This window comes from Nicotiana sylvestris, chromosome 1 (assembly GCF_000393655.2).
Source record: "Nicotiana sylvestris chromosome 1, ASM39365v2, whole genome shotgun sequence".
Lineage (NCBI taxonomy): Eukaryota > Viridiplantae > Streptophyta > Magnoliopsida > Solanales > Solanaceae > Nicotiana > Nicotiana sylvestris.
In genome coordinates, this window is record NC_091057.1 from 168,636,276 (window position 1) to 168,708,364 (window position 72,089).

General features: G+C 36.3%; 4 protein-coding genes and 1 long non-coding RNA gene across 8 annotated transcripts in view; 2 read left to right on the forward strand and 3 right to left on the reverse strand.

Moving 5' to 3' along the window:
* The first annotated feature begins 26,271 nt into the window (after positions 1–26,271).
* LOC104220926 (uncharacterized) lies at positions 26,272–29,279 on the forward strand. Of its 2 annotated transcripts, none has more exons than XR_011406144.1 (6): positions 26,272–26,755; positions 27,528–27,623; positions 27,737–27,928; positions 28,026–28,086; positions 28,185–28,382; positions 29,067–29,168. XR_011406144.1 is itself a non-coding variant. In XM_009771890.2 (6 exons), the coding sequence occupies exons 1-6, from the start codon at positions 26,378–26,380 to the stop codon at positions 29,136–29,138; spliced, it is 924 nt and encodes a 307-aa protein (XP_009770192.1). In that variant the 5' UTR covers positions 26,272–26,377; the 3' UTR covers positions 29,139–29,279. The 2 variants fall into 2 exon arrangements, 1 of the variants encoding a protein (XP_009770192.1); XM_009771890.2 differs by having other exon boundaries at positions 28,258–28,382; positions 29,067–29,279.
* A 1,175-nt stretch (positions 29,280–30,454) lies between these two features.
* Positions 30,455–37,690, reverse strand: LOC104220925 (vesicle-associated protein 1-2-like). Its single transcript, XM_009771889.2, has 8 exons — positions 37,332–37,690; positions 37,174–37,244; positions 37,016–37,097; positions 36,688–36,803; positions 36,384–36,533; positions 36,231–36,272; positions 32,409–32,486; positions 30,455–30,952 (listed from the first exon to the last, which is right to left on the reverse strand). Exons 1-8 carry the CDS (start codon positions 37,381–37,383, stop codon positions 30,842–30,844), a joined length of 702 nt encoding a protein of 233 aa, XP_009770191.1. The 5' UTR covers positions 37,384–37,690; the 3' UTR covers positions 30,455–30,841.
* A 3,546-nt stretch (positions 37,691–41,236) lies between these two features.
* Positions 41,237–41,817, forward strand: LOC138880740 (uncharacterized). The gene is made up of 3 exons (XR_011403356.1): positions 41,237–41,301; positions 41,389–41,520; positions 41,610–41,817. It is a non-coding gene; the product is annotated as an uncharacterized lncRNA (long non-coding RNA).
* A 16,424-nt stretch (positions 41,818–58,241) lies between these two features.
* On the reverse strand, positions 58,242–61,685 carry LOC104222421 (uncharacterized). 3 transcript variants are annotated; one of them, XM_009773798.2, is made up of 3 exons: positions 61,497–61,685; positions 60,629–60,729; positions 58,242–59,543 (listed from the first exon to the last, which is right to left on the reverse strand). In XM_009773798.2, exon 3 carries the CDS (start codon positions 59,482–59,484, stop codon positions 58,483–58,485), a length of 1,002 nt encoding a protein of 333 aa, XP_009772100.1. In that variant the 5' UTR covers positions 59,485–59,543; positions 60,629–60,729; positions 61,497–61,685; the 3' UTR covers positions 58,242–58,482. The 3 variants fall into 3 exon arrangements, with proteins under 3 accessions (XP_009772100.1, XP_009772042.1, XP_009771984.1); XM_009773740.2 differs by lacking the exon at positions 60,629–60,729 and having other exon boundaries at positions 61,405–61,685; XM_009773682.2 differs by lacking the exon at positions 60,629–60,729 and having other exon boundaries at positions 61,497–61,684.
* Positions 61,686–71,249: 9,564 nt separating this feature from the next.
* The window catches only part of LOC104222616 (SPX domain-containing protein 3), a 2,658-nt gene continuing 1,818 nt past the window's right edge, over positions 71,250–72,089 (reverse strand). The window contains exon 3 of the mRNA XM_009773893.2: positions 71,250–71,865. Coding sequence (XP_009772195.1) covers positions 71,492–71,865 — 374 coding nt within the window. The 3' untranslated portion in view covers positions 71,250–71,491. The remainder of the gene's footprint in view (positions 71,866–72,089) is intronic.

Consider the following 72,089-nt stretch of genomic DNA (forward strand, 5'->3'; position numbering starts at 1 on the left):
CGACTTCAACGAACAAACTCGACGCGCCGGACCTCGACGAACAAAGACGACCTCAACGGACTGCACGACAACAGTGAAAGAACCATGATAACATGAGCTGAAGCAGTGGTGGTCGCGTTTGGACGGTGGGGTTGCGGGCAGTGGTTGACGGGCCTGTTTGGTGATGGTTTTTGTTGGTTCCACAGGTGGTTTTTAGGCGATGGGGGAGGTGACAGACTGGTGGTTTTCGGACGTGAGGCTGGTGAAGCTGGGACGGGCAGCGTTGGTGGTCGACGGTGGTGTTGAGCTGGGTTGTTTGGTCGTCGGCTTAACAATGACGACGAGCAGGAGCTCGTGGGCTGGGGAGGGCGAAACAGTGGTGATTTGGGTGATGACGACGATGATTTCGACTGGGAAGGTGAGGACGGTGGTCTGTCGATGGTTATGGCATTTTGACAGTGGTCGGCGATGGAGGAGTTGGGTGGTCGTTCATGGAGTGTTGATGGTGGGGGGCTGTTCGGAGGTTGACGACGGGCCTGTCTGGTGGTCTAGCGTCGGGAAGGTGACGGGGAGGGGTCAGCTGGTGGTTATGGTGTCGTTTGGTTGGTGTTTGGACGTGGAGATCGGTGGGGGAAGGTGATGGTTTGTAGGTGGTCGTCCTTGCTGCGACAGTAGGGGTCGTTAATGGTGGTTTACCGGAGGGGTCGTGACGGGGGGTGTTCGAGCGTGGGGAGGGGGTCCGGTGGTCGAAGGGCTTTTTTTCAGTAGTTTTTTTTTGGTTTCTTAAAGAAGACGGAGGAACAGTGGTCCGTCCATCCCAGGATCGTGGGTTTCTTGTAGGGTTTTATTTATTTTCCTTGAGGAAGAAGACGAATGCACAGTAACCTCCTTTCAAAAATTCAAAAAACCCCCCTCCTTTGGCCTTTTCCGTGTTTTTGTAACACAATGCCCATAAAAATGAGCCCCACGCGTGGTGTTCGAGACTTATGTCCCCCACGCGTGGTGGGGTTCCCCATGTGTCCTGGACACGGTTTATTATGGGCTAGGTCCGAAATTAGGCCTAAAACCGGGTAGTTTGAACCCGAATATTATTCTTTTGCCCGGACCCGAGAAATAGGAAAACGTTGCTTAACTAGTCCTATGTAAGCAAAATAACTACCAAAAATAAGACTAGTATTTAAACAAAATTATATCTTTTTAAATATTTTTTCAAGATTTAAAATAGCTACAAAATATTAATAAAACTATTTTTGTAATTTTCGTTTTTTTTAAATATTAAGATAAAATATGAAGCAATATTTTTTGTATTTTTCAAAGTTAAAATGACTATAGAATATTAATAAAACTATTTTTTTGTAATTTTCGTTTTTAATAAAGACAAAAATATAAAGTAATATTTTTTTTGTATTTTTCCAAAATTAAAACGACTACAAAACATTAATAGAATTATATTTTTTTGTAATTTTCGAATTTATATAAAGTACCAAAATAAAGTACAATTTTTGTATTTTTCAAGTTTATGAGAAATACATAAACTAAAATTTATATATATATTTTTGTGATTTTTTCTTTTTGCAACGAAATAAAGTAAAATAGTTAAAATGGCTATATTAGACCCAAATTTCACATATTCACGCTAAAAATGTGAAAATTCTCGGGGAGGGTCAAAAATCACGTGCTTACAGCTGCCCCTCTTTGACTGGAAACACGAAGAGTTTTCCGACAAAGAACGACTAGACGTGTTTTTGACCCGACCATTACTTGGACGGACTACACTTAAGGAAAGGGAGGGAATGTGACCGAGCCCTGGTATCTGAGCTGCCTACATATCCTTGGTTATACAGGAATCAGGCCACGTGTAGTTCGGGAATGCGAGAGATGGTAGAGTGTACCGAGGTGGAGAGCCGATCGAGGTGTCGTTCCGTTGAGGTTCCGGTCCGTGGTCCTGTCATTACAACAAAAATGAAAACTGAAAAGGACTAACTAAGCCTATCAGCTACTAGTTACAAGGATTCCTATCTCTGAGTCTTCTGAAACTTGATCTTGAGTTTTGAATGATGCTTCATACAGACTTTGGATTTGAACCTTGATACTTGCTAGTTGTAGGCACTAGTTCTTGAGCAGATCACATCTGTTCTCCACTTCCGTGCTCTGGATTCATTCATTTTTCTTTTTTTTTCTCTTTTTTTCTTCTTGTTTTTTTTTTTTGTTTTTGGTGGCCAGCTTCTGTTGCTTCTATCTTGGATTGAGTGCTGGGGATTTTTGTTGTAACCTTCTGCTTTCCAGTGGGTCACTGCTTGATCTTGAAAAATGTTTCCCCGTTCTATAGGCGGACTCCTGACTTCTTCTATCTTCGACACGCAACAACCTCCGTTCTACAGGCGGGTCCCTGACAATCAAAACAAACAAAACAAACAAAATTTCCTAACCCAGTTTGTACTGGGAAGATTTGTGAGTCGTTAGCAAAATCGTAACTCACTTACACTACTGATGCAATGATGAGAGTAAACTAAAGACTAGGCTAGGATGTGCATCTCCTATGAGTAAAACCAAAACTCTTGCTAGCAAATGTGTCTGCTAAAATAAAAACCTCAATGACCAAAACTAGGAAGTGCATCTCCTAAGGGTGAAAACTTCAGTGACTAGAACTAGGAAGTGCGTCTCCTATGAACTTGAAAGACCTTGATTAGGAGGTGCGTCTCCTAACGAGTAAACTTCAAAAAACTGGACTAGGAATTGTGTCTCCTATGGTCGAACTTAAAATGAATCAAACTAGGAAGTGCATCTCCTAGGTGAAATCTCAATTCCGGAAGTGTGTCTCCTAAAATAAAGTATAACCTGAAAAGGCCAAACTAGGAAATGCGTCTCCTAAAGCAAAATTATAACCTGAGCGAACCAGACTAGGAAGTGTGTCTCCTAATGATGAAAACTTAATTCAGGAAGTGTGTTTCCTGTGCATGAAATTAAACTTAGGAAGTGCGTCTCCTCTTGGTAGAACTGAACTTAGGAAGTGCGTCTCCTGTTGGTGAAATAAACTTAGGAAGTGCGTCTCCTATTGGGGAAACTTGTTCTTAGGAAGTGCGTCTCCTACTGGTAAAACTTGTTCTTAGGAAGTGCGTCTCCTATGGTGAAACTGACTTAGGAAGTGCGTCTCCTATGGTGAAACTGAACTTTAGGAAGTGCGTCTCCTACTGGTAAAACTTATCATAGGAAGTGCGTCTCCTATTGGTAGAACTGAACTTAGGAAGTGCGTCTCCTATGGTAAAACTGAACTTAGGAAGTGCGTCTCCTATGATAAACTGAACTTAGGAAGTGCGTCTCCTATGGTAAAACTGACTTAGGAAGTGCGTCTCCTATTGTGAAACTGACTTAGGAAGTGCGTCTCCTATTGATGAAACTTGCTTAGGAAGTGCGTCTCCTATTGGTGAAACTTGCTTTAGGAAGTGCGTCTCCTATGGTGAAACTGAACTCTGGGAAGTGCGTCTCCTATGGTGAAACTGACTTAGGAAGTGCGTCTCCTACTGGTGAAACTTATCTTAGGAAGTGCGTCTCCTATTGGTAGAACTAAACTTAGGAAGTGCGTCTCCTATGGTAAAACTGAACTTAGGAGGGAATGCATCTCCTATGGGTGAAACTGAAACAAACCTAGGAGGAAATGCATCTCCTATGGGTAAAACTAAAACTTAGGAGGAAATGCATCTCCTATGGGTAAAGACGTGGAATGTATGCCTCTATTATCTGGGCGGGCTCCCAATTTCAACACTTGAAATAAAAGACTGAATGTATGCCTCTGTTATCTGGGCGGGCTCCCAATTTCAACACTTAAAATAAAAGACTGAATGTATGCCTCTATTATCTGGGCGGGCTCCCAACTTCGACACTTGAAAATAAAAAGACTGAATTTATGCCTCTGTTATCTGGGCGGGCTCCCAATTTCAACACTTAAAAGTAAAGACTGAAACCAACATATCCTATTTGAGGGCGGATGAACCCAACATATCCTATTTGAGGGCGGATGAACCCAACAGATCCTATTTGAGGGCGGATGAACCCGACAGATCCTATTTGAGGGCGGATGAACCCGACAGATCCTATTTGAGGGCGGATGAACCCGACATATCCTATTTGAGGGCGGATTAACCCAACAGATCCTATTTGAGGGCGGATGAACCCAACAGATCCTATTTGAGGGCGGATGAACCCGACAGATCCTATTTGAGGGCGGATTAACCCGACAGATCCTATTTGAGGGCGGATTAACCCAACAGATCCTATTTGAGGGCGGATGAACCCAACAGATCCTATTTGAGGGCGGATGAACCCGACAGATCCTATTTGAGGGCGGATTAACCCAACAGATCCTATTTGAGGGCGGATGAACCCGAGAGATCCTATTTGAGGGCGAATTAACCCAACAGATCCTATTTGAGGGCGGATGAACCCGACAGATCCTATTTGATGGCGGATGAACCCAACATATCCTATTTGAGGGCGGATGAACCCAACATATCCTATTTGAGGGCGGATGAACCCGACAGATCCTATTTGAGGGCGGATGAACCCAACATATCCTATTTGAGGGCGGATGAACCCAACATATCCTATTTGAGGGCGGATGAACCCAACAGATCCTATTTGAGGGCGGATGAACCCGACATATCCTATTTGAGGGCGGATGAACCCGACAGATCCTATTTGAGGGCGGATGAACCCGACAGATCCTATTTGAGGGCGGATGAACCCGACAGATCCTATTTGAGGGCGGATGAACCCAACAGATCCTATTTGAGGGCGGATGAACCCAACATATCCTATTTGAGGGCGGATGAACCCAACATATCCTATTTGAGGGCGGATGAACCCAACATATCCTATTTGAGGGCGGATGAACCCGACATATCCTATTTGAGGGCGGATGAACCCGACAGATCCTATTTGAGGGCGGATGAACCCGACAGATCCTATTTGAGGGCGGATGAACCCGACAGATCCTATTTGAGGGCGGATGAACCCGACAGATCCTATTTGAGGGCGGATTAACCCAACAGATCCTATTTGAGGGCGGATGAACCCAACATATCCTATTTGAGGGCGGATGAACCCAACATATCCTATTTGAGGGCGGATGAACCCGACAGATCCTATTTGAGGGCGGATGAACCCGACATATCCTATTTGAGGGCGGATGAACCCGACATATCCTATTTGAGGGCGGATGAACCCGACATATCCTATTTGAGGGCGGATGAACCCAACAGATCCTATTTGAGGGCGGATGAACCCGACATATCCTATTTGAGGGCGGATGAACCCAACAGATCCTATTTGAGGGCGGATGAACCCAACAGATCCTATTTGAGGGCGGATGAACCCGACATATCCTATTTGAGGGCGGATGAACCCGACAGATCCTATTTGAGGGCGGATGAACCCGACAGATCCTATTTGAGGGCGGATGAACCCGACAGATCCTATTTGAGGGCGGATGAACCCAACAGATCCTATTTGAGGGCGGATGAACCCAACATATCCTATTTGAGGGCGGATGAACCCAACATATCCTATTTGAGGGCGGATGAACCCAACATATCCTATTTGAGGGCGGATGAACCCGACATATCCTATTTGAGGGCGGATGAACCCGACAGATCCTATTTGAGGGCGGATGAACCCGACAGGTAAAGACGTGGAATGTATGCCTCTATTATCTGGGCGGGCTCCCAATTTCAACACTTGAAATAAAAAGACTGAATGTATGCCTCTGTTATCTGGGCGGGCTCCCAATTTCAACACTTAAAATAAAAGACTGAATGTATGCCTCTATTATCTGGGCGGGCTCCCAACTTCGACACTTGAAAATAAAAAGACTGAATTTATGCCTCTGTTATCTGGGCGGGCTCCCAATTTCAACACTTAAAAGTAAAGACTGAAACCAACATATCCTATTTGAGGGCGGATGAACCCAACATATCCTATTTGAGGGCGGATGAACCCAACAGATCCTATTTGAGGGCGGATGAACCCGACATATCCTATTTGAGGGCGGATGAACCCAACAGATCCTATTTGAGGGCGGATTAACCCAACATATCCTATTTGAGGGCGGATGAACCCGACAGATCCTATTTGAGGGCGGATGAACCCAACATATCCTATTTGAGGGCGGATGAACCCGACATATCCTATTTGAGGGCGGATGAACCCGACATATCCTATTTGAGGGCGGATGAACCCGACAAGATCCTATTTGAGGGCGGATGAACCCGACAGATCCTATTTGAGGGCGGATTAACCCAACAGATCCTATTTGAGGGCGGATGAACCCGACATATCCTATTTGAGGGCGGATGAACCCGACAGATCCTATTTGAGGGCGGATGAACCCAACAGATCCTATTTGAGGGAGGATGAACCCAACATATCCTATTTGAGGGCGGATGAACCCAAAATATCTTTAAGACTTGAAAATGTCTTACCTCGAATACTTGCTGGGGATTGGGATGAATTTCATTTTCTACCTTCCCCATTTTTTTTTATTATTCTTTTTTTATTCTTTTTTTTTTATTCTCTTTTTTTTTATTCTCTTTTTTTGTTTTGTTTTTTGCATAGCTTCTTCCTTCAAAGACTACCTCCCTTGATTTACTTACCTGTTGGGGGGTAAAATGTTATCAGCTGAGGGTACCTGACTTCCAGAAAATTTTCTAAATGGAAGGAAAATTTTCTGCCCCAGTTTGATAATATCCCTTGTGGCACGCAGTTCTGGCATCAATGCCATTTCCTTTACCTGTTTCAAATCAAACAAAATTGTTAGTTTAAAACATGGTGGTTGGTTGTGATACTCCTACTGGGATGGCTTTCCCTTTCTCCTTCCTTGCTCTGCGTTCAACAACTTGTTGGGGATGATCTTATGTGCTGGGGATAATTCCTTCCTGCTGGGGGATATCCCTCTTCTTTTGTGGCATAGTTTGGAAACTGGCATTTCCCCGACCTTTTAGTCTAGTATGGATTTCGCCAAATCATGCTCACTGCTTTCCTCGCTTTGTTCATGGGCCTTGGCTTTGAGGTTTATAACCTTGGGTTTGACAAGTATATCTCTCTTGACGCCCGTCAATCCTTTTGTCAATTCCCTTTGCTGGGGATATCTTTTTTGACACTGGCCTCGCGCTTGTTCCTCGCTGACTATACCATTTGGATATACTAGTCAGATCTCATCTTGGAAAGCTGATGGCATATTTTGAAGTCATTTCATACTTGTTCTGACCGGACAGACTCTATTGGGGCAAATTTTTTATGAAAGGAGAAAGATAACGGAAACAAAATAAAAGACAAAGGAAACGATGACTCTTTTACAAAAGAAACTAAAAATAAAAACCTATCAAACGCAGATACCGACTCTAATGGCCATGACATGCATATGGGGCCTATCCTTTACCGTCAATCATCTTTCAAGATCCTCAATTGGTGATTCCCCATCTGATTCTTAATCTTATTCGACTTGCAGTGCCCGAAGGGTTTTCACTATCAAGTCTCTCTCATTTTTGGCTTTTCTCTCAGCTTTCATCGCCTTATGGTGCCTGTGAAGGTTTTCACCGACAAGACTCTCTCATTTGTATCACTTTCCAGCTGGGGATTTGGAGTGTCGCCGGTATGACTCTTTCTGCTGGAGATTAGAGTCCTTTCTATGGAACAGAATGTTATGTTCGCCGGTAAGACTCTTCATTTGTCTGACTTGGCATCTTTTGAAGAGTGATCGGAAGGTCTTTCTTTGGACCGTAATGTGGGTTTTTGGATTGGGCTAGAAAGAAAGGGTATTAAAGGCTCAAAAATGCATTCACTTTGGGTTATTAGTTACAACCTTCGGAATTAGATTTATTTACATCAAACGCAACTTTTGCCCCAGTTTCTTGCTTGGGGATATTTTAATTGATTTTTTTCATTTTTCAAATCTATGACCGAGCCGTGAAGCGCCTACGTATCCTCTTTGAGGAATCAGGTCAAACGTAGTTCCCAATTCCTCTTTTTCATTTAATTTTCCCCCTTTTTTTCTTTGTTATCAATTTTCTTTTCTTTTCTCTTTTCATTTCTCCTTTCTTTTTGTCGTTTTTTCTTTCTCTCTTTTTTCTTTTATTCTTCTTTTTTCATTTTGTTGTTTTCTTTTCTTTCTTTTCTCTTACCTGCCATGCTCGCATATTTTATTCGTTGCTACTAATTCCGAACGAGGGGTATGAAAGAAAATAAATAAGTCTCAAAAGGGGTAACGAAGGATAAAGTTTTTGGGTAGCAGAACAAAATGCCTTCGTCATTCCGGTCTTCAAAACATGCCAAGTGCAAACAACACAATTTGAATTTGTAGTCTCTTCTGATGGTGCTGGACTTGACAATTATATTCAACATCTGTTTGTTCATTTGTCACTTCTAAAGCACCGTTGGGCGACACTCTAACTCTCATTATCTTGAACAACCCTCATGCCAGTTTGGCGAATCTTGCTTTTAACGGTTTTCTTTGTGCTTAACTTGCCCCAGTTCCACATGACTCGAGCTCTGAATAATCTCAAACCGTCCTTATTTTCTTTAAATGGTCTGATCGCCTTTCCGGGGTTTTATGATTAACTTTAAGATTAGGCCCAAAGTGTGTGCGTATGTCATGTCCCTAGAATCGACATTGAATAGAAAATGGTAAAAGGACTAAACAAAAGAATGACTGGAAATAATAAAAGACCGGACTTTGTATTAGACTACCGGTGAAATGGTTTAAATAACAAAACAAGCAAAACAATCCAGAACAAAATCCTAAAAACAAACTGGACAAGACAACATCCGACTCATCACCCTAATAATCCGAACAACAGAAATGACAACAAAATGAGCCACCACAAGCTTCTCTCTTGCTGACCCAGGAACAAAACGTCCTCCCACTTTATCAAAATTGGCATTTTAGCCACTGAGCTTTGCATCAATACTGCCGAGACCATTACCAGCTTCAACCTCATCAACCTCCGTCGGCAAATTCTCGAGGAGGTTCGAGTGCTCCATGTCACTGTTATTAATCGCAACCCGCCCTTCTCGGATCATTTTCTCTACTTCCCTTCTCCAGCTATGACAGCTCTCAATGTTGTGCCCTATGACATTGGAGTGGTAGGCGCATCGTGCTGCCGGATCAAAGCTCCTTGCAAGCGGATTTATAGTACATGCGGGGAGTGGCTCAATCGAACCAGCATGCCTTAGCCTTTCAAACAGACTGACATAAGATACCCCGATGGGGGTGAGAGCATTTCCTCGTTTCAGCAACCTCTTCATTCTTGCATGTTGACAGGGCCGGAAACCTGACCCAGGTGGCTTTTGGTAGGCTTGTGTAGGTGGGTAGGCATTTTGTGGAGCCGGGTGCCTGGAAAGTGAAGTATGGCGGGGAAAGAAGTGGTGTTGGGGAGCGGAGAAGCATTGAGGAGTGATGGAGCTACTCGGGTAGCTGGGAAAGCTGCCATAAGTGGGTTGGGATGGAGAGTATGGGGGATCTTCCATTATGGTGTTGGGTGCTTGGGAAATGACCGAGCTCAAGAGACTTGGCGGTGGAGGGGGTGGTGCTTTTCCCGTTATCCATGCCTGATACATGTCTGCCACATGCTGTCTCAGCATTCTCACTTCTTCTACCAACCCGCTGTTCCGTTCGATCAATTGTTGTCGGTCATCAGTACCGACCCACTCGGTTCTGCGGTTCTGAGCCATTGTCCTTTGATTTTGCTTTGCAGGGAGGAGTTACCACAACCAACCACTTTCTATATATGGACACATCAAAGGGAAGCCATCACGTTAGTGTTAGGGCATTGGACAGACAATCATATATCAGAGATACAATGTACCTAAGCAGTTAGACAATTGTGCCCCCTGAAAATCTTCCCACACTTTCCTTTATTTATTTATTCTTTATATATTTATTTTATTTTCTTTTTTTTCTTTTTTTTTTCCATTTTAGTGGTGGTCGAATCTTATGGAGATTGCCTACGTATCATGACCCCGCATGAATCAGACCTTGCGTAGTTCGTGCCAATAAAAGATAAACAATACTAAACACACATATTTTTTTAAAAAATTTTTTTAAACAAACTGGGTTTCAAGGATTTAAAGATTACCCACAAACTTGAAAATTAAACAACCCGCATGTTCTAATCAAAAGATTTACAAACTTCAAAACAAATGGCCAACTTCCTTCTTCCATTTGCTAATTTTAACCAAATGGTTGTTTTTTGCAAACGTGGCCCTTTCCAACTCTCACATGAATTTTGAGGCCGAGGAGGATTATTTCGACACTTTACAAACTTGTCCATTCTTTTACGAAGATAACCCTTCGACAACTGAAAGATTATTCTAAGGCTATTTCGGCAAGAACGGTTTAAGACGCGGCCGAAGCTGGCTCGGCTTATTATGATAAAATTTGAACGGTATTCATCTGACCGTCGACTTTTTTTCAAATTACAATAAAAACTTGGTGTTGCAAAACACGGCCCTTCAGCGCCTCGGGGACGAAGATTTATAAGGCTGTGTGGGTCAACTTAGACCAAAAATTCTAAACATGACCTGAAGGTGGCTATTTATGCAAAGTCAGCCTTCCGGCGTCCCTTTCGGGAACATTCGGTTATTTATGACAAAACAGCATCACCTGACTTATTTATGACTCTTTTGTCGTTTTTCAAATTAGAAAACTCAATATTGCGAACACGGCCTTTCAACGTCTCGGGGACGAAGGTTTTTAGGCTGTGGGGGTCAACTGGACCAAGTCTTAAAAATGACCCAAAAGTGGCTGTTTATGCAAAGTCAGCCTTCCGGCGTCCCTTTCGGGAACATTCGGCTATGTCTTGATAAAACAGCGTCACCCGACTTCTTTATGAAATTTGACATATATATTGTGCTATTTTTTTTTGTAAAAGGGGAAGTTGGACATCACCCGACTTATTTATGAAGAAAGAAAAAAAAAATCTTGACATGTTTTTTTTTTTATTATTATCATTTGTTTTTGGCTTTTTTTAGCAAAAAGGGGGTTGGACCCGATGAGGGTTGCCTACGTATCTCACATCCGGTGAGAATCAAACCCGCGTAGTTCGGGTAAATAAGAATAAGTAGGCAAATAATAATAAGCAGATGAACTAACTTTTTTTGAATTTTCGTTTAAAAGAACTACTTTAAAAGAAGCAAGGACATATTATTTTTTGATTGTTTTTCTTTTTAAAAGAAAGACTAATATTTTTTTTGAATTTTCGTTTTTTTTTTATTCTAAAGAAAAGAAGAAAATATTTTTCGGAGTTTTACCTTTAATATAAGAAATGCTTCTAAAATGTTTTTTTTTGAATTTTGAATTTTCTTTTCAATATTTGAAAGAAGAATCAAAATATTTTCGGATTTGTTTTTTTTTTTTTTATATATTATATATTTTTTTAAAGAAACAACTAGAAAGACTTTCTAAAGAAGTCAACAATGGAAAATATTTTTGGATTATTTGTTTTGAAAATTGGGATTCTAAAAACTTTTGGTAAGACGAATGTTCTTGCAATAGATAAAGATATATATATACATATTTTGGAAATAAAGAAAAACTTTTTGGATTTTTTTTTTATATATATATATATTCGCAACAAATAGTAAAACTACTTTCAACGCCCAACCCTTTTTATTTTATTATTTTTATTTTTATTTTGACATTTTCATAAACAGATAAATAAATAAAAACCCATTTTAAAACAAAACCCTTTTTTTCATTTTTATGGCAAAACAAACTATTTTCTTTTCTATATTTTTTTTTAAGACAGAACAATGATGATTTTTTCTCTATTTTTCCTTTGCTTTTAATATAACAAACTAATAAGACATTTTTTCATTTTCAAAAATTTCGGCAGAGTTTCGACTCTATTCGGACTTCTATGCTGTTATTTTCTCCTTTTTTCACGATTTTCTTATAGGTGGAAAATGATGACAACATACAAAATCTTTTGAATTTTCATGCTTTGTTTTTATTTGTATTTTTATTTATTATTTCTTTCAAAATTGTGGCATGGGAGACATAACGATTTCCAAGACTTCTTGGATTCCGCAAATGCTCCCCATGCACTTTTCCCAACATATGAAGCGTGGGGGACATATGGGAATTCCAAGACTTCTTGGATTCCACAAATGTTCCCCATGTGCTTTCCCAAAAAGCAAGCGTGGGGGACATAGGGAATTCCAAGGCTTCTTGGATTCCACAAATGTTCCTCATGCTTTGATTAAAATAACATCATGCTGGAAATGACCAAATGACCCATACGCCCTTGACTAAATACAACATGTAGCACATAGGATGCCGAAAGATTGTCTATTATTTTCAGGTTGTTTGTCCTAGACGGACCCAACCCCTATGTTGAGTCCCCTAAGTCAAATGCACATGATGCAAATAAACGTTCCTACTAGGGATCCGGCATGTGGCTTTGTTATACTAGGTTCAAAAACCTGGGTCGGTGTTCTAGACAGTGTACCCGAGCGGACAACTCGAGCCGAGGGGGGCAGCGTACCGGGAATACAGAAGCTTCACCGGCTTAGCAACTTGTCCGAACCTCGTTCTAAATTGGGATTTGACACTATACAGAAAAGAAGTCGTACGAAGTACACCCTTCTTCATGATTCAGAAGACTCAGAAAGGATATGGGTTTCGGCACAGTTTATATACAGTTCAAATAATATCAAAGCGGTAAAAGCAGCATTTAACACATTAGGCTCAAACATGTAAAAATCAGATAATAGATAAAGCCAAATAATAACAATTATTTTAAGCTCGAATTCTTAACCCTGAACCAGTGGTTCTGGGTCCTGATCCCCAGCAGAGTCGCCAGAGCTGTCGCACCTCCTTTTTCCGCGCCCGAGGGGGCGCAGGGAGTTTTTTCCAATTAAAGGACAATCGAAACGGGATTCGTTTATTTATTTTCAGAGTCGCCACTTGGGAGATTTAGGGTGTCCCAAGTCACCAATTTTAATCCCGAATCGAGGAAAATAATGACTCTATATTACAGTCCGCGTACCAGAAATCTAGATAAGGAATTCTGTTAACCCGGGAGAAGGTGTTAGGCATTCCCGAGTTCCGTGGTTCTAGCACGGTCGCTCAACTGTTATATTTGGCTTATTTATCTGATTTTTAATACAATATGAACTTATGTGCAAATTTATCTTTTTACCGCTTTACTATTATTGTTTTTAGGAATGTGAACATCGCTTAAAATATATCTTTGGACTGTGTCACATGAAATGCACCCGCAATCCGAAACATATTTTATTTGATATTTTAGGATTTGGATTTGGGTCGCATGAAATGCACACCCGAGTTTAAGGAAATTAAATTATTAAAGGTGCGCCTAAAGCAACTAGCGCATTATTATTTTGCGGAGGTCGTGAAATTCGCTAAGCGACCCTCCTGAATTCTAAGTATTTAATACATATATTTTGTGAGGGCCCCGCAATTTGTACATTTTTTATTTTTGGCGAAGCTTGTCCCGTTTTTTTTTATTTTTTTTATTATTTTTTATTTTTTATTTTTTATGTTTTTAAAAGGATACCATTTTTACGCCTTTAACAATACTAAACCTTACGGCTTCTTTACAAGTACAATCTCATAACTTGTCAAGATTTGATAAAAGAAGTTAAGCGAATGAGTGTTTCGGGCGTAGTAACAACACGTACTAATACTAATCTTGTCCAAACAAACTAAGACAATGAAGGGACGAGCGAATCAATGTCAAATTGTGTCTTAGGACTACTACTACAACTAAATCAAATGACGTCAAGTAAACAATAATAGCATAACACAAAAATGAACTAAAATGCATACGGTGAAACATAAGCAGAATCTCAATTGATATATTGCAACTTCAAACATTGAACGTAAAATTTCTTTAATCCAATACATCGAGGTTTACTAACCTGAATAAACAGAAATGCATAGAGCCATGGACCGAACCTCAACATCGACTTCAACGAACAAACTCGACGCGCCGGACCTCGACGAACAAAGACGACCTCAACGGACTGCACGACAACAGTGAAAGAACCACGATAACATGAGCTGAAGCAGTGGTGGTCGCGTTTGGACGGTGGGGTTGCGGGCAGTGGTTGACGGGCCTGTTTGGTGATGGTTTTTGTTGGTTCCACAGGTGGTTTTTAGGCGATGGGGGAGGTGACAGACTGGTGGTTTTCGGACGTGAGGCTGGTGAAGCTGGGATGGGCAGCGTTGGTGGTCGACGGTGGTGTTGAGCTGGGTTGTTTGGTCGTCGGCTTGACAATGACGACGAGCAGGAGCTCATGGGCTGGGGAGGGCGAAACAGTGGTGATTTGGGTGATGACGACGATGGTTTCGACTGGGAAGGTGAGGACGGTGGTCTGTCGATGGTTATGGCGTTTTGACAGTGGTCGGCGATGGAGGAGTTGGGTGGTCGTTCATGGAGTGTTGATGGTGGGGGGCTGTTCGGAGGTTGACGACGGGCCTGTCTGGTGGTCTAGCGTCGGGAAGGTGACGGGGAGGGGTCAGCTGGTGGTTATGGTGTCGTTTGGTTGGTGTTTGGACGTGGAGATCGGTGGGGGAAGGTGATGGTTTGTAGGTGGTCGTCCTTGCTGCGACAGTAGGGGTCGTTAATGGTGGTTTACCGGAGGGGTCGTGACGGGGGGTGTTCGAGCGTGGGGAGGGGGTCCGGTGGTCGAAGGGCTTTTTTTCAGTAGGTTTTTTTTTGGTTTTTTAAAGAAGACGGAGGAACAGTGGTCCGTCCATCCCAGGATCGTGGGTTTCTTGTAGGGTTTTATTTATTTTCCTTGAGGAAGAAGACGAATGCACAGTAACCTCCTTTCAAAAATTCAAAAACCCCCCCATCCTTTGGCCTTTTCCGTGTTTTTGTAACACAATGCCCATAAAAATGAGCCCCACGCGTGGTGGGGTTCGAGACTTATGTCCCCCACGCGTGGTGGGGTTCCCCATGTGTCCTGGACACGGTTTATTATGGGCTAGATCCGAAATTAGGCCTAAAACCGGGTAGTTTGAACCCGAATATTATTCTTTTGCCCGGACCCGAGAAATAGGAAAACGTTGCTTAACTAGTCCTATGTAAGCAAAATAACTACCAAAAATAAGACTAGTATTTAAACAAAATTATATCTTTTTAAATATTTTTTCAAGATTTAAAATAGCTACAAAATATTAATAAAACTATTTTTGTAATTTTCGTTTTTTTTAAATATTAAGATAAAATATGAAGCAATATTTTTTGTATTTTTCAAAGTTAAAATGACTATAGAATATTAATAAAACTATTTTTTTGTAATTTTCGTTTTTAATAAAGACAAAAATATAAAGTAATATTTTTTTTGTATTTTTCCAAAATTAAAACGACTACAAAACATTAATAGAATTATATTTTTTTGTAATTTTCGAATTTATATAAAGTACCAAAATAAAGTACAATTTTTGTATTTTTCAAGTTTATGAGAAATACATAAACTAAAATTTATATATATATTTTTTGAAATTTTCTTTTTGCACCGAAATAAAGTAAAAATAGTTAAAATAGCTATACTAGTCCTAAATTAGATATTTAAGCTTAAGAACGTAAAAATTCCCGGGGAGGGTCAAAAATCACGTGCTTACAGGTGCTGTTTGTTGTTTATCACTGCTGTTGCATTGCTCACTCCTCTTTTCCTGCTTGTTGTGCAATTTCCAGGTACACATTTTGAATTTCACACTGATGTAACAGTAAAAGCATGAAACGAATGAAACGAAAGATGCAAAGGAGTTTTAATCATTGGCTGCTGCACTTACAGCTTTATAAATGTTGTTAGATTTGTGAAATTCTTAGTTTGTAGCTCGATATCAAAAATACATTAGTTAGCTTGTACTTTAATTGAAACTTAGTTTGTTTAAGTATTGTGATTTACAGTTGTTTGGTTGTATAAATGATATAATTATGCAATTGGTGGAATGCACGAGCAATTAAGCGTATTCGATAACTAGACTTCATTTAGTTATATTTTGTACGTATAGGGTAGACTGCTACTAATCTCGCCAAACGCAATATAGCTTTTAACCATCTGAGTTAACTCTGTCCAAATTGGATTCCATTAGGCAGTTTATTAGGACAAGGGTCGAAACCCATTGGTAGCATCATCTAGTAGATCATTCCATTAATCTAGTTCAAATAATGTGGTTTAAATTCAAACTTGAAGAATGTTTAGCGCAAGTTTAGCATTTTATTTTGTATGCGATTCTCTTTATTAAATCGAAAGCCCGTTCATGAGATAAGGCATGAGATAATTCCCGTAAGTAATTGATCTTATAATTAATAAGGGACCAGAGTTGGCCAAGCATGTAATTTAATTAGCATGTATTTTCTTTTCTTCCATTTTTTAGAGACAAACATAATAGAAAAATGTAGTCGCTGTAAGTTTATCCCTTCAAAATGAGACGAGCCTCGCCAAATAACATGCATAAACTGCGGGGGCCTCATAAATATACATATTAAAAATACTTAGAATTTGGGATGGACTGTTTAGTGAATGTCACTGTCTTCCCCAAAGATAATAACGCGTTAGACTCTTTAGGCGCGACTTAACTAAATTACATTCTTAAATTCGGGTGCGCATTTATGTGACCCAAATTCAAATCTCGACGGAGTCGGAATGTATTGACGACCACGGGTGCATTGATTGTGACGTGGTTCGAGATGCATTTTCACGACGTTGCAATTCTATAAAAAATAATAATAATAAAAGCGGCTTAAACTTAATAAGAGCACATAAGTAATAACATGTATTAAATCAGATATTTAGCCATTATAACAATTTAAGCGACCGTGCTAGAACCACGGGATTCGAGGGTGCCTAACACCTTCCCTCGGGTCAACAGAATTCCTTACTTAGAATTTCTGGTTCGCAGACTTCATTTGGAAAGTCGAATATTTTCCTCGATTTGGGATTCAAGATAAACCGGTGACTTGGGACACCAAAAGCCAAACATTTCCCAAGTGGCGACTCTGAATTAAATAAATAATCTCATTTCGAATATTGTCACTTAAATTGGAAAAACTCCCTCGCGCATTTACCCTTCGGGACAGGCGCGCAAAAAGGAGGTGTGACACCTCTCGCGGGGGCGGAAAAAGGAGGTGTGACAATTATCATATAATAGATACCTCTAAATTATGTTTCCTAGAGTTAATTTAAAGAAGTCCATCTCTGAGCATCCGAGCTAAAAAATATGACTTTAAATTTCAAACTGCGACATTCTTTAGAAAACTCAAAATTAGTGGTGTCAATCCAACTCGATATTGTTTGTATGTTTTATATATTTTTAATGAACTTATAGATTGTAGTCAAATTACCTTATTTCTTGATTTTTAACATGACATAATATTATACTTTTGAGTTTTAATTAGGTAGTATAACACGATTTTCATTTAATTAAAGACCGACATCTCAAAGACTTCGCAATATATTTTTCTATAGATAATGTAAAGCATAACATGGCTACCATTTAGGAGAAAGCCTTAAGAAAATGGGGAGCACTAATTTTACTGTAGCTTTTGCTGTAAAGATTTTCCAAATCACCTATAATCTGCTGTATTTTAACTTATCAAGAATAAATGTTGCTGAATTAGTCAATCACAACAGGTAGGCATCTAGTCCTGAACCGAAAATTAAAGAAATTCTAATGAAATTTAACCCAATTCTTCTGACATGAAATTGTTGCAGCGCAAACATAAAGAGTTATAAATCATATCATGAGCTTACACTAAGTTACCAGAAATTACTTCGACACTCATGAGAAGCAAAAAATCTTTCATATGGATAGAAACATGCAAAAACAATTTAACAAAAAAAAAAAAAAAAAGAGAGAACATGCAACATTATTATAGATGTAATTAGGCTTCTTGAGAAGCAAGTTATTTATTAAAAAAAAAAAAACGCAAGGATCTAGGAACAATATCCACATTCTGTAATCGACGAATGAATTCATAGAAAGAAGGTAACTAAAATTAAAATATTAACCCGTGAGAAAATTTTCACCAAAACTTTGTAGTACTGACATTCTTCATCTTGTCATCATCGTCAAAGGAGAGCTTTTTCTTGAAGCCTGAACTTGTTTTACTCATGTTTAGCAATTGATAATATTCAGGAAAATAATATCATGATAAGTCACAGCAATTCCAACATTATAAGAATATTATCGGGTAGGCGAATGAGAATATGTAAAACTGGAATCGAAAAAAGTTATGAAAACTTCCAATTTCATGTAACCCATTTAAAGGCAATGTATACGTTACTTTTGAGGGAGTAAGTAAATGAAAGTTTAATGGGCAAGTAAATACATAAAATGAAAGAAAATAGTAGTGAAACGTCTTTCAAGTAAATATGAAGAGTTTAATGGGTAGTAAATACACAAAATGGATGGAAAATAATATGGCGTCTCTCGAACAAAGAAGAAAGAGAAAAAAACGGATGTCTTTCACTTTTGAAACTGTTGTCTTTTCTATTCCTTTATTTCTTACGGAGTTATAATATAAACCATAACTTTTTGGATTTAAATAATTAAATATTGTATTAAAATAAGAAAAAACTTAAAAAACCTGAGAAAAGAGATAAATACATTTCCTTGATTAGGAGAGGTGCCATATCACCTATTCTATTCCCAATATATATATATATATATTGATTGATTATACCAGCTAAAGTTGGGACTAAGACTTCTAATTCTGAAATATATAAAAGGTGAATATGGGCTCATTCACCTATTATGTGAACCACTTATAGATGCATATATAAGATGGTTATATGTGTGTTCATTATCAACCTGCAGTTTGGCATTTGAAATTGATTTTCTCAACTAAGAGCAAAACTTTCAGATTATGAAATCAAGACAGTTCATCTTGATAATGTTGGTTTATATCCAAGCTGGTTTAGCATTGAATACCTCCTATTAATGGCTAAATCATTGTTTATGAGAACAAAGCTTCATGTGTTGGTCTAAGATTTTCTAAATTGCATATAGCAACACTTGTATGCATCAGACCAACAATATATGATAAGTCCTCCCCTCACAATTGGTTTAGGATCAGAAACCAAATATTTTTACTATCTTTTGATGTGTGGTATATGATTAATTCCTCTACCACAATGCACAAAGATATGTTTCCCAAAGAAGATTGTGGATATATGTTAGTATTTCTAACATTTGGGCGATGGAATAAACAGCTGAAAAATATGCTATATGAATCGAATTATCATTAATATGATCCTCACTTAGAAGATAATTCAAGTAAAATGTCAGAAGCATTTGCTGATCCAAAATTAAATATCATACTTCCGCTGCAAATGCTCATATTAAAATTTAAAGTCCCTGAAGGATAAAGTTTACTGTACGCATGAAGCGTGGTAGACCAATCGGTTCCAAAGGTAACAATCCTTGAAAAATGATAAGGAGCTAATGATCAAAGTGATCATAATAAGGAGGAAATGAGCTTTAGAAGAGCCCACGACATAACATTTCATGAAACTCCAGAAGAAGTTCAGGTACCTGAAAATAAAGAAAGTGATGAGATCTCAACAAGTTATGTCGCTTGCGAACCGATACAAAATGATCGTCGACGATATATGTGATACAATATAATGCACAATACTGTGAAATATTGTGAGGATCGGACCAGTAGTCCAGACACCTGAAGATGTCATACCATTTAAATGCGAGTCATAACCTATATGACTCATTTGATCAAATCTCTATAAAGATCCCTGAATGATTTAAAATGCCTGAAGCATATTCAAAATCTCAGGAAATGTTTTCAATCAGATTACAAAGATCTTTGTACAGTTTAAGGCAATCTGGGTACATGTGGTATAATCGCCTCAACGAATATTTGTTGAAAGAGGGCTACATAAATGATGTTATTTGTCCATGTATTTTTATAAAGAAAATGGCTTCAAAATTTGTTATACTTGATGTTATGTTGATGACATAAATCTTGTTGGAACTCTAGAAGAGCTCTAAAAGGAAATTGAATATCTTAAGAAAGAATTTGAGATGAAAGATCTTGGGAAAACAAAACTTTGTCTTGGTCTGCAAATTGAACATTTAGAAGACCGGATTTTTATCCATCAATCTGTCTATACAGCAAGAGTCTTAGAACGTTTTTACACGGACAAAGCGCACCCATTGAGTACACCAATGGTTGTTCGATCACTTGAAGTAGATAAGGATTTGTTCCGACTTCCAAAAGAGGATAAGGAACTCCTTGGTCCCGAAGTACCCTATCTCAGTGCAATTGGTGCACTAATGTATCTTGATAATGCTACAAGGCTTGACGTAGCATTTTCTGTTAATTTACTAGCAAGATATAGTTCTTCTCCTACACGGATTAAGGATCCGTTCTTACCTTCATAAGAGAATGATAAACTCATTGGTCCGGATATACCCAAGTCTCTGCACTGTACTCTTTTTCCCTTGCTCGGGTTTTTTCCCACAGGGTTTTTCCTAGTAAGGTTTTTAATGAGGCAGCTTGCAATGTATATTATTAGTGTACTCTTTTTCCTTGACTAAGATTTTTTCCCACGAGATTTTTCCTAGTAATATTTTAACGAGGCACATAATAATGAACATCCAAAGGGGAGTGTAATAAAAATATTATTGTGGATATCCATTTATTAATCCGATGTAAATAATCTTTCTGAAGAAGATTATCCATTTAGTACTCCATTGAAGTTTTCTACAAGCAGCTGATGCAGGCAAGTTGCAAGGAACTCAATGAAATGACTTGTAGCAGCTTCTTGGTTTGATGAAATTAATTTAAATCGATCTAAAATAGTGGTGGTTGATATTATCTACAAGCTCAACTTTTTGAGAAGATGGTATATGTCACACCTCCTTTTTCCGCCCCGCGAGAGTACATGAAGGGAGTTTTTTCCAATTAAAGGACAATCGAAACGGGATTTGTTTATTTATTTCAGAATCGCCACTTGGGAGATTTATGGTGTCTCAAGTCACCGGTTGAATCCCGAATCGAGGAAAAGAATGACTCTGTTTAACAGTCCGCGAATCAAAAATCCGGATAAGAAATTCTATTAACCCGGGAGAAGGTGTTAGGCATTCCCGAATTCCGTGGTTCTAGCACGGTCGCTCAACTGTTATATTTGGCTTATTTATCTGATTTTTTAAACAATTAAGAACTTATATGCAAATTTAGCTTTGAACCACTTTTATCATTATTATTATTATAAATTTAGCATTAAACCGCTTTTATCATTATTCTTATTATTATTTTATACAAGAATTGCAACGTCGTGAAAACGCATCTCGAACCACGTCACAACCAGTGTACACGTGATTTGTTGACGCATTTTGACTCCGTCAAGATTGAGATTTGGGTTACATAAATGCACACCCCTATTTAAGAAAATAGCCTTATTAAATACGCCTAAAGACTACGCGTTATTATACTTTTAGGTAAGACCGTGAAATTTACTAAACGGTCCATCCCGGAATCTAAGTATTTTTTTTTAAGAAAATAAATAATATTTCAGGGCCCTGTAATTTTTGTATTGTTTTTTTTTTGTTTTTTTTATTTTTTTGCGAAAGTCTCTTTTATTTTATGAATATCCTAAAATGACTACATTTTTATTAAATTTGTCTATAAATATAAAAATCAATTTTTACATACTTAAAAATAACATATTAAATACTAGTTTAAGACAAATATTAACGGAAAGGAATATTACTAAAATAATTATAAATACAATATGGAATTGTCAAATAATATTTAAAAGAAACTAATTATCCCCTAACCGGATTAAACTTACATTGTTAGGTGACTTGAGCTATTGAAATTAATTATTTTCAACTACTGAAAATTAGAAACAGTCTTAATTACTAATGCATATTTCTATAATTTATATAATTTAACCTTAACTCACCTTAACTCAAATCACCATAATGCCTAATTCGCAAAATTAAATTAAATTCATGCTTTCACTAAATTTAGTTACGTGTTTTCGATTAACTTAATGTTGACAATATTAAAACCTTCATAAATAGTGAACTTAATCAATTTTGCCAAGCTGGTTTAATAAAGTCCTATTTACGTTATTTTCCTCTCATTCTAATTATTAGACAGTTTGACAGTAATGAACATGCTTAAATATATACTACCTAATAATCAAGTTAAAGCGAAGCATATTTAATACATCACTATAATATTTCTAGTTATGCAAAACGACAACAATTTACAGAATAATAATACATGAAATAGCCTAAATACAATTAATAAAAAAAACAAAGAAAAAGCTAAATTAGAATTTTAAAATTCCATTCTTCATATGTATTCGTACTTTCACATTTCAGCTTACAAAATGTCAAAATTACAGTTGTGTACCTGGTACTGCCAATATAAGAAGAAGAAAGTCAGCAACGTAGTATGTAACACAGCAACAACAACAATAACCAGCAATAACCAGTCAACGGAACACCCAGTGACAGATTTGAAAACCAAGATAAAAATTCAGAAACACCGACAACAATCAACGGACAGAAGCAAAATGAATCTTTTCAGATTTGAAAGACTAGTTAATGTTCAACCCTTAATTTCTGAATCCGTATATCAGAATATTTAGATTGTATATCAGGTGTATACAACTCACTCTTTTAATTTTCAGAATATTTTTATTTGTATTTTTGGAAGTCTTAATATTTTCGGAATTTTTCTCTCTCTTAAATATTCAGCTCCTTTTTTTCTTTTTTTCCTCCCTCCTCCTTTTTTAAATCTGTCCAAGTCCCCCTATTTATTACCATCTTTCAATATTTTTTAAAAATTAAAACTCACTATCTTCCACTCATACCCCTTTTAATCCCACTACCTAATGTTTTGTCCCCCATTATATTAAACAAATACATTATCCTCCCCTCATTATATCTTGTTCCCCATGCCTATATTAAACAATTGCATTATTCCCCACCATTATGTCTTGTCCCCCACCATGTACTATTTTAATATTATTAAAAATATTATTTAATCTTAATTGACAGAGCACTAAAAATAAATAATTGTTCAGAATTTTAATTCCAAAAATACCCCTCTGACCTTACTGAAATTACCATTTTAACCCTGAAAATACTGCAATTTACCAATCTACCCCCATCAGCTATAACCAATTCACCTAATCAATTCTAACCAAAATATAGTAGTTATAACCAATTCCTAATCAAATTTTATGAACAAACTCAAACTAAATGATGAACAACAAAGAAACAACTGAAATTATTTTGATTGAACAATCTTTAAACAACAAATCTACTTTCAGATTCAACAACAATAACAAACAAGTATATTCAAATCATGAGCTCAAATTCAAATTAAAACTTAAACAAAAATAAATAAACAGATTCAAATCACTAAACTCAAATAATCAATTGATCTTCAAATTAAATCCAACAAAATTACAACTAAGATAAATATTCAAATTAAATCAAGAATTAAAACATAAACTCACATTAAATCACCGGATTAAGAACGAACTTCAAACAAAAGATGAACACGAATTAAATCTAAGCTAATCAACAAAGATGGATGATCCAAGCGATTAAACTAACATATTTCTATATTACAACTAAATTCTTTTAAACGAATAAAAACAAACCGAAGAAGAAATAATTAATTAAATTTTAACTTGAATCTAACAACATTAAATTTCTAAAAAAATACATAAAAACACATGAAACAAACTGAAGAAATAATTAATTAAATTTCAATTTGAATCTAACAACATTAAAATTAAACTAAAAATTTCTTTTAATAAATAAAAACACATGAACAAACTGAAAAAACTAATTAATTAAATTTCAATTTGAATCTAATAACATTAAAATTAAACTAACAATTTTTTTTTTAAAAAAAATAAATAAAAACGCATGAAACAAATTGAAACCAATTAACAAAACGATAAACACGAATTGGTTAAACCAACTAACCGGATCGGAACGACGGCGAACTCGAATGAAAACAAAACTCGAACCAAGACTGCCAACGATCTAGCGGATCTTGACTTCAACGACAAACCCACCTTCCTTTTTAACCTTGACGAACTCAAAACGACAAACGACGACCTCGACGGATTAAAACTGAAGATCGACGAGCAGCAGTTGTTTGTGATTGAGCAGTGGCAGCCATGGATGCTGAACGAAGCTGGACGAAGCAGCAGTGTCGAGCAGCAGCATTACGGACACGGCCATGGCAGCAACAACGCGACGGAGAAGAAGAAGCAACGCAGCAGTGAAGGAGGAGAAGCAGCAGCGTCGAGTAGTAGAGAAGAAGACGCAGCAGCAACCATGAGTGTCGAGCTCAAGCTCGAGCTTGACGAAGAAGATGAAGCAGTGGCAGCGGACATGGTATTTTTGGACGTGAAGCAGAAGAAGCAGCAGCGACGAGCTGCAGCTCGTCCATGGTTGGACGTAGCAAAAACAAGCAGCAGCAGCGACGGAGGAGATGGAAGGAGGGGTCGTTCATGGCGAGGTTCTGCCCTCGACGAAGAAGAAGAAGAACGACGCAGAAGGAGGTGGTCGTTTGGAGCTCATTCGACGGAGAGGGGGGTGGTTCGTTGGTTGAAGATGAAAGGAGAGGCAGCAACCATGAACGTTGGTTGTTCATGGTGGAGCTGGTTTTGCACTGTGTATGTGTGTGTATGTGTTGATGTTTGTGTGTGTGAGTGTGACGGGGTGAAGGGGAAGGGCTGGAAGGGAAAGGGCAGCCATGGGAGGGGAGCTTGGAAGCTTGAAGAAGAAGAAGGTAAGAGAGGGGGCGGGTGGGATTTTTTTTCAACAGTGAATACTTTAGGGTTTTGTTTTTGAAATGAAAGATAGGGAAATAGGGGTGTTGGGTCTTTGGGGTTATGGACTGGGTCGACCCGGTTTGAAATAGACCGGGTCGTAGGGAAATGTTGGGTATATTTGGGCCTGTGGTTCAAAATTGAAGAAAAGGCCTAATTCCGATTTTCTTTATATTCTTGCTCTCTTTTCTTTTACTTCCTAATTAATAAAACTAAAATTCTAAATTAACTTATAAACTAAATTAACTTATCAAAAATACTAATTAATTCCAAATAACTATTATCGCACATTTAAATAGCAATTAACGATAAAATCGCACAATTTAGACGTTAAATGCTAAAAATGCAACGTACATTATTTTTTATGATTTTCTCATTTTTGTAAAACAAACTTAAATAAATACTAAATGAAAATGCGACATATTTATATTTTTATTAATTTAAACAAATAAACATGCACAGACAAAAATATAAATAATTATACAAAAATACCACAAAAATAAAAAAATTGCACACAAAGGAAAATTATTTTATTTTGAATTTTTGGGAGTGATTCTCATATAGGGCGAAAATCACGTGCTCACAGTATACAAGATTGGAATGCGGAGACTCAACTATTTGAAACAAGGTTTTCATTAGGGGGAGTAAAATACGCGATGCACTCTTTTTTCCTTACTAAGATTTTTTTCCCACGGAGCTTTCCTTACAATGTTTTTAATGAGGCACCTAGCAATGCGTATTACTAAATATGTGTGCTCTTTTTCCTTCACTAGGATTTTTTTCCACAAGGTTTTTCCTAGTAAGGTTTTAATGAGGCACATTATCTTTTAATGAACATCCAAGGGGGAGTGTTATAAATATATATATTATATTATGGATGTTTATTTAGTACTCCGTTGTAAATCAGCTTCCTGAAGAAGCTTATCCATATGGGACTATGCGGTAAATATGGTTATCTATTTAGTACTCTATTGGAAATAAGCTTCCTGAAGAAGCTTATCATTTCGGTACTCCGTTATGGATAAATATTACCCCCGACAGAAGATTATCTATATTTGGTACAGTGGCAGCTTACAAGCAACTTACAAGAAGCTTACACAGCAGCTTACAAGCAACTTATACAGCAGTTTGTTGTAGCAGTTTCCACAGCAGCTTGTAGTAGCAGCTTACACAGCAGCTTCCGTTCTTTTATAAATAGAGGAGATTTCAGTTCATTACATGAATTTGAAGTTGAATAATAAATCTCTCTTTCTCTTAGTACTTGTCTTCGGTTTCTTTACTTTAAAATCTTTATTTTATAACAATTTGCAATTTTTTTAAAAAAAAATTTCATTTTATAACAGTGAGTAAATGGTTATGCTAGAGTGAAAAGTAAAAGGTAAATGGTTATGCTAGGATCTTTACCACTTGTTTTTTTCTCTGTTATGTCTCTGTCCATCCCACAGAAACCAAGATCGCCGGTTTACAACGAACAAAACTCCCGCGTTTTACAAGGCAGCAAACCCTTTTGTAGTTTCATCAAAACCATTGTCCCCAAGAAATGGCAAAACCGAATCTTTCAGACTCAGAAACAGAAGAGAGAAACTCAGGCTCAAGCTCGGACTCAGGTGGCTTTCCGGTGGAAATGGAACCCCAAAGCACCGGGAAAATCACAGAGTATGAGAAACAAAGAATGAAGAGAATTCAAGAAAACAAAGCAAGAATGGAGGCTATGGGTCTCCATAATATGGCAACTTCTTTGATGGGTTCTTCCCAAAAACCCCAGAAAAAAGGCAAGGACAAAAAGGGGAAAAAGAAAGTGGTTGATGAAGATGAAGATTATGAGCCAGCTCAAAGTGAGGACCTTTCAAGTGCTTCAGGCGAAGAAGATGAACAAAATGATGTGGATTATGATGTTTCAAAGTCCCAATTGAAAAAGGTACAACCTTTTTACTTTTTCTGTTGATTAACTAAAATAAGACTAAGGTAATTTGTTTTTGCGTCTGAAAGATTTTAGCTTTTTTGGGAAAGATTGTAAATTTTTGTGAAAGGTACAAATTTTCAGGTGCAAAAGCACAGTATGGAGCAAGAAATCTGTTATGCTCTATCTTTTACTTTGCTTTTACTTCTTTATGTTATTTTGTGTGCATTGATTGTATTTTGTAGTTTTGTTTTTATGCTTATGATTAGTATAAAAAATGAGTTACACCATTTTCATATGAAAAGTAATGGAAAGCAACAATGTCATACCTTTCCTTTTATACTGTCTAGTAGAAACTCTTAACTAAGAAATCTAAACCCCTTAGAAGAATTATGTTTGTGGTTTTTGTTAAATGAGTGGATTCTACACTGATGATGTCAAAAAGCAACTACTATCAAAGGAGTCTATTATGTGCATCCTGAGCTCTAAAACTTTTCATGAAGACAGGATGCATTCCTTATGTTATCGTGTGTTGAGCATCTGAAAACTGATGTTCCTGAATATTGTTAGCTGGGAAAAACAACACATGAATGACGTGCATACTACAACTACTTTGAATTAAGGCATCTAAGTACATCTGAATTCTTAGCCGCGGAGCTGTCCGTGAGGGAAGGCTGCCATCATAATGCGCTTGTCCTGCATTTAACCCTTTTTATTTGCTTCCGCAGTTGGATAGACGAAATACTCCAGTTTGGTATCCTTTTAATTTTCATTGAATCTCTTATTGCAGTCAAAGAAAAAAACTCAAACTCCTAAGAAGAGAGTTTCTAATACAACGTTACCAACTGACAAGGATTTTGTCGATGATGATGCCGCCTTAATGCAGGTGAAATATATTATTATTCAGTCTTATTGACACGCATATGCATATATAAAAACCGAAAGATACATGCGCATTACTCTTATGTGGGAGGCTGAGTAAAACTTATGTATGTGCAGGCTATTGCCTTGTCACTACAAGATTCTGCAGGTTTTCTGAATCTTGCAAATAAAGTGCCTACACAAGTCACCAATGCAGATTCTGCTCATAAGGCCAGTAACGAAAAAACTCTTTCCAAAAAGGCCAGTAACGAAAAAGTAGGTTCCTGCAATCAGGGAGATACTACTGGGAAAAGGAAGAGAAAACAACAGGTACGTTTTATTATTTACTTTACTAAATCAGTGAAAATTCTGAAACTTTCTCATACTCCTTCCTTATGCTTGGGTACTTTACAATTGTTTTTACCAGACAAGAAATCGAGTGCAGATGACTGAGGATGACTTGATTATGCATTTCTTTCAGTTTGATGGTAATGCTGAGTCTGCATTGTATGGTTTCATCCAGTTTTTGGTCTACAATACTGAAACTTTTTTATGTGATGTCGCATGTACTTATGGCATGTCGTAGCATCAAATTTCTTTGGTTTGTATTCTAGATTGATTGTATATGCTCCACCAATTAGTTGGTATCTTTCTCACAGAAGCTGGAAAAGGGAGTATAAGTCTCAGAGATTTACGGAGAGTGGCAGCTTCCCATGATTTTACATGGTCAGATGAGGAGATGGCAAAGATGATACATTGCTTTGATTCTAACGGAGATGGAAAGGTACTTGTTTCCTTTAAATTTTGAACTTTTTTGGTTTCTAAAACTACAAAAGCATTTCGTATTCAGTGAAGGCCTAAGTTTTGGATAAGATTCAAAGAGGAAGAGATCAGGGAGGACTGGTTCTACTAATATCAAATTTTTGTTGCTTTCATGCTTGGGTTGAATGTAGACAAGTCAAAGCAATTAATCATAAACTAGCCATTAAGGCACACTACCCTCTATCCTCCCCAGACCCTGCTAGTAGGATTTTTCTGGGTCATTGTTGTTGTTGTAGCCATTGAGGCACATTAAGTTGTTTGGGCTTTATAGATTATTAGTTACTTAGATTTAATTAGTTATATGGAGGTAGGTTATCACCCATCTGCAACTGAAAAGAAAAAAAAAAGTGGCTAATCCTGTTTGTTGTTTTCTTTTGCTAGGTTCTTGAAAAAATCTTTTTCCATGACCTTCAATGGGAGAAAAACTAACTAAAAACCTGTACAGTTGTTTTTTCTGGTTCTTTGTTGTAGCTATAGTATTATTTCGTAAATGATGTGTGCTAAGATAACAAAAACGATGACAATAATGATTTGGTCCACGTCTATCTGTCCTATAATGTATGTTTTAAAGCTGTATGCTTTAAATTTGTCAATTATTCTTGTTTTTTCTAATTCCTTTCTACCCTGTTGTAACGGTGTATTGCAGTTGAGCCTGGATGATTTTCGCAAGATTGTGGTCAGATGCGATATGATAAAAGGTTCCGAAGATGCTGCTTGATGATGTATTCAAAGAGTACTTAAATCTTTTAAAGAAATGGAGGACTGTGTGTCTATTGAACATAACTGGCTGACTTCATGTCACTACCTTAGTGAGAGGGGAAATGTTATAGCTAAAAAGTTAGACAACTTGGAAAAAAAATAAAAAAGTTCTCGGAATCTCGCACAAGATGAACTGACAATTGCAACGGGATTCAAATGATGGATTCAGAAGAGAAGTCATATAGTGATTTTTGCTTAGAATGGAAAGGAAAGAAGGGTTATTTTAACCTAAGATATTAGTACAATCAATAGTATCCTCTCCTTTTGCTTTCATTCTGAATTCTTCCAGCCAACATGTTGTAAATTCTTCAAAAAGACGGCCATTGAATGTTGGAACGCAATGACCTCATATTAACTCTCTGGTCATAGGAGGTCTTATCCTCCATTAACTTTAACCAGTTATTTTGCTTTGTTTTCCTTCTTAAGAGGAGCTTTGCTCATTCTTGTATATGCATTACTGTGTTAACATATCAAAGCCCTTCAAATTTGATGGAATTGTTAGTTTATCGCAGCTTACTAGAATGAAGTGTGTTAGTCTGCCAGCCAAGTTTATGATCCTATAGCTCAAGTTATCAGAAACAATCCAGCTTGGAGTTAGTTTTGGTAATGGTAGTCCCTATTTGAAGATCATATAATTATCACTATTGGCTTAGGTACTGTATATTTCTCCAAGAAAATAACCAGATATTTGATTATTTGTTCGTCGCTACTGCTAGATACTTAAATGAGTTTTGCAGCGAAATAAAGCTGATCAATATCGAATCACTTACGTATGTATTCAAGAGAAATGTCATAACCCAAGATACCAAACTATTATACTAGATTTTTGTTATTCATTGTTCCGCCAGGTTGCACCTTCTTTCTCTCAATCAATTACTGAACTATACCTCAGTCTCAAACTTTGAGTCAGCTGTCTGAATCCTCTATCCGTTCTGCTTAACTCAAAACAATCTTACTCCAGTATTGTTTACCTCTAATGATAATTCTAAAGTTCACAAGCTTTGAGCTAAAGTTGGTTGAATACCTAGTCTTGCTGGGGACTGAAAAGTTCGAGAATACCAATCAGTCCTACCAGAATGAACTACTAATTATCCTTACATAGCAGCACTATACCAGAAATCTTATTTTGTGCAACTTTCAGTTTTCCAAATAGCTAGCCATCCTATACAGTTTTCAAGTTTGCCTGCTGGTGGAGCTCGAATGAGATTCAACCTCTAAACATCATATGTTTATAACTAGAAAATTGCATAACATAAGATATTAGAGAGGATGAAATCTCAAGAAATAAGGTTGTAACTATAAATGTAAAACTAGTCTAAGTAAATCAAAACCGTCTGTCCATACCAATAAGATCACATCAACTCTAAAAACTCAGTGAACAGACACACTAGCTGCAGCACAAGTCCCATAATCAGGAGGTATGCTTAATTGGCACTAAAATGTCTCCTCCACATGTAGGCAAAGGATGTCAAATGCAGTTAGTCACACGATGAAGCTCTTGAGCTCACATTACAGAAACAGATTAAAACCTGTCTTGTACATTTCAGTCAACCAGACAACTAATGATACAAAGCTTTACTGGATTAGTCACCTTTTTCTTCAAGGTTCTATAATTTTTTAAACACTTGGGGCACTGACGATACAGCAGCAACCTCTTAGTGGTCATGTCTTCTTGAGAAGATAGCCAAGAAAGATCCCAAGCAGTCCAACAATAACAACATACATAAATGGAATTCCGCCACGACTTCTGCTGCTTTCACGCTTCAAGAACTCCTGCATCCAACAAGGTTCATGAAGTTTTAAGGATAACATTCAGAAGGCCACAATAAATTTCTTGCAGTGCCATAATGGGAAAAGATGCCACTCGGTTCTGTGTCAAATATTTGGAATACAATTACAGTTCAAGAGCCAGTGACTTCAAAATGCAGTAGCCTGACACTTAATTCTCTTACACGGCAGCAACAAATATAGCAATTAGCTAATCATACAGTCACCAAAAAGCAAGTGAGAGCTCATGATTAATCAATTCATTACCAAAATAATGAAAATGCCACACGCTAGCCCGCCCTTAAAGGTAGCCCATGCAAACATGAACTGACGACGAGGTTCTCTAATTGCCTGACCTTTTTTGAGGTCCACTGCGCAGCTTATCAAGATATATCATCATTTTCCATAATAAAAGATTTCATCTTATGTCCACACAAATTAAAGAAAGAATGTGCTTCATCCATGTGATTAAGAAAAAGGCAATGCTTTCCCATAGCATTTTTGTTGCGCGGACTCTCCAAAATACTGCCGCACCCGTGTCGGATTCTCCAAAAATATACTGCTTGTGGAGAATCCAGCACGCACCCGGCGATATTTTCGGAGAGTCCGAGCAACATAGTATAGCAACGGAGAGGGATGCAGTTATCAAACAAAGGGAACAAATAAAACAAAGGATGCTTGCCTCATCAATGCAGAAAGGTTATACAATGGCTTGACCAACTAACAGAATGCTTGTTCTATGCTTGACCTACTAACAGAATGCCATGTCCAGACCTCAAGATCCACTTACGTAGTTAACATATCTGACCATGTAATTGAAAAATCTTATTTCTCTCAATCACCCTCTGTCGTTGCCTAAATACCCAAACACCATTGCAGCCCAGTGCACAAAGCATCCCGCATTTACGCAGGATCCGGGGAAGGGCCGCACCCCAAGGGGTGTAATGTAGACAGTCTATCCTAATGCAAGCATTGATGGTTGCTTCCACGGCTCGAACCCGTGGCCTATAGGTCACATGGAGACAACTTTACCATTGCTCCAAGTACAATCTTTAGCCCTCTCTAATCAGCTATTAATTGAAGCTCAATTCTTTTTTTCTGAGCCCTTCAATCTCTTTAAAGAGAAGGAAAAAAGAAAGAAAACTATCTTTGGTGTAAGCAAGAATACATGGAAGATCTAGAGTCTTTTGTTGATGTTTTAGGATCCTTGTAAGTAGGTTAAGGCTTAATGTACTTCTGTTCCACCTTTTGTAACAATGGATGATTGCACTAGCTTTGGTGCAGTTAATAAATATACAACAAATGTTACCTTCTAAAAAAAAAAAAAAAAAAAGAATACAGAAAGATCAATTCTGAAATTGCTGATACATCCTGTAAGATATAGTGAGAAGTTGCAAGAATTCTGATAAGACGGAAAAAAACAGTAAAATATATTTATAATTTTCTATATTAAAGCCCTTACCAGTTCTTGCTGAAGCTTGTTACTTTGCTGCATTGCAGAATTTTTCTCCGCTGTCAGCTTCAAAATTAGTGTTTTTGCCTGCAAATAAAAGAAAAAGAATCCTCAATCTTTTGTTTCCTTAAAAAGTTATTCTGCATCTTTTCTTCTCCAAAGCGAAGAACAGTGTACAGTGATCCAGGTTTAGTTATAACGACAAACTTTACGGTCTGTAACATCCACCTATTATGAAGCAAGTATTCATTTGAATGGGCGGAAAGAAAATTTTAAACAGTACATTTGCTGAAGCCAAAAAAAACAGCCGAAGCAGTCATTAGTTACACTTGTAATTTACAAAAGCCTAAAAAATGACTAGAGCTACAAAATAAATATTTTATACAGCTAATAATATATGCAAGAAAACGAATGTGTCTTCTACCATCATAGAACCAAATGATTCCGCTCAAACTTCAGAGAGAGATTTTAGACTGACAGGTTTTCTCCTACCTATCTTGAATTCTTCTAGCATCACTGTTCGTGGTCCAAGTTAAAATATTAAGCCAGAAGAAGTGAAGAACATAGTAATACCAGCTCTTACATACCAAAGGATCAAATACACAGATATATGAAATTTCGTAGAAGATGATTGCATGTCCAATATAGCATTGATCATGAGAATAAACCACTTCAAAAAAGGAAAGGTTATCCAAATAACAACACATCATTAAAATAAAACTGCCCACAATAGGTGGCCAACACAACAAGAAAAGGAATATGACTTTGTAATTCTTCTGGAATAAAGGATGTCTTCACCAAGCAAAAGTTTGATCTACAACAAACTAGCAAAACTTTTAACACAATAAAGCTCCATTATGAGTTGTCTATATTAGATTAAATTTCCTAGCAATTTTTTTCTTCTGTAAGCAACAATTTATTTCTCTCGTAAAGTAGTTATCACGCATGCATGTATAACAACATTTTGAGCCAAAATGACAAAGAAAAGCACCACCTATATTACAGGTAAAAAGATGGAGGCTGGGTCAGAAATAATGAGGAACTATACATGAGATTTATAACAGCTTTTGATACATAGCCCAAATCAACTAGCTTTGCAGGGAGTTGTCCTTTTTGACGGAATGGGTGCATGGTGGAGATAAGAGTACAGAGAACATGCTATGAACTTACAAAACTTCAAGGGCGAGAAAGTTCAATTAGAGAATTTGTTTATAAGAATTAAAAAGATATGCCTATTGGCTCTCCTAAGTACTAGGGAGAGGTGATTAGGCAGGACATAGCGCTGCTTCAGCTCACGGAGGACATGACCGTTGATAGAAGGGTGTGGAGGTCGAGGATTAAGGTAGAAGGTTAGTAGGTAGTTTATAGTTGTTCACCGATAGTCTTAGTAGCATGCATGTCCCTTCATATTCTTAAATTTTTATTACGTTATGTGGTTTTGTTCGCCTCAGGTATTGTATTCCCTGTTGCTATTATTTGGTACTACTTATCCTTTATATCTCCCTTTTCTTTCCTCTTCCATCTTCCCTTCTTCCTTGCTTTCCTCTTCTTCTTATTGCCCTTCCTGAGCCGAGGGTCTATTGGAAACAGCCTCTCTCTCTGCATTAGGTAGGGGTAAGGTCTGCGTACAGACTACCCTCCCCAGACCCCACTTGTTGGGATCAAACTGGGTTTGTTGTTGATATTGTTGTTGTTGTCTATTGGCTCTCCTGAGGGAAGCTTGATAATTTCAGCTATCCCTCAACAAGTGAAGTGGTTTGCCATTCTTCCTCAAATTACCGGTGTTTTATAGCTCAACCTTTGTAGCAAAGATCAGTTGATATGCCTGATCCAGACTGAGTTTTTAACCACAATCAGGAGGTAAGCAGGTATTTAACTGGCTAAGATATTTAGAATTTAATACATTCTCATTTATTTCATTGTGATACTGGAAATTAGGATATTGGGGCAATGTTTTTATTCATTTGCAAATGAAGAAAAAAGAAGTATACAATGATACTCCACTGAATGCAAAGGGCATAGCATATCCAAAGTACCTTTCCCATTGGTCAGTTATCATTCTGATTAGACAATCAAGGAACACTATATTCCATACCACGTGGTATACCTAGTGCTAAAAAAAGGGACCTTGAACCTAACTCAACCTCGAAGTCCAGCTCGTGAGTTGAGGATTGTCCAAGGCCATATAAAAAGACTAATGTCCATTTCATCAAACCCCCAAAAAAAAGAAAAAAGAAAAGGAGACAACTGTCCATACCCTCAGCAAGTGTAAGACTAACATCCTGGCACGCCCAGGACTGAACATCTGGAGCGTGGACAAGGCCCACGCCCACATCGGCCCAATATCAGGGATGCGTTTGACTCTATTATAATACCACATTAAGAAAAATAGACATTGGACCTAAGTCAACGCAAAAGTTAGCTCGTAAAGTGAGGATCATACAACACCATATAAAGAGACTAGACTATGGCTGATCCCTCAACCAATGTGGGGCTAACACCTTGCAATTAGAAAACATAATAATAAAGTCAAATTAAAAACGACAGTATTCCAAGATAAATCTTGGCCACTTTATAAGAGCAAAACACTGGAAAGGTGGAAAAAAGATAGACACACAAACCAAACAATTCTCAATGCTCAAATGCCAAGGCCCTAGAAAGATTGCCATGTTTAATATACCTTTTGCTATAATTCCCCCCCGGAATCCTCATTAAGATGCATCTAGAAACTGGACAACTACTTTCAGTTGTTTCATTCAGCCTCAATTTTGGAAGTTTGGATTTGATGTAAACATTAGCACGTATCCATTCTTCTCTATTCACTATTCCGTAAAAGTAACCCATCCCCTCTAGTTTTCAAGTCAGCATTTTCTTTAATTTGACGACTGAACACTGAAGCATTTTGCTTTCATGTTCCCCATTTAGCAACTGAGAGCACAAAAGCTTTTCTACCTAGTGAGTCAGTCATCATTGGTTAACGGTTGATTTATAAGAGCAATTATACAAAGAAAAATAAGTTGTACTCAGGAAGAATTTATCTGCTGCTAGCCATATTTGACCTTAACTCACATCAAGGGATTGACTTCATTGTCTGTAGCAACCAATATAAAAAGGTGGCTTCCAAATTCTTTCTCTTCAAATAGCCTACACCGGATGTTCGAAACAGACTGAAATCTATATGTAATCCCCTTCTAGAACTAATTATTATTATATATGAAAGTCCCCTATATAACATCTATAAAATGTAGTCTTTCGGTTTTTCGTTTTTGTCTTTGAGAGGGCGGAGAGCGTGATCACACCTTATAAGCCAAATAAGACAGGATGAAAAACCTTCTAAAGTTAACGAAGGTATGCAATAATCTGTTTATCGGAAGAAATCCAGGCAGCTAAAAATGCAAATATATGAAGGGAAAAAAAACTCTAACCAACCACTAAGAACAACAAAGTTTACAATGAATAGACATCAATAGAAGTTCTCCCTAAATGCACAGAAAACAATATGGTAACATTAAACTGTGTTGAAAATACTAAACAAACAGGCACAACTAGGACTACCATGAACGGGACTAGGATTACCATGAATGCGATGAGGGAAATTCTTGAAAGCTGCAAAGTCATGGTTATCAAGTGATATATACTGAATAATGGACAATATGCCACAGCAACAATAAGCAAAATAAATGCTAGCCACACAATGTTGACTCCAAGATACTAGAAACTTAGTCGTTCCTGTTGACATGAGTACATACTTGACAACAAAGATAATAACACAAATCAAGTAACTTATCAGTCACCAGAGAAACATCATAAATTCTGGAAAATGAAAACTACCTCTGATGAGTTGTCCTGTGGCTCAGCATATGTCCTTGAAGCCTGCATAACAACGGGATATCTCATTTTCCATTTGAATCCTGCTAGCTTTTTACCCCAAAAAAGAAATCTTTAATCTTCAAATTCATAAGGATAAGACACCTAAAAACTCACATTGTGGAACTCAGCTCCATTTTCAGATATAGAAGCTCTAGGTGAGGAACCTTCCTCAGAACCCTCCCGCACAGGTGATGGTGGTTGAGGTGGAACATAAGCTACTCTCAACTTGCACTCGTCAACATGATTCCCTGATTCCTTGTTGAACTAAAAAACCAAAATACCCGCGGATAAACCATGCTACTTCTCGTCAATTAACAATTAGCAGAACAGAAATAATAATAAGAACAAATATTTCAAAATCAATTAACACTTCAAACAACAATAACAACCACAACAACAAAACTTTAATAATCTTTACCATTTCTGGAGTAATATCCTTAGGCGTAGTTCCAGGGCCTACCACGACACTTTGAAGCAGGAACTTATCCTTGCATTGCATGTCTGGTGGTGCCTCTTTTTGTGCTTGCATTGTAACTGAACCCATAAATTGTATAAACAATTACCAAAAAAAAAAAACATCAATATCAACTATTACTACATCTTAATCCCAAACTACTAATAATTACAACACCAATTACTAGTAAAAAGATATTTAGCAAACTCAAAAGAACATGCAGCGGCATACGTATAAGGAGAACTCTGTGTGTGTGTGTGTGTGTGTGTGTGTGAGAGAGAGAGAGAGAGACCTGTGACATCACAGGTAGAGTGAGGCATCACAATTCCAGTGTTAGGCCTTACACAGTACTTCTTTGGATTCGTCGTCTTCACCTAAATTCCAAAAAGAAAATGTAATCACAACAAAATAAATAAATAAATAAATAATTACAGTAAATTTGCATGATACCTTGAAGGCAACATAGTTATCGGATTTGTTGGTCAATTGCAAGGAGCATGAGATCTGCTTCTTCAATTCGACTATTCAACATAAGAAGAAGAAAAACAAAATCAAAACAAGAGAACAACAGACGGATCTAACAAGTTCAACAAGGTAGAAAATGTTACAGGGAAACTGAAGCTCAATAGGTTCGATTTGAAGTAGCTCTCCGTTACTCATTTCGACAGCGATCTTCTCTATATAATATAATATTTTAGGTATCTGCCGGAGATTCTATTTTTAGGACGGATTCGGACGGTTTCCGGCGACGGAGGTGGGATTTGGAAGTTGTTTAGCGGCGAGGATCTCGAGGTGAAGAGAAATGATTGGGTTTTTACAAAAATTGGGAATTTTATTTAGGATTATGGAGAGAGACAGAGAAAAGGAGGGAGAAAAAGAGAGAGTGATGCCAAGTAAGAAAGAAACGTGGGACAGTGTCTTTTGTCTGACTTCTACCCATGCTGGCGCATGTTTAAATTCCGTAAGCGGCTTTTTTCCTTGTTAGGTGATAATACTAATATATCAGCACAAAATTTAAGAAATTTTTTTAAAAATTATATTTAAAATAAGTCTGAGATATAAAAATGTTATAGTTATTTGTACTTACTAAAAAGAAAAGATATTGTTATTGTTGACTCCCAATCGAGAACAAAGTTAAACAAAATATTTATTAGCAAATTTGGACCTTTTGCCTTTCTCTTTTATTGTTGTCTCCAATGAAGAATTAAATTATATATAATTGGCAATATAACAAAAATTCTTGCATTACATGTTGAGAACGTAACTTACTACCTTTTGGGAGTAAACTTAATTTTAATAATTTGATACAAAAATAATATTTATAATATCTGCAAAATAATAATAACAACAATAATACAGTAAAATCTCATAAATAAAATTTAAGAAGAATAATATGAATGACCTTACCTCTATCTTGTGTCTGAACCGTTCCTTCTAGCAAGTAATTCACTTAACTAAAACCTTTTAGTTGTCATCTAACGTTTCTATTAAAGTTTAAGAGATACAATCAAAGTTTTCGGTTTGACCTTTAAGTTTCGTTACTCCCTTTTGAATATTTGTAAAAATTGCACGGGTGCCTTATTTGGTCGCCCTAATTTAACATATATCCATTTTTTAAAATTTTTTTAACTTGTACATACTTTTTAAACAATTTCAGCCTCCTTTCTCTTCTCCTTCTCAAAGTTTTATCTTTTTTTTTTCTAGAAGTAAGGTTCATCCCTATCTTCTTCTTCTTATTTCTCCGGTGAGTCCTATAAATTTTCAATCATTTTTTCCTTTTCGCTGACACCCTCAGCTATAAAGGTTCTATCTTGGTTTTGCAACTTGAATCTTATGCACAATTTTGGTGTGAAAATGGGACAAGAGAAATTAATTATTAATTTTATATTGTTGTTTGGTGAATTGGGTCCGGGGGAAATTGGAGATTTCAGTTGTCGATTGAATGGGTAATGTATTGATGTTTCTTGGTTCCTGTTAATGTTGTTTTAAGTTACTTCGTGTGGGTACAACATTCCCCATAGAGCTCTAGAGCTGAAGTTCGCCAGTTACAAACAAAAACTTTAGCTCTAGAGCTTGAAGTTCGTCAGTTACAAAACAAAAACTTCAGCTCTAGAGCTAAAGTTCGCCAGTTACAAAACAAAAACTTCAGCTCTAGAGCTGAAGTTCGCCAGTTACAAAAACAAAAACTTCAGCAATTACAAACAAAAACTTCAGCACACTTGGTTCAACACACTTGCTACTTCAGTCTCGTCTACTAGAATGCTGAAGTTTTGCATGATTGTCTTTGCTACTTCAGCCTCGTATGCTGAAGTTATGCGAAAAAGTGGGTACGCTTGCAAATTTTTTTACAAAGCGGACACAAGTTAAAACGTAACCCAAAAAGCGGGTATAGATACAAATGCCCGAATACTTCTCCTTTAGGAAATTTGTTTTACTTTTTTAAGTTCCCTATTGTAGGTTTAACTTTCCCATAGTGAAATTAATTATGAAATAATAACAGTCATAAGAAAATGGAGCTTGCAATTGTTGAAAGGCATTTCTCTCTACCTCTTATTATTATTCATAAAAGAGATTATAGCAATTAATTTTAACACAACTTTTCTTTTATATATTTCTTGAAATGCTGAAGCCTGGAAACACTTATTTTTTCACTTAAGATTTTTTTTAAAAAAACAGATTCTATGTAGGTGCAAAAGCTGAGGAAAACTTGGCTTGGAATGTTGTCTTCAACCGTACCTTAGCTATTGATAATTCATGTTGTCATATTTAATTTTTATCCTGAAAAATATTCGGGCACAAGAAAAAAATTATATTTCATTTTGGAAAGCCAGCGAGTAAAATAAAAGAAAGGAAACTTTTTCTCAAATAAGTCATTCATTGTTGGATTCGGTCAATGTTTCACCAAAAATCTGAGTCCTTGGTCAAAGCTAAAAGAGAAATTCGGGTTACTGATAATCAGGAGACAAAAAATAAAATACTTTTGAGAACAATGGTAGAAGGTAAATAGATAAGTATTTCAGTGTATTCTCAATAGTATTTCGTGTCCTTACAAATGATGATACTTCTTCCTTTTATAGATCATTCTAGGTAAAGGAATAAAGCATCAGCTTTAATGATATAATCATGAGCAATAAATGACATTAAATAAGCCGTTATACAATCATTCCTATTAAATACCAACTTTATAACGTATCAGACATTTAATAATGAATTTGGACTCCTTTCTGTCATCTGATCCTTGCTTTCAATGCCTTCTAATCCGTTGGCTGTAAATAATTTAAATTGGTACGAGACTCGTATCTATACATCGTCTCGTGCCTATTTAAATTCTTCTTCTCGTGGCTGTTTTCACCGTGCCTCTTAGTCAATTGCTGTTCTTTGACCATTCAACTAATCCACGTGCCATGCCACATCATTTTTAATATAAATTCAGTTTTTTCCCAATACAGATAGTCCCCCCACTTTCCATTTTTTTTATCAATTAAATAATTGGGAAGTGGATCTTCATGTAAAAAGAACTTTTGCCACAATTAATGCTCATGACAGTACTAACGTCTCAGCAGTCTTTTCCATTTAATGTTCTGTCCATGTGTCATTTTATAATTGATTCTGCTATTCATACCCTTCTTCGAGACTTCTTCATTCTCACTATTTACGAAGTGATAGCTGCCTTTATTATAGGCTTTTCATCATTATACTTTAAAAGTTGACGGTTCCCATTTTACACATAACTTTGTCTTCCTTTGTCTTCTTCACAAATTTTCAGCACATACTTTCTTCTTAACAATGTCTTCTTCAAACCCTAACCGTAAAAAAGTTCCAATTCTATATCAGTTCCCCAACGCCCCTGTTAGACACAGAAGAGGTGGAGGAAGTAGGCTTCGAACAGGGTTAGAATCTACGGCGGCTCCTCTGGTTCTTCTTCAAGGAGTTTTATCCCAAAAGCCCCTTCTTCTAAAAGTAGGGAAATTCTTGATACTTCTCAAGAACCCTCAGTCGATGATATAGTTCCCGGCGATTTGTCTTTTGAAAGTGACAAAACGTCTCTTCAAAAACAAATTAAAAATTTAGAAAGAGCCGATACTTACCCAACATTAGTAACCGAGCTTACAATCCCCACCATAAGAAGAGATTGTAACTGGAAGGATAGTCTCCGAATGTCAATTCCTTCCCCAAATCAAAGAATTTCCTCTTTTAGAAATGGGTATTCTTCTGTTTACACTTACCCCTTCACTTTAGGTTTTAATCCTCCGATTGACCCAGTTATTCTCGATTTTTGTCGTTTCTTTACAATTTGTTTGGCCCAAATTGGTCCATTGGTGTGGAGAACAGTGGCTTGTTTGAGATATTTATCATCCAAGGCCAATGTCAATTTCACCTTTTCTCATCTCATTCATCTATACCATCCCAACTTAATACGCCATGGGGTTTTCACCTTAACTGCAAGGAGCAAAAAAGTTTTAGTAAACCCTGAGGATGACAAAGATCGTGGATGGTATATCTGTTACGTTGTTGTCCGTACAGTGGATTTGATTGGCGAAACAAATATTCCCTTTCCTGAGAAGTGGAATTTTGAACGTAAGTTTCCTCTTATTTACCGTACATACTTTTGAGAATTTCAAAAGAATGTTGTTTTTAACCTCGTCCCTTCTTGGTTTTTTGTAGCAACCATGGGAGATGTGGAACCTATTCCCAACTTTCGTGGTTGAGTAGACTCACTTTTGAAGATTGCTACTAGGGAGCAGAGAACTTGGAAATCAATTTCTTCTTTACATGGCTGGAAAGTCAAAACACATGGTATCCACTCCTTTTTAAAAAAAAAATTTGTTTTACATGTTAAGCACTTTTTCCTCAACTTTAATCATGTATATCCATTCTTTAATCAGGATTTGGCATTAGAGGAATGACAGCTGAAGTAGCTATGGCCATTCGCATGTCTGCGAATGCTGCTCTGGATTTAGATAAGGCTCGAGCCTTGCTGCCTAAAAGAAAAGCTACAAAGGAAAGTTCTGAAGAAGAAGAAGAGGAGGGTACCTCCCTAATTACCAGGCCAAGGGCCAGGAGACGAATAATCATTGATAATGAAATTGAAAACATTCCTGCTCGTACCTCCGCCACCGAGCCTGTTTTGATTCAATCTGATGAGGATGCCGAACCAAGAGATAATAATGAGTCAATTCAGCACCTTTTTGACAGTGGTTTCGAGAGTGGCGAGCTCGGACCTGTTTTTGATGAAGCTCCCCTTTCCTCATTTGTTCCTATTTCCTCCATTCCTCTGCCAGTTGTAAGTGTTTCTTTACCAGCTTTAACAACTTCCGTTTGTTTGCCAATTTCTACTGCTCCTATATATGTTCCCTTGGCTGCTTCAACCGCACCTGCTTCTGCTCCGGTGTTGGTTTCTACATCTTTTCCCTCCATTCCTTCCGTTGCTCCTCTTCCCTCTGTTCATCATACAGAGACAGGTTCTAGCAGCGGAAATATAACAATGAGAAGTGTTACTTTGGAGGTTCCTGCCAATCATAGCCTCCTGAGGAAAACCGGCAGAGCCGATGTTTGGCTCGAACCTCTTATTGGAGATATCGAGAAGAAGAAGATGGAGAGCCATAGCTGCTTAACTTTGATGAACGACGTAGTTCATTCTACTTTGAAGGTATTTCAACCAACAAGTTTTTTTTCTCTTTTTTTTTTAAATTATCTTCAATTTCTCATTTCCATGACTTACCTCTGTAGGCTAACCTTATTAGCACGGAATTAATGAGAAGAATTTCTTTACTGGAAAGAAAAGCTCGTGAGTCTGAAAAGTCTGTCCACGAGGCTGAGAAAATAGCTAGGGGAGCCCAACTTGAAGCAACCAACTGGAAGGAGCAGTTCGAAAATGCTCAAGGGACTATAGAAGAGTTGCAAGAAGATAAAAACCTCCTAGAGCAGCAAAACCGTGGTTTAACTTCTGAACTGGCAACAGTCAAAGCCTCTTCAAGCCAATTGAAAAGAGACAAAGAGCTTTTGGAATGCTCTTTGTCAGAACAATTATCCAGAGCTAGTGAAGAAGTTAGAGAGCTGAAGGCACTTTTGGCTAAAAAGGAAGAATATGCAGGAGAGTTAGTGCAAAGCTTGACTCAAGCTCAGGCTGACTTACAGACTTCTTCTGACGAGATTCAAGCCTTGAAGAGTTCTCATGCTTCTCTTGAAGCTTCCCTTGATTCCCATTTAGCTGAAAATCAAATTTTAAAAAACGATCTTGCTATGTGGGAAAAGGAATATGGACTTCTAGAGGAAAATTTTAACATAGAAGTGAGTTGGGCTTTTCTGAATTCTCGTCGTGATGCTTTGACGGAAGCTGCTCAAGAGGGTTTTGACTTGCAGTCTGAACTGGCCAAAGTCATAGATACCATCGAGAAAAGCCAACAGTCTACTGATACTCCTTCTCCTGCCCTTGAAGTTCCTGAAAATGTTGCTATTCCAGCTTCAGAGGGTGAAACTTCTACAACCCAGTCTGTGGAAGTTGAAGCTTCCGTGACAATCCCCTCAATTGAATGATGGTTTTATCCCTTAATTTTTAAAGGATTTTTTGGTGAAAGTCTCCAGTTATCATAATGGGGCAATTGTATAAACTTTTATTGACTAAGTTTCTACTTAGTCTTTTTAATTATATCAAGAAGTTTTATTAGTACTTCAATGTGTTCTACTCTTGCCTTTTCTTTACTTATTTAGGACTTATAGAATAGTTTAGCATTTTTATCCTTTGAAAATGCTTTATGATTCTTCCCATGACTTATTGACATGAGGCTTATAAAAGAGGGCCCTTTTATTTTATCGACACTTAATGAAGAAGACGTCTCAACTTCATAATGGTGTTAAAATACGATGAAAGTAATAGGAAAACACACGTTTTGTATGAAACAACTTTGGCAAGTTTTCATTCATAAACTTTTAACAAGTGTTTGACTGTTACATGTATTACAATACATCTACAACTTTTCTCGTAACTGTTTTTCTTGTAACAGATTTGTAAATAACATAAACTAAACAAGGTTTTTTTTATAACCTGTTTCAGTACATAGTCATGACCCTATCTTTACATGTTAAGAAGGGTTTGAGAAGTGACTTTGTTTATGAGTTTGAGAGATGACTCTGTTGTTCTCATGAATGTTGAAGACTTCGTAACTTCTTCTCAACACTTGCTTCTTTGTGGCCGATTTTTATTCGATACTCGTATCTGTTTCTTTGCACCTATCTGTGTATAATATGTAGTCCCCCAAGTGTTTGAGCGGTGAAGTATGAAGCCTCGAACACTTGTTTATTTCTTTTACTTTGGCCCTTTTCCTGAAACAGAAAGATATACGGGACTCGACGGTGTGATTATAGATGAAGACTGCCTAACTCGTGTGTATTTCCATCAGATTAATTGTAACCCTGGGCTAGGAATTTAAGCATACTCCATTTTGCCTTGCAGGTTGTGACTCATCATTTGGCACGAGTTAGGATATTTAGCCTAGCATCTAAAATCGTTAGTAAAATATTAATAAACCAAGAGAAGAATTTTTACATGATGATACCTGACCGTAGGTACTTTCTTAAAAGTAATATCTTTTTAAGTGGACAGCATTCCAATGTGAGGGTAAAACTTTACCATCCATTGTTTCCAACTGGTATGCTCCTTTTCCCGCAATGCCACGGACTTTGTATGGTCCTTCCCATGTTGGACTTAGCTTTCCTGAGTTAACAGCTTTTGTAGATTGGAACACCTTTTTAAGCACGAAGTCCCCAATTTTGAAAAATCTGAGGCGTGCTTTCCTGTTGTAATATCGTTCTATTACTTGCTTTTGTGCTGCCATCCTTATCAAAGCAGCTTCCCTTCTTCCTTCAAGTAAATCTAGGCTAACCCGCATCTCTTCATTATTGGATTCCTCCGTTGACTGATCGTACCGTGTGCTTGGCTCACCTATTTCAACGGGTATTAAGGCTTCCGTACCATAAACCCTCGAAAATGGTGTTTCTCCAGTGCCCGTTTTGGTCGTTGTACGATAAGCCCACAGTACTCCGGGTAACACCTCAGGCCAATTACCTTTTGAATCTTGCAACCTCTTTTTCAAGTTATTGATAATAACTTTGTTAGTTGATTCTGCTTGTCCATTCCCCACTGGATGATATGGCGTAGACGTTATTCTTTTGATCTGCCAACTTCGAAGAAATTCTGTAACTTGTGCTCCAATAAATTGTGGTCCATTGTCACACACGATCTCCTTTGGTACTCCAAAGCGGCATATTATATTTCGCCATATGAAGTCTTTAACTTCTTTTTCTCGTACCTGTTTAAATGCCCCTGCTTCTACCCATTTAGTGAAATAATCTGTAAGTACAAGTAGAAATTTTACCTGACCTTTTGCTTGTGGAAGTGGACCTACGATATCCATTCCCCATTTCATAAAGGGCCAAGGGGCTAAAACAGGATGTAGTAACTCAGCTGGTCTGTGCATATTATTGCCGTACCTTTGACATTTATCACATTTGGACACGAAACTGGTTGCCTCTTCTTCCATCTTAGGCCAATAATATCCTGTGCGAATTAACGTTCTTACCAGTGACCGTCCTCCTGCGTGATTCCCACAATGTCCTTCGTGTACTTCTCTCATGACATATTCGGTTTGAGAAGGGCCGAGACACCTTGCTAGTGGTCCGCCGAACATCTTTCGATAAAGATTACCTTGATATAAACAATATCGTGCAGCTTTTTTGCGAAGCGCGTAAGCCTTTCCTTTGTCATTAGGAACGGTTCCGTGCTGTAAAAAGGCAACAATTTCATTTCTCCAATCCCATGTTAGATGATTAAAATTTACCTCGTTTTTGTCAGGTTCAAGAACGGAATGAAATAGATGTATGACTGAAGCATCTGTATTGTTTGCCACGTCTGCTGCGGATGCAAGGTTTGCTAAAGCATCTGCCTCTACATTCTCATCTCTTGGGACTTGCACTATTTTCCAAGTTTGGAATTGCTTTACTAACTCCCGTACCTTTGCGAGGTATTCTTGCATTCGTGACTCTCTGGCTGTGTAAGTCCCCAGCATCTGATTAACCACGAGTTGAGAATCACTCTTGATTATAATCTGTGTTATGCCGAGTTCTCGTGCCAATTCTAAACCTGCAATTACAGCTTCATATTCTGCTTCATTGTTAGTTATAGAATGACATTTTATAGCCTGTCTAATGGTCTCACCCGCAGGTGGTACGAGGACTATTCCTAAGCCTGCCCCTTTTACATTAGATGAACCGTCAGTGTATAAAACCCAAGTCCCCGGGTTCGCACCATTAAAAACTAATAATTCTTTTTCTGCTTCTAAATGCATCCCCTGGCTAAAATCAGCCACGAAATCAGCTAGTACTTGAGACTTTATAGCGGTCCTGGGTTGATAAATAACTTCATATTCACTTAGTTCTATAGCCCATTTTGCTAATCTTCCTGAAAGTTCATGTTTATGCAAAATATTTCGAAGCGGAAAAGCAGTAACTACAACAATGGGATGACATTGAAAATAAGGTCTTAACTTTCTAGATGCCATGACCAAAGCTAATGCTAATTTTTCTAGCTGTGGGTATCGTGTCTCAGCTTCCAATAAGGACTTACTTACGTAATAAATAGGAGATTGTTTACCTTGGTCCTCGCGGACTAAAACAACACTTACCGCAACTTCAGATACGGCCAGATAAATGAGAAGTTTTTCCCCTACCTTCGGTTTTGCCAACAACGGTGGTTTTGACAAATAAGTTTTCAAATTTCTAAGGGCTTGCTGACAATCTTCATTCCATTCAAAATGATCTTGCTTTTTAAGTGCAGAGAAAAACTTAAAACACCTTTCTGAGGATTTGGAAATAAATCTCCCCAAAGCTGCAATTCTTCCCGTTAATCGTTGTACTTCCTTTTTATTAGTAAGGATATCCGGGATTTCTTCTATTGCTTTGATCTGAGAAGGATTCACTTCAATACCACGGTTAGAAACAAGAAAACCCAAAAACTTACCTGATGCAACTCCAAATGCACATTTTTCTGGGTTGAGTTTCATATTAAATTTTCGCAAAATTTCAAAAGTAATAGATAGATGAGAAATATGATCATGAGATTGCTGGGTTTTGACGAGCATATCGTCTATATATACCTCCATTGTTTTCCCTAAATGTTCTTGGAACATTTTGGTGACCAACCTTTGATAGGTTGCCCCAGCATTTTTGAGACCAAAGGGCATTACTTTATAACAATAAGTCCCCCTGTCTGTGATGAAAGAAGTTTTTTCTTCATCACCAGGATCCATTTTGATTTGATTATATCCTGAGTATGCATCTAAAAAACTTAAAAGTTCATGACCTGCGGTCGCATCAATTAGTTGATCTATATGTGGTAAGGGAAAGGAATCTTTTGGACATGCTTTATTTAAATCAGTATAATCTACACAAACACGCCACTTACCATTTTTCTTGGGTACAACCACCGTATTAGCTAACCAAGTTGGATATTTTACCTCACGGATTGATCCGATTTTTAATAATTTTTGGACTTCATCCTGAATCACCTGGTTCTTGAAAGCACCTTGTTTCCGTTTCTTTTGCTTTATTGGTGTGAAAGAAGGGTCCTCGTTGAGTTTGTGAGTCATCACATTTGGTGGTATCCCTGTCATATCAGCGTGGGACCAAGCAAAGCAATCTAAGTTAGCTTTTAAAAATTCGATTATCATACCTCGCATGTTCGTGTTTAAATTAGCCCCGATATAAACCTTCCGTTCAGGCTGTTGATCAAATAACATCACTGCATCAAGCTCTTCAATCGTCGTTTTGATGCTTTCATTCTCTTCAGGTTCTTGAATTGTGTCAGGCCTTGAGTCCAAATCTGTTTTCTCTTGTTCAGTTGAAGTTTGATCTTTTTTACTTTCAACTGTTTCCTGTAATTGCTATTTTGCTTTATTTGCGGCGCTCGTACTTGTTACAGCGTTGACATTTCTGGCCATCTGCTGATCCCCACGAATGTTGACAAATTCCCCATGGTGATGGGAATTTGATAACCTGATGCAGGGTTGATGGGACAACATCCATATCGTGTATCCATGGCCTTCCCATGATCATATTGTAGGCCATTTCCATATCAACTACCTGAAATTTAGTTTCCTTCACAACACCCATAGCAAAAGTTGTTAGTATTACCTCACCTTTTGTTACTACACTTGAATTGTCGAAGCCTGACAAGGTGTGCGCCTTGGGTAACATTTTGTCTTCAGCTTGCATTTCCCGCAGTACCCTTAGTAATATAATATTTACAGAACTTCCTGGATCAATCAAAACTCGCTTTACATTAGTATCATATACAAGTAAAGATATTACCAGTGCATCATTATGTGGAGTTGTCACTCCTTCGTTATCTGCGTCATCGAACGAAATGCTTTCATTGTCAAGGACCTGCCGCACCCGTTTCCCGTGTGTAATCGTTACCTTAGAAACCTTGTTGGAAGCTGTGTAAGTTATGCCATGAATATCTTCTCCCCCGCTTATGACATTCACTGTCCTCTTGGGTGAAGGAGGTTGTGGTGGTTCTTGTCTGTTTTTCATATAAGCTTGTTTTCCTTTCTCACTAAATAACTCAGTGAGGTATCCTTGCTTCAATAAATGATCTACTTCACTTTGCAGGAATCTGCATTCTGAAGTTTTGTGCCCGTGATCGTTGTGAAATTCGCACCAATGATCCGGATTGCGTCTACTTGGATTTGACTGCATTTCTTTCGGCCACCGTACCTTATCTCCCATGCTTCTTAAAACAGCTACGAGCTCGAAGGTATAGACGTTAAAATTATATCCACCGAATCGTGCCTTTAAACTCCTGTCATCATCACGTGATTATTGTCTATTCCGATCATTCCTGAACTTTGAAGAAGAGCCAGAATCCCGGTTCCTTGACTTTTGATCGTATTGCTGGTTATCTTGCTTCGACCGTGGGTCCTTTCCTGCGGGTCCCATATATGGATCGTACCTGTTTTTACCTGATCTTTTTTCGGAATCTGACCTTCGGGTACCGCCCCTTTCTTCATGATGGAGCTTAGGTACGGTATCTTCTTCGATTCGCAGCTTCGTGCTATACCTGTTGTAAACATCATTCCATGTAGTTGCAGGAAATTCTCGAAGACTTTCTTTGAGTCGTCTTGTGGCTTCAAAACTTTTGTCATTTAAATTACTTGCAAAAGCTATAGCAGCCCAATTGTCTGGCACACGAGGTAGAGTCATTCTTTCACGTTGGAATCTATCAACGAAGTTTCTAAGCAACTCCGAATCCCCTTGTTTGATTTTGAAAATATCTTCCATCCTTTTCTCAACTTTTTGTGCTCCCGAATGTGCTTTAATAAAAGAATCTGCAAGCTCAGCAAAAGAATTAATAGAATTTTCAGATAAAAGAGAATACCAGGTTAATGCACCCTTGGTGAGTGTTTCTCCAAATTTCTTGACCAATACTGATTCAATTTCTTGTTTGGTCAAGTCGTTGCCTTTCACGCCGGTTGTAAATGCAGTCACGTGGTCACGTGGGTCTGTAGTACCATCATAGTTCGGGATGTCAGACATTTTGAATTTTTTCGGAATTGGAAGGGGAGCAGCACTAGGCTTCCATGGTTGTTGTGAGTATTTGTCCATGTCTACTCCTTTTATTACAGGTGGAACTCTAGGGATTTGTTCTATTCGCTCATTTTGTTCCTTCAGCTGTTTCTGCAAGGTTAGTACTAAAATTTGCAAATATGAATTATTTAAATTACCTGGTCCCCCTTCTTGTGGTTCACTGGGGGTTGCTCCGTTTCCAGAATTATCAAGACCAGAGCGGGGGTTCTCCAATGTATTATTATTAGGAGTCGGTGTAGGTGGCGCAGCAGGCAATCGACTAACAAGTGCCTGAAGAGCTTTGCCGACTTGTGCATCGATTAGCTTTTGCAAAGCTTCAGTTGTAACTCCTTCAAAATGTTCAGATTGTTCTTGTTGATCAGCACGGGATTCAGTAACAGGAGTGCCTTCACGAGATTGACGTGGTGAATTTAAAGGAGAGGGAACCACGGTATCTTGATTTTGATGTATTTGATTCTCATGGTTTCCCAATGTGTTGTTACTGTTGTTGTCGGCGTTATTGTTTGACATGGTGACGATAATAGATAAGATATAGCTTAAAAAGGAAAGATTATCAGATTCCTGGTAACAGAACCAATTTGTTTCACCAAAAATCTGAGTCTTTGGTCAAAGCTAAAAGAGAAATTCGGGTTACTGATAATCAGGAGACAAAAAATAAAATACTTTTGAGAACAATGGTAGAAGGTAAATAGATAAGTATTTCAGTGTATTCTCAATAGTATTTCGTGTCCTTACAAATGATGATACTTCTTCCTTTTATAGATCATTCTAGGTAAAGGAATAAAGCCTCAGCTTTAATGATATAATCATGAGCAATAAATGACATTAAATAAGCCGTTATACAATCATTCCTATTAAATACCAACTTTATAACGTATCAGACATTTAATAATGAATTTGGACTCCTTTCTGTCATCTGATCCTTGCTTTCAATGCCTTCTAATCCGTTGGCTGTAAATAATTTAAATTGGTACGAGACTCGTATCTATACATCGTCTCGTGCCTATTTAAATTCTTCTTCCCGTGGCTGTTTTCACCGTGCCTCTTAGTCAATTGCTGTTCTTTGACCATTCAACTAATCCACGTGTCATGCCACATCATTTTTAATATAAATTCAGTTTTTTCCCAATACAGTCAATCTACCATTTAAGTATTAGATTCAAGAAATTCCGTTTGGCCTTCGAAAATAGAAAGGAACTCATTTCTCAGCATATTTTCTTTATGTAAAAATAAGTGTAAGAATTTATTTTATCATATCAGAATGAACATCCAATAAATTATTGGATCTTGTATTGATGCAATGCAGTCAGATACTAATACCTCTAAATAATAGGAAGTAAACGAAAATTACGAAAAATATTTAAGATGACATTTCATGAAAACTCACCTTAACACCAAGTGAGAAAAAAACATGTAATTTGATGTCTATTCTAATAAATATAAAATCAATTTGTTGCAAAGAGTATGTATAGTTTATTAGATTTAATACGTAACGCATCTCACTTATTATTATTATTATTATTATTATTATTATTATTATTATTATTATTATTATTATTATTATAATATTTCTAATAAAATAATCGAGATAGAGTATAAACGAACCGAATATATATTACTGTTATTAAATATAGCTCGCATATTGTTGAATTATATCAATGGAATAATACTGAAGAAATTCTTGAATGGAATGGGCAATGGGGACGATCGATGCTACCGACACGAAGGTCCATTGGATTAGCATTAAAAAGCAAAGGCAAAAGGTGATTGCAAAGACGCGCAATTAACAAACTAATGTGAGTATTAAAAGTGCAATATGATATTTTTTATGAAAGCAAACCATAAAAACAATTTTCCTTTTTGATAGAAAATAATTTTCTGACCTACAACCAATACCAAGTAGCAGCCAACAAATTTGTATTTGTCAAACATTATTTTTGGACCAGTTTTTCGAAAAAAGATAAATCTATCCTTGGTGTAGTAGAGACCTTATTGATTAAATATGCAAAAAGAACAACTAGAATATAGAATAAGGTGGAGATCAGTTCAACCACAATCTTTGTTGACTAACGCATTTTAGAGGTTAGACAGTAGAATAATACAATGTTTGTCCTGCTATAATGTGAACTAGACTTTTCTAACAGGTGCTGGTGAAAATATTTAATATAACTTGAAAGCTAGAAAAAGCATTAAAACATTACCAATGATATCACGACACTCTATTTTAAGTCTCAGAAGGATCTGGTTTGTTCATATTTCCACCACAAATGATTTCTTCTAACCATAAAAAATTAATTCTATATTATGAAATATAACTCAAAGTAACAATATGGAACAAGGAAATTAAAGCAATTTAGTAAAACATGAATAAGAAATGGAGATAGAGAGAAGGAAGAGATTTTCTTCTTCAATTGTGTGTATTTTCCTATCTGTTACAAGGCTTTTATATAAGCATAAAAAGTGAAGAAAATATATCATGGAATATGTCATCGAACATACAAAATATGTCATTGATTATGTCATTAAGCATTTGAGATGAAGATCATGGAAGAAGAGTAGACATCCACTATAATGTGATATTTATCATAACACTCCCCCTTGGATGTCCATAGATAATGTGCCTCGTTAAAACCTTACTAGGAAAAAACCCTATGGGAAAAAAATCTCAGTGAAGGAAAAAGAGTACACATGTTTAGAAATACGCCTTTTGGTTGCCTCGTTAAAAATATTGCAAAGAAAACCCAGTGGGACAAAACCTTGTAAGGGAAAAAGAGTACAACGCGTATTAACTCCCCCTGATGAGAACATCAATTCGTATCCTTGACCATTCACATCCCAATCTTGTACACTAGTTTCTTTAAGGTTGACGTCGGTAGAGATTTGGTGAACAAATCAGCCATATTATCACTTGAACGAATCTGTTGCACATTGATATCACCATTCTTTTGAAGATCATGAAAAATAACTTTGGTGAAATGTGCTTTGTCCTAGCTCCTTTTATGAATCCTCCCTTCAATTTGAGTTATGCATGTTATATTGTCTTCATACAAAATTGTAGGTAGTTTGCAACACTTCAAACCACATTTGTCTCGAATAAGATGTATTATAGACCTCAACCGTACACATTCTCGACTTTCTTCATGAATAGCAATTATCTCAGCATGATTAGATAAAGTAGCCACGATTGATTGCTTAGTCGATAACAAGATATGGCAGTGCCTCCATATGTAAACACATAGCATGTTTGAGATCAAACCTTGTGTGTGTCAGATAAATACCCCGCATCGGTATAACCAACAAGACCGGAATTGTAATCATTGCCATAAAATAAGCCCACATCGGTAGTCCCTTTTAGATAACGCAATATATGTTTGATTTCATTCCAATGTCTCCTTATAGGAGCAGAGCTATTTGCTAAGACATTAACTGAAAAAGTTATGTCATGCCTTGTAGTGTTAGCAAGATACATTAGTACATCAATTGCACTAAGATATGGTACTTCAGGACCAAGAGTTTCTTCATTATTTTCATGAGGTCTGAATGGATCTTTATTTATATCGAGTGATCTCACAACCATCAGGGTACTCAATGGATGTGATTTATCCATATAGAATCACTTTAAAATCTTTTCAGTGTATGCTGATTGATGAACAAAAATTTCATCTTTCATATACTCAATTTGTAGACCAAGAATTTGTCTTTACAAGATCTTTCATTTCAAACTCTTTCTTTAAACAGTCTATTGCTTCAGGAAGCTCCCCGGGAGTTCTAATGATATACACGACGATTATAACAAATTCAAATCCAGATCCTTTTATAAAGACACAAGGGCAAATTGAATTATTATTGTACCCTTCTTTCAACAAGTACTCTCTTGGGCGATTATACCACATGCGCCCTGAATGTTTCAATCCGTATAAGGATTATTGAAGTTTTATTTAATAAATTCCTGGAAACTTAATATGCTTCAGAACAATCTAAATCCTTCAATAATTTCCATTATATGCATATCACATTTTTCATGTATTGCTAGATTAAAATCTGAAATGCCAGGATATTTACATATCTTCTTGTGACACAAGTCGTCTTTATGTCTATCGACTTGTCTTTCTTCGCACAAGAACACATTTATACCTCCACTGGCTTTATACTTTCAGGTGTTTGGACTATCCGTCTAACTTCACATTTTTCAGGTGAAATCAATCTTGATTGCATATTTATTTTATTTTATTTTGGCCAATCATTTATCTGTCCAAATTTCATGACAGATTTGAGCTCAAGATCCTCGTCAATATTAATAATATTTAGCGCTACATTATATTAACAATATCGTCGACGATCACTTTACGTCGGTTCCATTATTACCTAATAAAGACACAACTTATTGAGATCTCTTTATCTCATTATTTTTAAGTACCTGAGCTTTTCCCATGAGGTCTTATGAAGTGTTATGTCGTGGTGCTCTTCTAGGGCGCTTGCCTCCTTATTATGAACATTTTGAATATTTGCCCCTCTTCTTCAAGGAGTTTTATTTTTGGAACCGATTGGTTTGTTACGCTTCATGCGTGCCATAGACTCTGTCCCTCATGGATTTTATTCTATTTGGAGCGTTAGCAGCTGAAATATGACATTTAGTTTTGAGTCAACAAATGCGTCTGACAATAATTTGTAAATGAATTATCACTTGAACTTCAAGTTCATATTTTCTTGTACGAGGATCTATATGTATTCATAATAATTCATTTCACGTATCACTTTCTCAGCTGCCCATTTTCTCCCCCTAATGTTGGGATCACCAACACATTTCATAACCTTCTTTGGGAACTCATCTTTGTGCATTTTGGTAGCATAATTAAATCATATAGTACATCCATATTTCTATATAGAAATTATTTGCTTCCTGACTTTGAACCGATTGTGATAGGGAGAAATTTTATAACTTGGCTAGATGAGTACAAGTGCTGCTGTATAGTAAATAATACGTCTCATACCAAATTTTATTTTTGGGAGTTTTGTTCTCATAACCAATAATTTAGCTATAATTGGAGGCATACAATTTCTGCTAAACCAACTTGGATTTAAACCAGTATTATTAAGATAAATCATCATAATTTATATTCTGAAACTGTGCTCTAATAACTCGAGCAAGCAATCTTGCAAAAGCCAATCTGCAAGTTGATAACAAATGCACATGTGACCATAGAATAGATGCATTTATTAAAATCATATAATAGTAAACGATCCACATGGCAGGTGACTGGACCCATATATTTATCACATTTTATTTGTTCCAGAAATCAAAGAGATTCAATCCTAACCTTAACTGGTATATCATGAGAATAAGCAGCACAAGATAATTCCTGAAGAATCTTCTATTCTTCAGTATATGTCAATGTAATTCTCAATTAATTTTTCGCATCATAATTGAACTAGGATGATCAACCGGTTATGCCAATTAATATTTGTTTTAGTAAACCTCTAGTTTACTTGTGACATATGATTCCATTATCATACTTATATTTGTGTAGTACAAAAAGAAAGAAAATCGGGTAACCTTTCATATTTACCCGGTGTGATTATAGAAATATGAAGATATTCAATCCTCCTTTCATTTATAGTCTCAACATGCCAACCACTTTGACTTATACATTTGAAACTCAAAAAGTTTCTTTTGAGACTTTACAATATCAATGTCATGAATAATTTTATTCATCCGGATAGTAACAAATTAATTTTTCCGGAGCTCTTAATAACTTTTGTACTACAAGATCTTTTATCATACCATTCATATGGTAAATGTCTCCTTCACGGAGAAACTTATATCATAATAAATTGTCATGGACAGAATTACCATAAGCAAAATCATTTCTTGATTTAATTTTGCCTTTAATAACTTTTATAAGGCATGACAAAATAATATTTGGCGTATCACATGTACGCGACCAGTGACATATTCAGGTAACCACACAATAATATTTATTCTCTTTATTTCACTCAAACCTCCTTTAGAGGTGAGTTGCGTGGTATTCATATAATCATGAATTGCATATCTTTATTCATTGCTTTTATCACATATTGCCACATTCAACTTTAGGAATGGGTTTGCATTCTCAATGCTTATCACAAGTCACATTTTTTTCAAGGAATGGATCATAATCAGCGACGTGCTTTATTATTTTCATACCAATTTGATGACAAAAATTGCCTTCACATTTTGAAGGACTATTTTGAGAACCCTTATTGTTCTCCTTTTATAATCATAGTGATGATTATTATTATTTTGATTTTTGGAACGCCAAGGTTCGTTGTTCAACCACTTGTCTTCATTTAAACTTATTATGCACTGCCACCACATTCACCTCAAGAATGGAGCAAATCAAGTGGACAATCTTCATGCCTTTAATAAAAAATATATTATTTTTCTTTAGTCATTATATATCATCAATATGGTATAGTGCAACTCAAACCCAATGTCTTACCCATATAAAGGCATGTTAGGCTATAATGAATTGGGACTTAAATCCAACTCTTGTCATCATGGAGCATCAGGACTTAAACCAGATGTCTTATACTTATGGTGCGTTGGGACTTGAACCCATCGTCATACCCTCATATAATATTTATCACAAATTGTCTCATTCACTTTTAGGAATGGAACATAATTTTATGTAGCCACAAATAAGTAAATAGAAATGATAAGAACTATTATCAACAAAAATATGATGGAGTACAAACTCGTGTACTAGTATCTTACATATAAACATTTCAAAACAGAAAGTCACCATGTAGCGTTATTGCTATATGATGTGTTACTGCAAACTAATGCATGATGATTACATAAAACGTACACAAGAATTGAAACACATAATTAAATATACAATTTCAGAAAGCAAATAATCATGAGTAATAACTATTGCTAGCATATTCTGTTAACAGAAGATGTCAAAATAGACTAGTAAAACATAATGATATCACTTTGCCAACTATCAACATAAAAAAACATGTTGCATCTAGTTAGATTAGTATGGATCATAATATAATTGACATTATTTTTCCTGTGCCTAAAGTAGAAGATTAATGAAAAACATTGCCTTTACCAAAATAGAAACCTAAGTATACAGTTTTTCACTCGCAAAATTTTTTCTTTCTCAAAGAAGCAATAGAATCACATCACGAAGCCAAACAAAATCGGAATAAAATCTCAACATAGTATTACTAACCTATTAAAATCCTTGAAGTAATATGATCATTCCTCCAACATGATCATGTGACATAACTATTATGAGTAAGAAAATCACCTTTTCCAGATTAACAGTATTTAACTCTAACATGTTTGAAATTTAGTTTCATGGGACCTCTAGGATATAGTAGTAATTATTATCTACCTAATATACATGTCTAACTTTTGTAGTAATTATGTTATAATTTATAGAACCACTAAAAGGCTATTTAACGGACCAAATATTAGCATATGATGGTCCTACCTTGTTTCATCCGCTCCAAACTAGCATATTAACTCTTTTTCATTTTCATGCCGAGATATGGAAAGACCATACGAAATTTTGTGGCTTACTTTGAAGTTGAAGAAGACCAAAACATTAGTGAAAATATAATGTGACTAAAATAGACAATATAAGCAAACTATCAACATGACATATGAAATGTTGTAGGTATGATGATATAAATGAAATATTAGAGACTCGTGCTGATAATGCGTTACGAAATATAACTCAAAGTAACAATATGGAACAAGGAAATAAAAACAATTTAGTAAAACATGAACAAGAAATGGAGATAGAGAGAAGAGAGAGATTTTCTTCTTCAATTGTGTGTATTTTCCTATCTATTACAAGGCCTTTATATAGGCATAAAAAATAAAGAAAATATGTCATGGAATATGTCATTAAACATACAAAATATGTCATTAAATATGTCATTAAGCATTTGAGATGAAGATCATGAAAGAAGAGTAGACATACACTATAATGTAATATTTATCATAACATTCTAGAACTATAGAATTTGACTGATCAGCCACTAACAGCCAACAGCTACCAACCAGCCCACTAACTTTAAACAAAGTTGTGTATTTTTAACTCTCTGCCTTTTGACATTTTTTTTTAAGTACGGTGACCTTGTATGCACACTGATTATTTCACTATATGTATTACTACCTCCGGTCCACAATAAGTGACTAATTTATCTTGGAAGAAAATACTAAATTATAGACAAAAATAACTAGTGTGACTAAACTACTCTTAATTAAATATTGCGGCATAGTTATAATAGCACTTATTTCTCTTCTCAAATGTGAGAAGTAAATGACTTTTTATGAATACGTATATAAGGGTAATTTTGGAAAAACAAATTGAATTTTTTCTTGATTATATAAATGGACATTTATTTTAGACCAAAATAAAAAACCAAATTGATCACTTATTGTGGACCGGAGAAAGTATCTCCCACCAACATAGAACTATAGATACAGATAATTCAGCACAACCAAAGCCTTAAGAGATTAAAAAAAATCAATTTTACTAACATTTTTTGCCTCGTACTAGAATTTGTCTTGCAAGACTAATTGATCCATTCATAATATCTTTGTTCAAAAGTCCTTTTGTTTTTTTCTGGAGGGGGATTTATGGGGATTAGGAAAGGCGTCTTTGTAACAACAACAACACCAAAAACCAATAAAATTCCACAAGTAGAATTTGGGGAGAATAACGTGTACGCAGACCTTACTCCTACATTGTGAGGTACAGAGGCAGGACACGTCTTAGTACACAAGTTAAAATTATAGCAAGAAACTTTCTACCTGAATTGTTCCTTCCACAATTCATGTAACAGTCAAACAACATGATGCACTCAGAGATATATTTTAGAGAGAAACTGCAAGCACCTTTAACTAAACAAATATCTGGATGTATACATTTTTTTGTTCGTTTTCTGGTAACATACATCTTAGTAGTTACTCTAAAGGCCAACTCCTTATGCACAACAGTAACAAGAAACGGGAAGAAAGGGGGGGGGGGGGAAAGAGAAGCCTATACCAATTCAATTCCAACCATCTTTTCGTTCTGTAAACCAAAGAAAAAAAGGAAAGTCAATCATTTGGACCTAATCAACATCAGGAAGGGTGTGCAGCTGTTTCTGATGAGCCCGAGCAGTGAAACCAGCATACCAAGCGACTCTCATGAGCTGCATGCCAAGAATGAGTACCCACCAGCAGACTAGTCCTCTAATGGTATGCAGCATCCATGATGGTGCAGCGAGTTCTGCACTGAGCTTTAAACCCCTCATCAATTGCAACACACGATAAGCTTCATAAACTACCGGTGTCACCAACCACACTGGTGACTTCCAATGCCATGTCAGCATCTCTGTGAGTATCTGTATGCATAGAAGCAGGAGATAGGGACCCAAGAGCACCGCATAAGAAATGAAAGGAAGTTGAGGCTGAAGGAAACTGTTCTGAGAACCAAAAAGTACTGTCAAGGGAATGACTAAACCCATAATGTTTGCGACCATGTTCCATAACTGATAACTAAAAGGCGGCTTGCTGCTGGAATCTTCACTGGTGTCTGGTGAACGAGCACAAGAATCGGCTAACAGGAGAAATAGGTTTGCTCCAAGATTGTAAATACAATCAAGTCCAGTCAAGGAAAGAAGGCTGGCTATGTTGGGACCAATGAAAACTGATGAAATAGGCAGCCACAAAGTTGGCACCATCCCAGTGGCTAAGAGAACTGCAGGGCCAAGAACCCACACAGGCCATTGGAGGTATTGGAGCTGCAAAGGTGGCTGATTCTTTACATCAGTGAGGCCTTCGGCCTCAGTTAATGAAGATTCAGCTGGTTTGCTGGACGACATGGTTTCAAATATATTGGTTGTCCCTTCCAAAAATTTATCTTCAATATTATCACTAGGAACATAAGTGACAGGTGCAGGTTCCCATGGAGACTGATTTGAACAGCAAATAGTGAACGACTTACGGCTCATACAAGGAAAGGTCATTCCATTTGGCACTCTTTGGATTTTCAACAATTGCAGCTGTTTATGACGTGCATGTCGCGAAGTAACTGCTGATGTTGCAGATGGCAGGTGGACTAAAGATGCCATTTCCCTCTGTTCATAAACTGAAGTTAGGTGATCAAGGGACTAACTGCGACTGCAATTACCTGGATGAATACATGGTATCATTTCAAGTAAAGTTAGATCATCAACAATCAAAAGACAAACCACCATTTATTTTGCAAATCACAATATGAAACAATGATCCAGATCTTTTAGGTGGTTAACTGATAAGAGATTAAAGTTATGATATAAGGTCAATGAAGAGATGAGTAGTCTGCAGATAACCAATTTCCGTTCATCAATCATCGAGCAGAGGCAGACAAAGGACCACTGCACAAGATGAAGTTACTGCAGTATTCACAAAGAATGTCCGAACATGTACGTGTCTTATCAATTCATATGCTGACACCAATATCTGAATTTTAATATTAGTGCTTCAAACATCTAGAAATAACGTCTAAATTTATTTAAGGCATACTGGAGTTGAAAGGAGCTTACATAATTAGAGGGTATTAATCAGACAAGAAAGACCAGTTCCATGGAAACCAAATAAGAAAGGATAACAAGGTTAAACCCCTTTCTGAATAGGGCCACGAGAAAGGTCTCATTTTGTTGATATGTTTAAAATAAAAGTCATAGCAAGCCTAATTAGCTGGTCGGAAGGCTCGATAGTTTAATCCAGGAGGCAATTAACATGTACAAAATTCGGCTCAGACAGAAATACGATTACAAATTTGTGACCTTTCACTTCATGATTATGTATTACATCAACATCTTCTTTCTGCTGTCTGCATAATATGCAGAGAACAGAAGCTCAAGAAGCAAATTTTACTTGGTTTATCTGAGATCAGCTTATTCCTGAACTCAAATTGCAGAGTAGTCTGATGAGACTTGTACATGAATTAGGTTATTATCACATCCATGTATAATATTTCTGCAGCATTACTATAGTAAAGGATTGCTTGCTTCAAGACTCAAAAGTAGCACATATAAGGTGCTTATCAGGATTGGGCGTAGCTAATCTAGCAAGTATAAAGGATCATGTTAATCCAGTTGAATAAAACCTTGTTAGACTATCGAGGAAGGAGGAGTCTAGAAGACGAGGGGATCGTGACTTGTGACTAGTTGTGAGACGTGTTAGTTTAAGGAAGATTTGAGGAAATCTGCTGACAATGTTATGAAATCTTACTCTCGTTTAGTGATTCCTTTCCTTCAAAACAAGAACAATGTAGCAACAATCCTCGATCTACCTTTGCAGCAGCTTCAATATCGGCTCTTCTAATCCAGGATCTATATATTTAAGATAATAGATCATGTCACCCTTTAGCTTGATCAGGATCTAATCCAGGTACATTCTCTTTAGCACCAAAAGAAGCTTAATCATGTCACCCTTTATTTCTTCAGCAATCAGCACCCATCAAACTCCTCAAAAGGAAACGTTTAGTTATTGCTTCTTCCTAAGCTTAAATTTGTGCATGATTTTTGCTTGACGATGAGTTAATTGTCGCACATCCTTAACAGACTTTGCAAAGAAATCCATTACCGGGCTTGTTTTTCCTTAACACTTTCCATGCCATTTAACTAAACAAGCTCATTGGGGTGATAAAATATTGCGTTATATATGCATCACTTCAATTCATAAACTCTTCTGCATATACAGTTGAAATCCCACTATATCAATTGTCTAGGGACCTATTAGTTATATATAGGTAGAAGAAAAGGGTTGACCAAACGCAGAGATTCACGTTATCAAGATAAATATTGACAATAACAGTAAACAGAGTTGTGATTTCCAGATGAAAGCTGAAATTTTTACACTAACCCTTCTTTAATCCAACTTCCAATTTCCACACACAACAAAGACAAGCAAACTAGTTGGCAAATATCAAAAATCCAAGAAATAAAGAAGAAAAAAACAATTCCTAACATATTATTTAGAAGAAATTTTAAAAGGGGGAAAAGTACCGGGCATAATCTAGTTAAAGTTGCAATCTTGTGAACTACTGATTGAGAAGACAAATAGCAATTGAAATTACAATGAAAGCATTTGTCATCACCTATACTCCTGCTGAGTGAAATTCAATGTTGGAGCTTTGACAATCAATCGATAGGGTCTTTACTCTCAAAGTTCCTCATTCTTTAATTTGGAAGGAGAGTAAACAAATGTATGTGAAGAGAAAGACAAGTGCCAAAGAAGAAGAAGAAAAGAATCCGGGGAAAGGGGTGGAACACGTAAAGGTGCGCGTATGATACGGAGGAAATTATTTTACATGTCAATTTTGTTTTTTGTTTTCAACCGATTATTTTTAGGCCCTGTTTGTCCATAAAATAAATCAAATTTTTGTAAATTTTTCGAAATTTTTCGAAAATGAGTATTTTAGAAGTCAAAAAGTGATTTTGACAACTTTTTTAAAAATTTAAGAAAATTATCGCTCGTAGAACTAGAATATTTTTTCAAGTGAAATGTATGTTCAAATATAATTTTAAATTATAAATACTATTTTTCAATTAATTTCAAATACTAATTTTTTAAAAGAATTATAATTTTTATTTCCAAATGCCTACTTAGACTAATATGGCTCCGCCATTACTCATACCTATCACGAAACACCACCACAATTCGTCAATCAGTCAATGTCCCATTCCTATCGAGTATGTACTATAATGTGCCATCAACTTTAAAATCTAACTCAATTCCAATTAGTATCAAAGGTAATTTTTTATTATTATTTTTTCATGGAAAAACTATCTTACACCCGAAAATTCGTTATTCAATATGTACATGTTAAATGTTCAAATGGTGCATTTTCATTCTGGTACCCCTTTTTAATTAATGGGTATGGCGTATTTTATATTGTGTAATTGACAACGACATTTCCAAGGAAGAAATTATCTTCTTAAAGCATGAGCCATGACTCCTCTGAAATTGGACCTAGTCACAAATAATATCGTCATTTGCGATATTATCATATTATTACTAGGTTGATATGGATTAGGATGGTCTCTAATCAAAGTTTGACGCGAAATTATTTACAATTTCCCCATATTAATTCTATAATAAATCTCCTCACCAACTGTTTTTATATCTAATGTATAGTTTACGGGAGAAATTAAAAAATAGCCAGATTTAAAAGTGGTCATTCAAAAATAGCCACAGTTTCAAAGGTAATCGAAATATAACCACTTTTCATGTAAAGATAAATATGAACGAAAATACTGTTCAAAATCCGAAAAAATACTCCAGCATAATATACTGGAGTTCCAGTATATTATACTTGAACTCCAGTCTAATATATTGGAGTTCAGTATAATATACCGGTCTAGCATAATATACTGGAGTTTGGAGCACCAATGCTCCAGTCTCCAGTATATTGTACTGGAGCCAGCAAAGCATACTAGTCTAGCATAATATACTGGAAGTTCATACACAGGTGCACCGACCTCCAGTATATTATGCTAGACCGGTCTCTGTTGCAGCAAAATAGTGACTATTTTTCAATGACTTGGCAAACTCTGGTTATTTTTGAATGACCAGTCCGAAAACTAGCTAAACTGTGCTATTTTAACATAGTTACGAGCTATTGCTCACTAGGTTACTTAGTGCACACCTAAAAGATAGAGATTGTAGGTTTTCCTAGGAATCCCCCCCACCCACCCACACCCAAAAAAAAGACCTATATAATGTAATTCTGGTTTTCCTAATATATAGGATGCTCATATATTCTCAGTCAATTCTAAAAAAATAAGAATATGTGTAGAGTGCTACTATTATTATTTATTCCTTTCAAAATTGTACAAGAATTAATTTATCTTTCTTTAGGTAGGACAGGGATGGCGGAATTTAACTTGTTGACATTTTTCTTTGACAAATTAATTCTTGTATCAATTTATGTGATGCACTTTTCTTTTTACTATGTTTTAAAGAATGATAAATTTCTATATATATTTAGAGCTAATTTAACTAAATAAGCCTTTTATTTTGTCATTAATAAAATGGTTTATAGCCACATAGGTATTCATGACTTGCCTTAGAGGGTGTTTGGCTAAGCTTATAAGCTGGCCAAATTGGCTTATAAGCACTTTTTGGCTTAATTATCTACGCGTTTGGTAAAATTAAAAGTGCTTATAAGTCAAAAATAAGCCAAAAATCATAAGTTGGTTTCCCCCAACTTATCAAATTTCAGCTTATAAACAATTTAGGTTTGACCAAAATATTTACTATTCAATCCTAAAATACTTCTTTTTAAAACAAAACTCTTCGGATATCCAATTCTTCAGTTGTTTATTATTAATTTCAGTACTTTTATCCAAACACGTAACTGTTTATTTTTTAAATCAGTTTCAGCACTTAAAAGTGCTTTTCAGTACATAATGCTTATCAGCTACTCTAATCAGCTAAGCCAAATGGGCTCTTAGACTATAAATTTCAAAAATTATTTCTTCTTTCTTATAATGTGAGTACGTTCCGGTCATAGTGCATCGCGTAAATTGTGACAGAAGGAACACTTGTCAAAGAAAAATGTCAAAATTTAAATACCGCCATGCCTCTTGATCGAGATCTGCTCTTACACGTGGCAGTTTATATATGCCAATTTCCTAATTGCGTTTCCAATTATATATATTGTCAGGGGCGGCGGAGCTAGAGAGCGGGTTCAGTAGGACCCAGTAGCTTTGGTTCAAACATTGTATTTGTTATACGAAATTCATTAAATATGTACAAATTATTAATTTAAAACTCAATAACTTAAAAATAATTAGAATCTCGAACTCATGAGCTTCAAATCCTGATTCCGCCTCTGTATATTGTCCATATTATATTTGGAAGGGAGGTCGATCAAATAGGAAAAGTGGCATGATCCATGCCCGAATATTAAAGCGTGAAATGATAACTAAGAAAGACTTCACAACACCAGCATGGGGAACAAAGGATCAATTGCATGGGAAGGGTGGTATTTTGTAATTAGAAAAAGAAACGTAGTATGTCACATCATCATTATAAAGAAAAAGATAAATGTAAGACTATTGTGCCCATTGTCAAATTAGAGTACTATGTTATTAACTCTCAGTTAACATAGTCATTAAAGTATCTATCATATTATATGCTATCACTAATTAAATTCATTTAGACATCGAAGCGAAGATTTGGTGATTGCTGGGATGTTTAGAAGGATAGATATTCTTTGTACTTTGTTCGCACTAAATGATTTATAATATATTTGGTCAAGCTTTAAAAATCAGCTAATTGTGAGAAGTACTTTTCACAAAAGTTCTTTTGGTGAGAAACTAATTAATTTGAAAAACACTTCTAAACAATAATTAGTGTTTGACCAATATTTTAAAAAGTGATTCCAAATATAATTTTCTCAAAAGTGCTTACGGGAAGAAGCTACTTTTTTCTGCTTATCCAAAACTATCTCTCTCTACTTGTAGTCAAAAGCGCACTTTTTTTTCTTCTCTAAAAGCTTGACCAAACACTTAAACTTTAAAAAAAAATGCATTTGACTTTGAAAAAATTTGGTCAAACATGCTATTAGTAGAACTATCATGAACTTTGAATCTGAACCAGTTATTTGGCCAAATACATTGACAGCCTTTTGAATGTACACGATATTTTATTTTGACACTTCAAATTTAGGTTTGAGCAACACCTTATGTTATACTCCATCTTAAATGTGTTTTTAAACACAAATCTTTCAAACCCATACGAACCAAAGTGAGTGAATGTCACTCTCTTTTGACGTGACAAACGAAACAAATTAAAAGAATACATGTTAGCCAGAAAATACAGTAAAAATAGCACGGGCTAGTCAGTTTTCGGACTGGTCATTCAAAAATAGTCAGCGTTTGCAAAGTCATTGAAAAATAGCCATTACTTTGCTGCAACACGGAAAGTTCTAGCATAATATACTGGAGATCGGTGCACCCGTGTATGAACTTCCAGCATATTATGCTGGAAACTCTAACACGCGAAAAGTTCCAGTATAATATACTCGAGTATTTTTCTGGATTTTGAACAATGTTTTCGTTCAGATTTATCTTTACATGAAAAGTGACTAAATTTTGATTACTTTTGAAATTGTGACTATTTTGAATGACCACTTATAAATCTAGCTATTTTTGAATTTAACCTGAAAATACCGAGACATGAATCGAGATAATAGTACTACCGAATTGTATAAACCAAAAGTATCTAGCGTGGTATTAACATGTTCAACTTCGTAGATGAGTTATCACTTCAACCAAGCATGAATATGTCGGAACTAATTAATCCTTATAAACAAACAGAAATAATTTAGGAGATAGCATGAAATTACCTGAAAGATTCTTTTCAAATTAAGTTTTCACATGAGCATGTGAATTTTACGCCCAAAAATAAAACAAAATAAAATAATAGAGAAGTTGTGTTACCTCATGCATGAATGTGATTTGTTTTGTTGTTTTCTGTTTTTACTTTTGACGGCACGGAACACTTGGTTTTATGATGTTAACGTAAAAATTATTATGACTAAAATCTCCTCATGGAGACCAAAGGGCAGAAAAGGATATATATCTATGTTCTCCATACTAAAATGAGAAAATATTCAGATGTGAATGTTAGTCCGAAACTAATATCATCAGTTCCAAAATTTTAATTAAAACAACACATCGGTACGACAGTCTTTATCAATTAATAAACTATACCTCAATTCTAATAAATTAGTTGAAGTCAATTACTGAATCCTTTGAATCCATTCTTTTCTATTTTAGACCCACAACGAATTGAATATATTTTAAAGTTGACCAATACCTATGGCAATCCTTTGCCCAGATTGATCTGTCTATGTTTTGCAGTCCCACATAGGTGGAAATTGCTAATTAGCATGTTTAAATAATGTAATTAAAAAGAAAAGGATAAAATAAAACTTTCACAAAGACTATCGACCATTTTAAAAAATATTACATAGTATTTATTTTCCACTCAATATATAATGAACAAGGCAAGCGTAAATACAAGCTAAATGAAGACATCAATTAATACTGACGTGCACAAGTAGTAGCTAGCTGAACATCAATTATAGGGTGAACATGGAGATTAATGCAAGAGCTGAAGTTAGAGAGAGAAGTATGGTTATTCCTTCTTCCAAAAGAATAAAGAGTAGTGTGCGGTACTGGAGAATGAACAAAAGAAGATGTACTTCAAATAGAGGACATCTTCTTCCTTATCACAACTGCTGGTTGTTATTCTTCTTCTTAATTCTTCCAACTTTTTCATTTTATACTTAGCGTGTGTTTGGCATGAAGAAAAATATTTTCCAGTTATGTGTTTAGTTATATATCAGAAAATACCTTTCTAAGAAAACATAGTTTAAACGAAAGATGACCGCCTAATGTTCCCACTATTTATACTAATTAAGGCCTAAACAATTGCTCCTTAAGTATGCTTGGGCTCTTTACTTCTTTTCACATGAACTTGGGTCACCATTTTTGAATATCATTTGAGTGCAATTGTAAACTTTATTAGTCTCCTCCTCTTCTCCCAATGATAAACAAATAATGGATAGCGCAGCACCAAGCTAGGTTTCATCTCACATCTTATATATTTTAATTCTCCTCAGGTAACTGAATTCAAATAAAATTTGATTTCATTTCTTATCCATGCATGTATTCAGGTTGTAGTAGTATTAGTATATATACGTACGTGTACTATCTGTCACATGCAAGAACCACATTTTTTAAAAAATTTCAAAATATCTGCCTAGAAGATTGTATTAACTAATTATTCCTCCGGGAGCTTCAGAATCTAGCATTTGAAACAAACAAAATTTAAAAGTTGTCTATATATATATGTGTGTAAATTTCGTCAGTGAAAACTCTAGTTGTTAGAAAAATTGCAGAAGATTAGAGGAGAATTATAGCTTTGAGGCGTGAAAGATCACTATCTTTCAATAGATATTGCCCGTATATTTTTTAGGGGATTACAAGCAATTCTCCGTCAGGATACAACAAAACCAGAGTTATACGTGCAAATTGAATATCACTACCGCTGGGGTGTCCTTGTATTTATAGAACTCAAGAGAAGACTTTTCAGAAAAGTCACACTCCTATACGAATAATTATGTCTGTTATATTTAAAATTCAAATTTAAGTTCGATTTTAAATAATCAGAAAAGAGAGCAGTACTACAAGAAAGCTGTAAGACAGAAATAAGTCGATTGCTGCCATTCCGGAAATCAGAGTTTAGAAGTCTTTCGTTCGGGAGATATAGCTCCTCAGCGCATACATACAGAGATCCTGTGATTTGATCTGTACTAGAGACGAGAAGAACCAGAGGAAGACTCCATAGCTGATAGAACCAAGGACAAGGTCTGGACTGACGAGAAAGTGAAAAGTGCTCCAAAAAGATAAATACGAAAATAGAACCATTATTTTAAGGTCCGACCCGGCCCGCGCACAAGCTCAAGTCATTTATATATATATGTTACACATACTTTAGAGCAAATACTCATTCTATATGACTTAATACGCTTAGCATTTTAATGCCTCAAAGGTGACTTTCATCAACTGATGTGGGAACCCCCACATATACAAACTATACCTAACACTAGCTTGTTCTGTGTTCTCTTAATTTGTTCTGGTTCTTTTTTTGGCAGCGAGGAAAAGCTGAAATCTCGAGCAAAATGGCACTCGGTTTTCAAAATATTGATATCATCACTTCTGGCAGTGGCAGCACTCAAGTATCAAGGGCAAGGGAAGGACCCTTTTGAAACAAAACCAATAGTGATTTGGTGCTTTCTCATATCAATTTCTCTTTACTGCCTAACAACGCTACTCATGTTGCTGAAGAATCAACTGTGGTTTTACTGCCGCCTGGCTTTGGCAGCTTTTGGAGCTCTCTCATTAGCCTCCCTACTTTCTCTCTTCCTTCCCTAGTTCTTTTTGCTGCGTGCTCGATCGATCATTCTTCTCCTTAGTAATATATATATATATATATAATTGCATGGACTTAATTAATTTACTAAAGAAGACCCCTTCAACAGGAAATCATTTCAAAGGGGAGATTCATGAATGAGGAACAGACTCGTCAAGTTGTGTAGTACGTAACTTTATACAGATAACGGAAAACGAGCCGCCGGAAGTTCTGCTAAATATAGTCATTAATTACTGTGAGTGTTAATTATAGCAAGTTCTGCCATTACGATTGTTATTTCCAGAAAACGTATTACAGAGTAGTTTAATAATTAAGTAGTAGTATTTTACTAGTAGTAATTTTTACTACTGTTCAGCTGCTGTGTTGTGTTACTCTTTATTCTTCTTGTTCGATTTAGGTAATTGAATGAAAGGAAGAATCGGGTGCGGAGTTGGCGAGTTCGCGTGGCGTTGGCTTTAACTTTAATTTGGAGCCTGATCAAATATGAAATAAAAGTATACATATAGGATACGTTGACCAGAGTTACGGGCTTTATCAACTAGTTTGTTGAAAAAAGAATTTTTAGTAATCAAGTGATTTAAAGCAAATTTTGGACCTCCTTTTCCATTGCACCAAAATCTTCCATTGATAATCAAGGAGCTTCGATTCAATAATTTATACTATATACTTACTTCACCGTATTTGCATAGTAGTATAGTAATTTTTTTTGTGAAATGGGCTGATCAATTGCCTACATAGTATCTGATCATCTATTATAAGATATGTATCTGATACGAAGAATACAGCAAAGTATCACGTATAAGTCTAGATGCTGGTCAATGGAGTCACTAGTGGAGTAATTGTTAATTTCTGATGCAGACCACTAATTAAATTTCGTTTAGAGATTCAGATCAAGAAAATATCTCTCTTTAATTAACTTCACAATCATCCACCACTTCTTGTAACTGTCGTATCGTGCATATTGGGAGCTCATGAGTCATGACCTCTCTTTTGCAGCTACAAATTCTATTCCCTCCATGTAAAGGTCCTATTCTGTACTTACTTTAATAGTATAAAGAAACTCTTTTTCTTGCTAACATTAATCTTCAATGTTTGATATCCTGGTATAATAGGTTATTTCATTATTTTCAGGATGTTACTTTTATATGTATTATAGATAGTTATCTTTTACATGATCCAATCACATAAATTTCTTTAAATTGTCACTATATACGTAGTAGTTAAATTCAAGTAAAATGGGGTGAAATTCAAAAATAGCCAGATTTGCAAGTGTTAATTGAAAAATAGTCACAATTTCAAAAGTAATCGAAATTTAGCCACTTCTCATGTAAAGATAAATCTGAACGAAAATACTGTTCAAAATCCGAAAAATATTCCAGCATAATATATTGGAGTTCCATTATAATATACTGGTCCAGCATAATATGCTGGAATTTTCATACACAAGTGCTCCAATCTCCAGTATACTATGCTGGAACTTTCCGTATTGTAACAAAATAGTACTAGCTATTTTTCAATAATTTTGCAAACGCTGGCCATTTTTCACTGACCAGTCCGAATAATGGCTAGCCCGTACTATTTTTACAGTAAAATGGGACGAAAGCAAAGCCAAGCGGCCTAAGCCCATTAGTTTTTCCGGGGGAAGCATTAGAAAATAATGGATAATGCAACAAAGAAAATGATTCTGTATATACAGAATTATCTTCACTTCATGAAACATCATTTTGTAATGATTCGTCAGAATCAACTCATAAGTTGTCTGCTTAAACGATCGAGATGTTTTTTAAGAGTTACAAGTCATTTTTTTCGCTGTTATTTTCTCTTTTCTCCTTCGTATCACTTGCTCGCGCCAATATGTGATTAATTAAGTCTCATTTGTCACTTCTTACTTCTCAAAACATTAGCAAACAATATCCCCGCACCAAATTAAAGTCCAAATACTTTTCGTTATTACATACATATGCCATGAAACCTTTTCATTGAACTATATTTCAACAGATTGATCTAGGAAAGTTTACCTTCTATATACAGAGTAAAAAAATTTCATACGCATAATATTTAAGTAACTCCAGTGTTACTTAAATGTACCAATTTTCCATCTCCTCAATGTACCAAAGTTAATCAGCAGCAAGTGTTACGTTATGTAGTCAAATAGCGCAAAATTGCAACTCCAGTGCTAATTAGTCATGTCCTTTTCTTGCAAAAGTGGAGCAAAGTTGCAGAAACAAAGGGTTGGAGAGTAGGGACTGGGTAAACAAAGCATAAAAAGGAACCTCGCAAAAGCAAGGGCAATAACCAAAATTTTCTTTTTGGCCTTTCTTTGCACTAAAAATCTCTGGGTGAATCGGTTAGTTGCGAATAACTTTAAACTTTGGTTCCCTTTTAATGGAGATTCTTTCAGCCATTTCTGTGACTTGTAAATCTTCAAAACTTCAAAAGGGAACTACTTAAGGTAATGGAACTTATTCTAATCTTATTAGCCAAAGTAAAAGATGATGGGTGATAGCATGATATTGATTGATCTGAATTGTTGTATGTAGTTGCGCTACTTGAGCAGGGCCGAGGGACGTACATATTTAAATTGAACCATTTTATTTAAAACTCATCTAATCATGAGTTATAACATGAATTTATTCAATCATATGGCAATTGTATAGTTCGGTGACATTATCATCGTTAATACATACACCGACAATATAAAGATTTTTAATCACAATACCACACAAACACAAATAGACTGGATGCATCATGCGTTTCTTCAGGGACATAGATTGTATCGCCCCTGCGCAAGGATGACACGCACAAATCGAGAAACGATTACATCATAGCATAGCATGTGTACATAAAAATAAGGTGGAAGGACCCATTCATTCATGTGAGGTGAAAAGGTGAAAGGACCAACTCAGGCTTGAAGGATATGACCAATTCATTCATTTCATGGACGTGTCATATGAGGATCTACATTAAAATTACTTGCCTACATATGGCACCTCTATTTTGCTTACATACTAGTATCAAACAAAGATACTAGATATCATTGCTAAATGACATGTTTTTCTCCAAAAAGGAAAAAGGCGTGTTACTGCTAATGAATACTGATTGATATGTAAGTGTAACATAATATATATAATACATCAAAACGTGCTAGGGTATTGCTATGGGAGAATTGAGCTGCAAAGACAGAGTAACATCAGATTCTGGCAAGTTGAGAGGTGGCAAAGAGAATCGGCCATAAGTAGAGCTGCCTTTTCTGATTTCTTGCATTGTCAAAAGAGCTGCTACTGTGTTCCTAAAAATTCCTTCTCCTGCTACTCTTATTGCTTCTCTTTCTCCTAACTGGTTACTTATTTTTTCTTCACAAGGTGGAAATACTGAGTCTATGGTGCTTTCACACTCTTTTACCAGCTTTGAAATTAGGTCAGTTGTGAAGAATGGCTGGTGAAGCACCTTCTGTATATAGGGCGAGCGCAGTAATCCACCTGTTCTCTTGTCATACTTCTTCAATATCTTAGCCAACCCTATAAAAATAAGGTGATAATAAGTTACATTATTAGATAAAATATTCTTGATTTTTGTCTATTTTTTCAGCTTTGAGGGAAATCAAGACCTCTTGAATCCTTTCCACATTCTCTAGACATACTTTAGGCTAATAAATGACTTGATTTACATTTTGATGACTATACTTTTGACAACATAAAATAATTTTTACATTATTAGGTCAGGACTAAAAAGATAACTACAT

Excerpts from the sequence above, each read along its gene's own strand:
- LOC104220926 (XM_009771890.2), top strand. The coding sequence starts at position 26,378 with ATGGCAAAACCGAATCTTTCAGACTCAGAAACAGAAGAGAGAAACTCA. Across the intron at positions 26,756-27,527 it reads CAAAGTCCCAATTGAAAAAG|TCAAAGAAAAAAACTCAAAC; the intron begins GTACAACCTTTT and ends CTCTTATTGCAG. Across the intron at positions 27,929-28,025 it reads AAAGGAAGAGAAAACAACAG|ACAAGAAATCGAGTGCAGAT; the intron begins GTACGTTTTATT and ends TGTTTTTACCAG.
- LOC104220925 (XM_009771889.2), bottom strand. The coding sequence starts at position 37,383 with ATGAGTAACGGAGAGCTACTTCAAATCGAACCTATTGAGCTTCAGTTT. Across the intron at positions 37,098-37,173 it reads ATAACTATGTTGCCTTCAAG|GTGAAGACGACGAATCCAAA; the intron begins GTATCATGCAAA and ends TTTGGAATTTAG. Across the intron at positions 36,534-36,687 it reads AGGATATTACTCCAGAAATG|TTCAACAAGGAATCAGGGAA; the intron begins GTAAAGATTATT and ends TTGGTTTTTTAG.
- LOC104222421 (XM_009773798.2), bottom strand. The coding sequence starts at position 59,484 with ATGGCATCTTTAGTCCACCTGCCATCTGCAACATCAGCAGTTACTTCG.